General features: G+C 38.0%; 1 long non-coding RNA gene across 1 annotated transcript; it reads left to right on the plus strand.

Moving 5' to 3' along the window:
• Positions 1 to 18,783: 18,783 nt before the first annotated feature.
• Positions 18,784 to 53,403, plus strand: LOC118021373. The gene is made up of 3 exons (XR_004682151.1): positions 18,784 to 18,830; positions 20,634 to 20,702; positions 52,708 to 53,403. It is a non-coding gene; the product is annotated as an uncharacterized LOC118021373 (long non-coding RNA).
• The last annotated feature ends 18,686 nt before the right edge of the window (positions 53,404 to 72,089 follow it).

The following is a 72,089-nucleotide window of genomic DNA, read 5'->3' on the forward strand; positions in this document are numbered from 1 at the left end:
TTGGATCATTGCTTTCCTGGTATTCTATATGTTTTGCTTTTCTAAGCCAACCTTTATAATTCCTGCAGTGCTAGAGGACTATTCACCTTTCTTATCATTGTAATCTAAGACTAACATGTTATTGTAAAACTTATGACATTATTTACTTAGCCAAGGCAAAAAAAAAAAAAAAGTGGAGGAGTTTGGGCAGTTTAAAATACTGATCCCAATTCACCTGTTTTCAAATTCTTGTCCAGTCGATAATGGGTCATTTCAGAAACTGTAGTATTTGAGTTCTTAAAAAAAATTTGTGCAAGTTCATAAAGCCAAAAAATAAAATACTATGATAGCAATTAAAAATAATTAAAATATATGAAAATAATTGGCCTAACACACAAACACACACACACACACACACACATTACCAAGATGAATTATGCTCTGGTGTATAAGGGCTAAAAAGAGAGGAAGCCAGGAAACTTGCTGCAGGTAGAAAATTTGCTGCAGGTAGAAGACTTGCAGGTGGTAGAAAACCAGTACTATAAGACTTGGGTAGGTGAGACCAATTTCTGCCCTTCTTATGTTACGAGTCCACTTGGTAGATGGCAAATTTGTATGTAGCATGGGCTGATTTCAATATTTATGCTGGCTGATGTGTGGTAGGTTATTTACCTACAAAAATCAATTCTGAAGGTTGTCAATTTTTAATTTTCAGATGAGAATGTGGATTGTGAATCAGAGCATTGTAGGTGATCACAGGAGGTCTCAGAAAGGAGACACAGGCTGCAGGAATATGATGCCAAGAACCACAGGAATGGCCCAGCACAAAGGAAGAAGTCACAAGGACCTGGAGACCCAGGAAGAAGAGACTGTTAGAGAAACAAGTCATACCTGTTGGTGATACATTAGACAAACTGCAGTCTAATCATTTTACAGACCTTCGGAGGAGTGTTGGGAACTGGGTGAAGAGGCAGCAACATTATTTCCAGACCCTTCCGTGGGTAGGACTCCTAAAGTTGATCAAACTTGGTTTTTAATAGTTCAAGGGCTATCCGAGAAAAGAGAAAGAGGCCAAATTCATTACTATTTCTAATGTCAATTAGAGGTAGGATAGGCACAGGCAGGGCTAACGATGGTATTAACATTTCCATTTCTCCACAGAGAAATAATAGGACATAAGGTAAATAACCTGGCCACTGTTTCCTGAATCTCATAGGCTGGACAGGGACTGTGTCCATCCTAGCCAATACTGGTATCTTAGATTGAAAGTCTAAGAAATACATGGTAGAAGAACAAAGCAGTTGTCCTACCTTTGACAATTCTTGGTGCGTTATTTTTTCAAAACCTTTAAAACTTAAAAAAAACTTAAAAAAAATCTCTAGTTTTGAACTATAAGAATTAAAAGGCTTTAAGTGGCAGTGGCATCTTCAAATCTTAGTTTTAAAATAATTCTTTAGTACTTTGATGTATTTTAATTATGACAGAGAGAGAGCGAGCAAAATATTATCAAAAAAGCACAAGCTCTGTGGTCAGAGGGATCTGAGTTCAATTTCATCTTCTACCAATTTTTTGCTCGGTGAGCCTCAGTTACTTCATCAATAAAATGGGAGATAATTATACTTACATTACAGGGCTGTTGCGAAAATAAACATAAAAGTAGATAAAGTATCTGGCTTATTGTAGGTACTCAACAAAAAGAAGCCATCATTAACTAAATCCTGTGTCTACAGGAGTGGTATTATTTAGTTTAATGTTCAATTTTTACTTGGGCAAGAATTATAATTACCAGCTACCAAGATTGTCTATCAGTTATATTTACATATTTCCCAAAGAGGAGAGAAATCTGTGGCTCTTAGAATGTATCGTGTATGAGGCAAGTTTCCTGCAGGAACATCAGAAGAGCCTTGAGAACCACGTTGGATCACAGCATTCCATGACTGTTCGGCCCATTCCTTCAGTGGGTTATGGTGCCTTCTCTGTGTGATCCAGCTAGGTTGGAATAAGCCAACCAAAACTTCCTTGAAGTCTGCTTATCTTTGCAGGGAGAATTTTCTATGGTAATCCTTTGCAAGTTTCCTTCTCTGACACACATTTCCATGTGAAAACAGAGGGCAGACCTTCCCAAGAGTTATATCTGCTTACAGCTAATTGGGTAAAGCATTTACACTGGGATTTTGCAATAACATTGGCTTGTTTTAATTGGGTTTTGAAGACTAATCCAAGGACAGCTGGACCTTTTCCTGTTACTACGAGAGACTGCAGAGTGCTCTTCCCACCTCTCAGGGATTCAAAACATGAAATAAAATACTTATTTGCTATTGTCCACAGAATATAAGAAGTAAAAAATACCAGATACTGCACTGATACATAATTACCATGCCCCCAACCATGAAGACCTACTCTGTGAAAGATAATTTAGGGGGATAAAATGAAAGATAGGATGTAATTTTTGCCATGAAGGAATTTTCCATTTAGTGAAAGAGAAAGCGATGCAGACAATAAGTTATAATGCTAAGCAGAATTTAGTGCATGTTCTAAAGGATAGAAACAATGGTGTGTTGAGTAGAGACTAATCATAATCCAAGAAATGGGGGAACTTGTCATAGATGAGGCCACATTTAATTTGAACCAGGAATAAAAGGAAGAATTTGAACACGGAGCCGTACAGGCTCAACATAGAAGCAATGTCTGAGGTGTGAAGGGCGAGGATGTGGAGCACCACTGGGCAGGGTGGGAGCACTCCCACTGGGGCAAAAGCTCAAGGACAGGTGAAGCTCCATCAGTGAAACTTGAATAAAATGTTAGGTTGAGACTGGGGCAGAAGGTGAGACGCAGGTGTGCAGGGCTGAGGATGATGGAATTGTGTTTTGAACATGTTCAGTTTGAGATCTTAGCCTAACCTTAGGTTCTCTGTGTCTAAGAGACAGAATTTTGACCTGGAGCTTAGTGTCTCCAGTCCTGAGCACTAAGGTGGGAGCTGAAACCGTGCAAGTGACCAAATAGGAAGTTATGGATGAAGACCAGGGGAAAGTGGAGGGGAGATCCTTTGTGTATTGCTCCCTTCAGGGCATTGACAGAAGACGTTGGGCCCATGAAAGATACGGAAAAGGAAAATTTTGAGAAATAAGAGAACCAGAAAAATGCATTGTCCTAGAGTCCAAGGGGAGAGAAAGCTTTGAAGCGGAGCCGGCTGTTAAACAGGTGGTGGATTCTGTAAAAGGCTGAGAGTGACAAGGACAGCAACACCAGAGCGTCTGCAGTGACGGAGCTGCTGAAGGTCAGGGGCGCTCTCTCACAAAGGCGCCAGCAGAACCGACTACTGGGAAGAAGACAGCACGCTTGAGTGGTACACTGAAAAAAGAAGGTGGAGGCAGCAGATATGGGGGTGGTGGAGGGGAAGGCTGCTGATGGGTTTTCAGGGATGTTAGTTCTAAGTGTCTCTTAATGAGAGACTCATAGTGCTAAGGGTGCTGACTTTCAAACAGTGTTTGGTCCAAGCCCTGGGAATTCTGTTTCTAGTTCCTGGGAAACGATACAAGCCAAAAGAGCATATGGTCTTTGGAGAATAATTAAGAAGGCTATCATGGTCATTCCCACCTCCCTGGCACAGGGGAGACTAGTACTATCAAGGATGAGATTGCCAGGACAGGAGCAGAAATTGGCATTTAAAGCCAACAAGTGGTAAAGCAGAAACAAGTAAAGACCAAGGGATTCACTGTGTTTCCTCAAACCCTTGTAAGTCTAAGCCTGCTAGGGAAAATATGGATTTGGGGAATCCAGGAACTCAAACACATGAAAAGTTGGAGATTTTAAGATGAAGAAAAAAGATTTTGAGATTGGTCCCCAGACCCTTGATTTTCTTCCCTCAAGATCTATATGGCTTTTGGCCAAGACGGCCTTCATGTTCTCCTCACGTTAACTAAACTTTAAGTATGATTCTTTGTGACTATAAGCCCCTGACCTCCCTTTTCTGAGTATTTGCTTTAGAGAACTTGGCAACTGCAAATACTTTCTCTGTCCCTGAGATGTAAATCTTCCCCCAGGCCCTAGTTAGTTTTAAAACCCAGGGATGCCTTTCTCAAGGACCTAGGAGCCATCCCTTTGAAATGCAATTATCAAGAAAGATAGGGCCCTTAATCTCTCTGTATCTGTGGGAGGGACCTAACGTCCTAAGTGCCAATTAGCAAACGAGGATGTCTTAATCATGTTGACCAACCTCCCCACAGTGTCCTCCAGTCCTTTTCCACCAAGTCACCTCAGTGCTTAAAAATCTTCCTGCCTTTTGTTCCAATAAAGTTGAGTTCAACCTCTCTCTCCGGCTGCCATCGTCTTGATTCCTATTGCAATAACCGTGAATAAAGTCTTCCCTTGCTTGTTTAATTCTGTTTGCTGCCTTTTTAATACTTCCGAGAGGAGTATTTGGTTATCATTGGAGCTATGATTCTTATTCTTTTCTTCTTCTGTGCATGCTCACTGTCCTCCTAGGTTGGCTAAATCTGGAGAGGCAAGGATAATGTACTTTTCTCCTTGGTGGATGAACTAGTTCAATAACTCAGAAGCATGGTTTAATAGAATGGAAACTGAGAGATATACCCCAGCCAGGAGAACAGAAATACTTTGGCCCTTGCCCTGGAATGTAGTATACACAATACACAGTAACTTAAAATGTGTTTTTCTTAAAATACAGAAATGACTAGTAATAATTCCTGATATTAAGGGGCTTGTCATGCATATTTCTGCATTCGAGAAACTTCAGAGAAGTGGAATCTGGTCCTGAATAATGGAATCTGAGCTCCAGGATATCCACTTGGTTTGGATTCAGCTGCCTCCCATATGCATTAAAGGATAAGACCATGCTTTAAAAAGATTTATGAAATATTTATTGAAAAAAATACAGGACATGTGAAGAAGCTGCTTTTCCAAACAAAATAACTTGATCATTTTATTTTTATCCCTGAAATGCCTACAGGCACCAGTCAACATCATGGGCTAATGGTTGAAAATGAAGCTGTACTTGAGTCATATGAGGCCAGAAATAAAAATAAAATAAAATAAATAAGCAAAAATGTACTTTCTTGTGTGGGTGAAATGCTATCACTTAAAAACAGCCAAGAGGAGTTTCCTGCAAAACTTACTTTCAACAAATGTAGTTCCTGGGCTGAGTGCTAACTTTTAGATAATTTCAATTTTGACCAGATATTAAAACATCCTAGGAGGGGAAAAAGACGTACAATGGAAGTGCGGACACTGTCAAGGTATTGTTTTCTTTATATGTCATATGATTCTGACCTGGCATCTAATATCTTGGAAATAAGTAAGCACACATGCCCAGCAAAATGCTCATTCCAAATCTAAATAGGTTTGGATGTTGACTTGAAAAAACACCATCCCTATTTGCCATTTGAACTTCACCATGTAGGAGTACCATTTTATAAGACCCCTGATGATCTAGTGACAAATTTCTGTGGGCAACACTCTTCCTGGGCGTTACAGTACTATAATAAAACTAACCCCCTGCTTTTATTTTTATTTTTATTGAAGAGTACGGTGTCACCATAACACAGACTCAGATAATACAGAGGAGAGAACTGAGCAAGAAATAAGAATGAAACCCATACAGCATTTTCCTCCTGCCTTCTATCATTAAGGCATCAAGAGAATCTGTTGAATGTGTTCCCTATATATACTCCTGAAGTATTATAGGAGAACGACAGAACTTTCACAAAAATTTATAAAGCAAATTTCACACTGAATTCTTTTATCATCTGAAGGGGAAGGTGTAACTTCAACATTCAAAAGAAGTCTACAGAGGCTGTGTTTGGGCTAAGAAAATAAAAAGATAGGTATCCTTGACAATCTGCTCACACAACGTAACTGAGCCCACATTTCTTCCTATTAAATGTGCCCATGTGGCTTTGTGACCAGTCACCCAAAAAGCTACTCCGCGTTTCAGCCCCTGCAGTGGGGACACATGAGGTGAGTACCAGTGACCAGAGAAGTCAAAGAAATGAACTTGGAAGTCAGTGCTTATATAACTTTAAAAACTCAAACCCTGGGGCACCTGGGTGGCTCAGTTGGTTAAGCGACTGCCTTCGGCTCAGGTCATGATCCTGGAGTCCCGGGATCGAGTCCCGCATCCGGCTCCCTGCTCAGCGGGGAGCCTGCTTCTCCCTCTGACCCTCACCCCTCTCATGTGCTCTCTCTCTCTCATTCTCTCTGTCTCAAATAAATAAATAAAATCTTAAAAAAAAAAAATAAAATAAAAACTAAAAACTCAAACCCTACCGCTTACTGGGACATAAAATTCAGAAAACCATCTGTGGAGGTATCAGTGAGGGCCTGGGTCTAAAAGGGGAATGGTGGGTGCTCTGCAAAATCCCCGAAGACTTCCTGAGCTTTTTCATGGTAATGAGGAAGTGTCAGTGGAAGTTGATGGGGTGTGGCGTACGGATGTGGGGTGGGGGCGGGGGAGGGCGATGCCAGCACACGGAATTTTTACATCTGAAATGTCCTTCGGAAATCACTTGTGTACTCCCAGCTCAAGTCTCAAACTCTTCCTCTGCTATTAAAAACGGTCTGCAAACAGGTCAGTCTGCTGTAAAAAATTGATTTGACAACAGCAGTTTTAAGTTGTTGATGGCTTGAAGTTTGCAGCAGTTCCCTGTGCTGTGATGTGGTGTGAACAGGAGGATGTTTATCTGTTACTTATGTAACAGCCCGATGAAAAAAAAAAATGGAGCATGTGCTTCCCTCCTATTTGTCTTCTGCATTAACCTCATCTTGGGGTCAGGCTGGAAATGCTATAGGTACTGATCGCTGAACGTTCTCACCATTATTGCTTAATGTGCCATCAACCACAAGTGTAAGTGGGCTCATAATCACTGCCACGATCCTCCCAGGAATCATTTATCTGGGACTAACTCAGAAAAAATCATTTAAAATTGTGACATTTAAAAAATAAAGATTCAAAGTTCTGAAAGGAACAGAAGTCACCCACACCGGTCCCCGTTGGCACATAAATCAGAGTTTGTTAGAGCTGCAGATCGGGGTAGCATAACACAGCCATCCCACGTTTTACCGTGGCTACTCGGCTCCCGTGCGCCACCCTACCTCCCCCACGTACAGAACCACGTTTATTTTTGAACTCTGTTGTCAGAATCTTGAGCATAGTCTTGGCCAACACATAAAAAGCAGGGTTAAAAGGAGAAAATCTGTGCAGCACAAAGCATCTTTTCAGCGGGAACACCAAGCTCAGTCCAAATTTGAAATCAACATTTGTTACTGGCTCTGGGAGGACCCCCATGTTTCCTCTGGTCCCCAAGGCCCGAAGGCTATCTGTGTCACCTCACGTTGCTTCTGGAAGAGAGGTCCACACTGTCTGTGCCCTTGCTGGCTGCAGATGGTCCCCTCTGGAGGGCATTTGGAAAGTGCCCTGGGGAACTGGCTGCTTTCTGGGCACCCCCCCTTCACCCAAGTCTAGTCAGAGCTCTTTATTCTAAGGGAATATAGAGTTTAGAAACACAGGCTATCTGCACTGAGTTTTGGAATTTTTGAAAATGACAGAATTGCTAGGAAGACGGATGTTTAGGCATGATTTGTACACATGCTCTGACAGATATTCCTTTTTCCAAAAAAAGTGGATTGAGCGCCAAAAATTAGTTACCGTATCAGTATTAGGAGCTTTGTTATGAATTCCAAATAACCCACAATGCAGATTATACACAAGATATTTGCAAGCCCCACCTCGTGTGTCATCGAGCTGTAAGAGGTTTCGTGAATTCAAGAATTAATGACTTAAGAGGCTTGATAAACTACTATTCTTTTCTCAGAGAAATAGTGGAGAAAGAATAATAGTGGCTGTTTATATTTCTATCTTACTCGAAAAGAGAATAAAATTATTTCTCAAACATTTGTAAAGGAATTTAGCTTTCTAAATGCATTTTAATGGTTGTAGATAAATACTTCTGCTATAAGGAGGCTTCAGCATTGCGAGAGAAAGTGAAATAAAGGGCTCATGTGAAAAGAACTTTGCAGCATGCTGCAACTTGATTGTTCACACTTCAAAGCAATCCTAAGAAAAACTGTAAATAAGGACGAGGCATAAAACTCTGGCGGCACCTGGGAATACTCAGCCCACTGCCCAACAGAACAGAGTCTGAATTCTGGCACACAGCCAACCTCTGAGGCTAAATCTGGAAAGGCTTAATGTACACTGAAGAACCAATACACTCAGAAACTATGTGAGTGCACTTAGCTTCGTGCCACTTAGAGAACTCATTTGACTTCCCTGAATATAAAATAGATCTGGTCATCATGTGTTACACCAGACTCTCGTACCACTGACACGCCCATAATAAAATCCAGAGTTTATAGGAAGGGCGCACCTTTCTCGAGAGACACTTCTCCCTCTCTCTCTCTCTCCTTGTAAAGGCACATTTGGACTTACTAGAATCTCCGCGGCAGTTCTCAAACATTTTAACAAAATGAAGATACACTCAGGAAGGTAATTGGGGGAGGATTACCAAGTCTGAGTCATGTAATAACAAAGGCTTCCAGTGAGTCATGCAACCAAGTTCCCACAGCTATCCACAACACATCACTTCCTTTCCCTTTGCAAGTGGACAAACTGCCATAACGCCTAATGGCAAGCAGCTCAAGTGTTTCTGCATTGCTCATCTTAAAATATTTCCAGTTGTTTAAGTTTCTGTCATCTACTCTCCAGATTAAGACTCTTTGGAACAGAAACCATTGCAATAAAGACAGGCAACAGATCACTTGTATATTTTCAAACAGGAAATGCACAGACCTTTTTTTTTTTCCCCATGATAGCCTGGTAATAAAAAATTTTAATATAAAAACCTTTCATCTTCAAAGGGATCTGAAAAAAAAAAGGAATTATTGAATGCAACAGCAAATGTTAGATTTCTATTAAGTTAGCTCAATTTTCCAGTTTCTCTTTTCCTTTCTTCAGCATACATTTCCCTATTGTTGGCTTCACCAGAAAAATAACAGCTTCAAATTTATCCTTAAGCTAAAACCCATCGAATAATTGACAAAATCTTAGCTAACTTGAAAAGTGACTTACATAAAACCCCGTTTGCTATTTGGGGGCATATTCTGCTCTCGGTAAATGAATGTACCCTTTTCCCCCCATTTATCAGCAGCAGAAAGAGAATATTCTTCAAACGTGAAACTTTCTTATAAAGCTAAATATCTTTTGTGCTACAATGAGTCATACCTGAGCGAGTCTTTTATTCCTTTGTGATTTTATCAAAGTTCAGATATTTTGAGAAGATTGTGGAATTTTCCAAATAGGGTTCATGTACTACATTCTTCAGCTATGCATTTTTTTTTTTTTTCAAAAAGCTATTAGGACTAATCCAGAGCCTGACATACTCTCTTCTTGTGCTTCATATCCAATCAGTCAGCTTCTTAGGATGGCAATGACTTCAACATTGCAAATGAACACGCTCGAATGTGCTTAAGGCCAAAAAGATACAGGCAGTGAGACAAAAAGGAACTGTCTGAATATGGCTTCTATGGGAATTTGTTGCTAGATTCTTATTAGAATCTCTGCTAAGTTAATTTGGGGTGCACAGATTACAGGGCTGAAGTTCATTTTGTGTCATCACTATGGTTCTGTCTATTGTTAATATACTGAAAAATTACTACAGAGATTGCTGGGTAGCTGCTGCCACAGGCTCTTTAAAGGGTCTCTCTGGTCTCTCCCCCTGCTCGGGTCCCATCCCGGGGCCTCCAGGCCCTCCTTCCCCCCCAGACACTGTGAATGCCTGTGTACTGTGGGCCTCTGGGGCTCTGTGCCTGAGCTAAGCTTAACCTGTATTTCTGGTCGATTGTTGCTCATCCCACAAATACATTTTAAAACTCACCCAAGCTTAGGGGCGCCTGGGTGGCTCAGTCGGTTAAGTGTCTGCCTTTGGCTCAGGTCATGATCCCGGGGTCCTGGGATCGAGCCCCATGTCAGGTTCTCCTGCTCAGCAGGGAGCCTGCTTCTCCCTCTGCCACTCCCCCTGCTTGTACTCTCTCTCTGTCAAATAAATAATAAAATCTTTAAAAAAATTCACCCCAGTTATGTGGTTGGGAAACAATGGGGTCAGACTGTCGAGGTTGAATCTGTGTCCCTAACACCTTCTTCATAAAATGGAGATAACAATAAAACTTACCTCACAGGGGTTTTGTGCACATTAAACAAAATAATATACGTGAAGTGCTTATAATAGTGCCTTTCAGTACATGTTCAGTATTGTCTTCTTTGCCACCTGAAGAAGGAATGGAACCCAAATTTCTTGATTATGAGCTCAGAATTTTTCCACTAGATAATACCTCTCCAGCTCAAATATTGCTAGTAATATAATAAGGTGCTACTCAAGAGCAACCATTTGAGTGAGAAATGAAACCCATTTCCAATTTTCATTGATTTCAAAAGATGATTCACTTTGGAGTATTGCATGCTGATTTCCATTATTTACAACAATACAATGTAAATAGACTAGAGTTACAACTCGCAGCCTCTGGAGCCAGGTAGAATTTGACTTTGACTGAAGGGGAAAGTCATGGAATACCGCACTGCCATCTAGCACTGACCTTCCAGAAGGATGATTTGAACACTTATACTTTGGAAAAGTGCTGCATTAGCTGACCCTACAGCAGCCCCACCGTCTAGGTGGAAGCAGGGGGTAGCAATTGGTGACGGGACCACACTCGGTGGAGGTGGTCAAGGGAACTGCACGGTCTTTGCTTTAGCCTCTCATCGCTTCATCACTGATGACTGCAGGACTGCAGCAGCGTGGATCCTGGACCTCTTAAGTCAATCCAATTGGTTCATTTAAAAATTAGCTCCTGTTTTCAGCATAATTGCCAAACTCTGTCACTTTTGATGTGTGTGTGGTGGGAGGAGAGGGGACTGTTAAGAAGTGGGGATAAGAGGAGAAGGATAAAAGTGAGATGCCAGCTAATCCAATTAAATGGCCTGTCTTCTTGCTGTGAATTAAGTATCACCTTCCTTTTGCCCCCACTTTCTGTGAGAGGGCATGACAAGCATTAGCCGCAGGAGTAATTGATTATTCTATTGACACCTTCTACGTTGCCAGATGTCCCGGGCTGCGATGCACTCCTTCATTACTGGACTCCGCATCATAAAAATAATTTAAATTGGATGGCAAAAAAATAAACTGGATGTGCAAGCCTGGCTCAATATCAGTCACGGAAGCAGCCACACATGTGCGTTTTAGAAAAGAAGAAAGGACAGCATGGGCAAATTGGTGTTGGTCATATTTTGGAACACGGTTGGAACAGAAAGTTACTTTTTATTTTCCCCTTAGGGATAGCCAAATACAAACTCTATTTCTAGGTTATCTGGCTACATTGTTTATTTATGTATATCTATGAATAGGTTCTCCTCTCAAAAATGACTCCTTGATGAAAGTGTAATTGTTTTGACAGAGAAAATGGGATTCAATGGTGACATGACCCCAATTGCCTATATAGTAAAAGTGAATTTTTAATTAAAGAGAGAGAAAAGTGAACAATGTGTGTGGACAATCAATGATTAGATTTCTCAGCTAAGCGTTTTCTTTTCTATGATTCATGAAGACACATGCACGGCCATGGGTGTGATGAGTCGGAAATGAGCAAATGTGTAGTGGAATCTATTTCTGCTCCTTAGGGGCCAGATAACATCTTCAGAGCCAGAGTTGGGTCTGGATTAAGACCTTTAGTAGCCAAAGCAGTGAAAGCCATTATGAAAACTTCTGTTCCCACCTTCCCACGTCTAATTAAAAAAAAAAAAAAAATTTCAACTCTTAAAAACGCATGTAAGGAAATTGGACAAAGTTCTGATTTCTCCCACATTGACTTGTACCGCTTTTTCTTGAAATATCAAAAATAAAGCATTCCTGTTTGTCTAAATTGTTGTGCCCCAGCTTTTCTGTATCCCTAAAAATATGCTTTGTCTGTCTATTGGGTGGTTAAGGGGTTTCATCTGAGAAAATAGAAAATTATTTTGTATTTTTTTTTTTTTTACTGCCCCTCTAACACGCAACTTCTGATTCACAACAGTCGCCTGAAGCAGGTTCATTTAGAAGTGGTCACTCTAACTTGTTTCTGCACTTTATGTCTCGCCCCCTTTCCGAACCATCCACTACCCAGTAGCCAGTGACTGTCTGTTCAAACGCTCTCCTTAAAATCCCTAAATGGATTCCCATTGTATGATAATGAATGAAAGGACAGCAAATACTGAAAGAGCATTTTGCTATTTGTCAGGTTCTATTATTAGTGTTTTTCATATATTAAGTGATTTGATCCAGAGAACAATTCTACACTGTAGGTACTGTTATTATACCCCATTCACAGATGTGAAAATTGAGCATAGAGGAATTCCATATCAACAGATGCCAAAGTGGCAGAGCCAGGATTTAAACACGGGTTGTAATTTCAAATCATAGGTATCATAAAAACTCAATTTCTTGTTTTTAAATAGAAGAGGATAAGAATAATGACTTCTCAACAGCAGTTTTAGAAGCTAGAAAGGTATGGAACAACACCTTCAAATTTTCATATGAAAATTATTCTCAATTGATACTTCTATACCTGGAAAAACTATCAACTAAATGTGATAGGTGGGGAAAAAAGACACTTCAGACATGCAAATCTCAAAACAAAATGCACTACTCATCGTCCTTTCCTCAGGAACCTACTAGAGGATGTGTTGCACAAAAGGAATAAGGAATCCAAATTAAAGATACGTACAGGACAAACAACGTAGGAGAGAAGTGAAGGGAGTTCCCAAGATGACAGTAAAAGTAGTCTCAGGGTGACAGATGACTATTGGTTCTAGAGAGCAGTCTATATATGACTAGAAGGTTGGAGCCTCAGAAAAAAATTGGAACTGATAAATTACATGAAAAATTTGACCACTAGAACATTATATTGAGAAATATTTTATAGAGCTGTTTGAATTCTGAAAGACATTCGAGAATTACCAAATTTTTAAAATCTCTAAAAAAACACTTAACTCCAGGAAAACAACAACAAAAAAAAGTAGCACAGAAATGGAAATGTAATCAAAATACTCGATTCATTAGTGAAGAATTTGTTCATGCTTATAAAAATGAAATCACTGAATATAGATTTAACAAATAATCATGATTTAACAAAACTTGGAAAGTGAAAATCTTCATTGATTATAATAGAAAGTCAAATGGACAGTGTCTAATTGATTAATCAGAAGGTAGTATTATAATACATGCACACACACACAGACACACACACACTTTAGAAATAGGTAAGCACTAGAAGAAACGACAGTATTGAAAATGACTGATTCTGGCATAATAGGCAGGAGAGAGACTGCTGTTTTTAGGTTGAGTGTCACAGGCCCAGTGGACTTTTCAAACAATGTGCATGCATTACTCTGACGAAAATCATAAATGTACTTTTTAAACTTCCAAAATTAATGTTAGATATTAAACCTTTTTTTGATAAAAACCCAGTATTATGTTCAAAACTGACAAAATAATAGCTACCTGAATGGGTGCTTACTCTGTGCCAAGCACTATGACAAAGGCTTTTACACATTATCTCATTTAAAAGTGTGGCCCAATCCTGTGGAAGGTGACATTTTTGTTCCCATTTTATGAACAAGAAAACTAAGAACCAGAGAGGTGGAGGGACTTGCCCAGGGTAACTACCTAGGAGTATGACTCTTGGATCCTGTAGTAAGAGTATATTTAACTTTGCAGGAAACTTCCAATCTCCTAAAGTGTCTGTCCCATTTTGTATTTCTACTAACAATAAATGAGAGTTCTTATTACCCTAAATCCTCATCAGCAACTGGTTGTGTCCATTTTTTAATTTTAGCCATTCTAATAGGTGTGTAATGGAATCTCATTAATTTGGAATTCAATAATGACAAATAATGTTGAGAATTTTTCATAGGATTATATACATATATAAATTATTTTTAACACAGAGATAGATGCAATTTAAGATATTTAATATTCAGGAGTTGAAAAATATTCAAATTCACAATCACTGATTTACTTTTGGTATTGGTATAAAATAACATTCATTGTCTGAGTTCTTATGTAATTTGGTTTTAAAGAAGTTTCTTATACCCATATTTCATTGTTAATGTGTACAATTAAAGCATTTAGATTGAAATGTAGGAAAAATGGGATTTTAAGGATTGCCAGAAGACATCCAAATTTTAGTTAATTTAGTATACTATAAGAAATACATTTGTAGGTTTGTGAAAGTAGAATGTTTTGAAATATTTTCCTTCCATTTTCTAAACTCACAGATTTTGTACATACATGGTTCCCTGACAGTTTTCTGCCTTTATGTGACCCAATAGTAGGGCCGAAGCATTCTAAGAAGTTTCTCTGAATTGGTGAGGCTGCAAATTACTAGAAATGAATGGACAAATATGCCATTTTTTAACATTGTCCATAAATAAAAGTCCATGAAATTAAAATATCTCTTAAAATAAGGAGCTCTAGAAGATTTGTGATTTACAAATATTGTCCTTATTAACACAGGTCAGAAATATTCCAAATGATACAATATTATGCTTAAAATAAAGACAGAAATGTGTTGTTCTACCTTTCAGTTCCAAATTTGGTTTCTTCATAGCACAGAAGAAATTAAATTTTTCTTATTTCTAGTTCAGTGTCCCAAAGAGCCATCTGAAATACACTTGTAAGACTAAGCTAATGTATAATGGCTCATTCACAACACAATTTTGTTCAGAAAGAGTGAATAAAAACAGGCCGTTCAATTCAGTATCCTTATTGATCCCGTCTTTGTGGTTTATCTTGGATTTTTAAATTAAAATGCGATTTCTTAAAATATTGCATTAAAACATTTACCTTGATTATGATAAATAATCACTTTCTGTATTTTTGCACCCAAGGCAAGTGCCTCACTTGCCTCACCCTGGCCCTGGTCCAAGCGCTTCTTGAACATTGAGTCTATCTACCAGGTAGCACATCAGGCTCCTTACAGATTAAAAGTGCCTCTGACTACAAAGCAGTAAATAAGGAAGGTAAAAGCATTTTTAAAACTTTATTTGGGGGGCTCCTGGGTAGCTCAGTTGTTAAGTGTCTGCCTTCGGCTCAGGTCATGATCTCCAGGTCCTGGGATCGAGCCCCGCATCGGGCTCCCTGCTCAGCTTCTCCCTCTCCCTCTGCCTCTCCCCACTGCTCCTACTCTCTCTCTCTTTCTCTCTGTATCTCTTTGTCTCAAATAAATAAATTAAAAGAAATTCTATAAAACTTTATTTGGTATTTAGGTGCAACTTAAGTATATTTTGAAGAATTGGAAGGATTTTAATTCCTTAAAGCACATATTAGAGCCATATAAATGATTAAACCAGCAAGGGAGAGTGCAACAGTATAGTCTTCAGATTTTAGTGATATTTATGTATACAATAAAAAATAGAAAATATAGAAAAGGCAATTAGGGCACCTGGGTGGCTCAGTCAGTTAAGCGACTGCCTTTGGCTCAGGTCATGATCCTGGAGTCACTGGATCGAGTCCCGCATTGGGCTCCCTGCTCCGCGGGGGGTCTGCTTCTCCCTCTGACCCTCCCCCCTCTCATGTGCTCTCTCTCTCATTCCCTCTCTCTCTCTCTCTCAAATAAATAAATAAAATCTTTAAAAAAAAAGGCAATTAATATCTAGTTTAAAAACTCTCAACAAAGTGGTTATAAAGGGAAAGTACCTCAACATAATAAAGGCCATATTTGATAAACCCACAGCTAACATGATACATAACAGTTAAAAACTGAAAGCTTTTCTGCTAAGATCAGGAACAAAACAAGGATATCCATTCTCATCACTCTTATTCAACATAGTATTGGAAGACCTAGCCAGAGCAATTAGGCAAGAAAAAGAAATAAAAGGTATCCAAATTGGAAAGAAAGAAGTAAAATTATCACTATTTGCAGACAACATGATATTATATATAGGAAAACCAAGGGGCACCTGGGTGGCTCAGTCGTTAAGTGTCTGCCTTTGGCTCAGGTCATGTCCCAGGGTCCTGGGATTGAGCCCCACATCGGACTCCCTGTTCCATGGGAAGCCTGCTTCTCCCTCTCCCACTCCCCCTGCTTGTGTTCCCTCTCTCGCTGTGCTTCTCTCTGTCAAATAAATAAATAAAATCTTTTAAAAAATTAAAAGAAAAACCTGAAGACTCCATCAAAAAACTGTTTGAACTAATAAGTAAATGCAATAGATTTTTGCATAAAATATTCCCAAATATTTTATTCTCTTCAATGCAATTGTAAGTGGGATTGTTTACTTAATCTCTCTTTCTGATAGTTCATTGTTAGTGTATAGAAATGCAACAGATTTTTGCATATTGATTTTTGTATCCTGCAACTTTTCTGAAATAAAATGTTTGGGAATATGTTTAACCAAGAAGGTGAAAGAAAGACTTATACACTGAAAGCAAGACATTGAAGAAAAAATTAGAGAAGACACAAATCAATGGAAAGATATTCCATGCTCATGGATTAGAAGAATGAATATTATTAAAATGCCCTATTACCCAGAGCAATCTACAGATTCAGTGCAATCCCTATCAAAATTCCAGTAGCATTTTTCACAGAAATAGAACAAACAATCCTAAAATTTGTATGGGACCACAAAAAACCCCAGTCAAAGCAATCTTGAGAAAGAACAAAAAAGCTGGAGGTATTAAACTTCTTGATTTCAGAGTATATTACAAAGCTACAGTAATCAAAACAGGATGGTACTGGCATAAAAACAGATACATCAATCAATGGAACTGAATAGAGAGCCTAATATTAAACCCTCACATATATGGTCAACTAATTTCCAAAAAAAGAAAAAAAAAGAGCCAAGAAGGACAGTCTCCTCAAAAATTGTGCTGGGAAACCTCAACAGCCACGTGCAAAATAATAAAATTGGCCTGACATCTTATAGTATCCACAAAAATTAACTCAAAATGGAGGAAGAATTTGAATGTAAGACCTGGAACCATAAAACTACTAGAAGAAAACATAGGTGGTATCCTGGACATCAGTCTTGGTGATGATTTTTTGGATGTGACACCAAAATCAAAAACATCAAAAGCAATAATAAACAAGTGGGACTAAATCAAACTAAAAAGCTTCTGTACAGCAAAGGAGACCAACAAACTAAAAAGGCAACCTACCAAGTGGGAGAGAATATTTGCAAATCATGTATCTGAGAAGAGATTAGTATCTAAAATATATGAATAAAATATATGAAGAACTCATACAACCTAATAGCAAAATAAATAAATAAATAATCTGAGTAAAAAATGGTCAGAGGAACTGAATAGCTATTTTTCCAAAGAAGACATACAGATGGCCAATAGGTCAATGACAAGATGCTCAACATCACTAATCATCAGGGAAATGCAAATCAAAACCACAATAGGATATCACCTTACATCTGGTAAGATGGCTACTATCAAAAGGCAAGAAATAAATGCTGGCTAGGATGTGGAGTAAGGGGAACCTTTGTGCACTGCAGGTGGGAATGTACATTGAAACAAGCCACTATGGAAAACAGCATGGAGGTGGCTCAAGAAATTAAAAATAGATACGGCCCAGAAATTCCATTTTTGGGTATTTATCCAAAGAAAATAAAAACACTAACTTGAAAAGATATCCATGCCCCATGTTCACTACAGTATTATTTACAGTAGTCAAGATATGGAAACAACCTAAGGGTCTATCAATGGATGAATGGGTAAAAAAAAAATATCACACACACACACACACACACACACACACACTTCAGCCATAAACAAGAAAGAAATTTTGCTATTTGCAACATGGATGGAACTTGAGGGCATTATGCTTAGTGAAATAAGACAGAGAAACACAAATACCTATTGTCAAAAGATGGGCAAAATGGGTGAAGGTGATTAAAAGTTACAAACTTCCAATTATAAAATAAGTAAATCCAGAGATATAATGTACATCACAGTGACTGTAGTTAATAATACAGTATTGTATATTTGAGAGCTGCTAAGACAGTAGATCTTAAAAGTTCTTAGCGCAAGAAAAAACGTTTATAATTATGTATGGTGACAGATGTTAACTAGATTTATTTTGGAGATCATCTTGCAATATATACAAATATCAAATCATTATGTTGTACATCTGAAACTAATATAGTGATATGTCAGTTATATCTCAGTAAACAAAGAGTAATTTTATTGGGACTGCTGGAAAGTCAGGGGTGAATTGCATTTGTGATCATATAAATAGATCACATTTCAATGCAATATCCAAGTCAGGGAATCTTTTCTGCTTTTCAATACTTTTCTGCATTCTTAGAAGAATTGGATATTTAATAATCACCTTTTTATCTAGTAATAGTATTGGTGACTAAAAATCAGAAAAAGTAAACTTTTTACCTGACTCTGAGATCCCTTCTGAACAATCCCAAAGAAAGAGTATAGTATTTATTTCTCTTGTTTAAGCCACTAGAATCCTATGTCATATCTAGATCAACCTCTGTCCTTGTAGGTAATATTATTCAGTGTTGGAAAAATATTTCAACATTAAATTATCAGTCATATAAATATATAATTATTATCTTTTATTAAGCCAAGTGTAAAATGGACTAAGGAAAACATTTTAATGACCCTATTATGGCTTCAATTATATATTTCTTCACTCCAGATTTTCAGAGTTTGGTGGACCTTTAGGATTGTCTAGTCCAGTTCTCTCGTTTACCAAGGAAGAAGCTAAGAGAAGCAAGTGACTTAGCTCAGATCACAGAGCTAATTAACTGTGGAACCTAAATTAAAACCCAGGTCCTCTGGGCACAGGTCAGTAAAATCTAGGGCTGAGGTGAATGGGAGGCAGTCAGTATTAAGAATACCTCCAACCTGAAATCAGTGTTTTTTCTTTTTACTTTTTCAATTAAAAATTTCAGGTATAATTTACTTACAATAAGTTGGACAATCTAATTCAGTGAGTTTAGACAAATGTATATCCTTGGATTCAGAACTGTTCCTTCACTAAAACAAAACAAAACAAAACAGAACAGAAAAACATCTTGTGCCCCTCTGAAGTCAATTCTGGTCTACTACTCCTAAGTTCAGGCAATTAGTGATCAATTTTTTTTTTTTGTCATTATAGATTAAATCAGTTCAGTATAGAATTTCCCATAAATAGGTTTATCCAGTATAGATCTTTTGTGTCTGGATTCATTAATTCAGCATATTTTTGGTCGGGGAGAATTCCATTGAAAGAATATCCCATCATGCTTATCCATTTATTTCAGAACTTGAAATGTTCCTACTTTTGGACTATAAGTAAAGCTTCTATGAATGTAGGCATACAAGTTTTGGGGTGGAAATAGGTTTTCATTCCTCTGGTGTAAATAAATGGAGTGGAACTGCTGAGTCATATGAACTTCTGTTTGACTTTATTAAGAAACTACCAACCAGTTCCCTAAGGTACCATTTTACATTCTTGCCAGTGATGCAGGAGAGTTCCCATTGCTCCATATCCTCCAGCTCCTGGCTTTGGCCAGATATTTTAATTTTAGTCTTTCCAATGGGTGTGGATTTTTGCTTTTCTTTTTAAACTTTAAAATTGGATTGTCAATATGCACAAATCATCTCCTGGTATTTTTATTGAGATCACATGGAATCTGTAGACGATTCGGGGGATAATTGCACATATTTTAAAAAATTTATTCTTAGGGACAAATCTTGGTTTTCATGCTCTTATTTTCATTTTTCTTTCTAATGATTCATGCTGCATTTGTAGAAATAGAATTGATTTACATATATGTTCTTGTATTATATCCTTACTAAACTCCTTTACTATTTCCAGTAGCTTCTATGTACTTTTTTTACATACATGATCATATCTTCTGGGAATAAAAATTGTTTAGTTCTTTCTTTACAACTTATTTTTCTTTCATATTCCTTTTTTTTTTCCCAAAGATTTTTTTTTAAAGATTTTATTTATTTATTTGAGACAGAGAGAATGAGAGACAGAGAGCGTGAGAGGGAGGAGGGTCAGAGGGAGAAGCAGACTCCCTGCTGAGGAGGGAGCCTGATGCGGGACTCGATCCCGGGACTCCAGGATCATGACCTGAGCCGAAGGCAGTCGCTTAACCAACTGAGCCACCCAGGCGCCCCTCCCAAAGATTTTTTTAAAAGATCTTATTTATTTGTCAGAGAGAGAGAGAGCACACAAACAGGGCGAGTGGCAGGCAGAGGGAGAAGCAGGCCTCCCAAGGAGCCCCGTGCGGGACTTGATCCCAGAACCCCAGGACCATGACCTGAGCTGAAGGCAGACACTTAACTGACTGAGCCACCCAGGCATCCCTCAGTTTCCTTTCTTATTTCACTAAGACCTGCAGTACATTACTGAATGGAAGCACTGGATGGAAGTAATCATCCTTCCCTTGTTCAAATACTTAAGAGAAAAGGTATTTAGTTCACCACTATTAATTCTAATGTTAGCTATAGTTTTTTTTAAAGCTCTTCTTCAAAATTTGACAATGTTTCTTTTTATTCCTGGTTTGTTGAGAATTTTGTAATAAATGGGTGTTGTATTTTATTATTTTTTTCCTGAATCTCATGAGATGATTATATGGATTCCTTTTTTTTTAGTATATGCATTTTTATTTATATGGATTGCAGAGATGATTTGCTTGAAACTTTTGCTGAGTATTTGAGAAGGTATGTACCTATGTTGATTATTACTCTGTGATTGTCTTTTCCTATAAGTTCTTTGTATCATTTTGGTATCAGAATAATAGTGGCCTCAGAAAAATAATTAGGACACATTTCCTCTATTTCTATATCCTGAAACAGTTATGGAAGATTTATATTAGTTATTCCTACATTTTTTTTTTTATAAAATTCACCCATGAACCTACGTGGGTCTAGAACTTACATTTTGGAAGGTTTTAATTACAACTTTATCATCTTCAATGGATATAAGGCAATTCAGATTTTCCGAAGCAGTGTAATTTCATTTCAGTTTTGATAATTTTTGTTTTTCAAGGGATTTGTTCATTTCTTATAAATTGTTGGCAGTATTCCCTATTTGCCCTTTAAATATCTGGAACTCAAGTTATTTCTTGATATTCGTAATTGGTGTGTGGTCATTTCCTTTCATATTAACCATTCTAGCGAGATGTTTATCAATACTATTGATTTTTTTTGTTATTGAAGTATAATTACATACAATATCTTATTAATTTCAGGTGTCCATCATAGTGATTTGATATTGGTATACATTTTGAAATGATCTTCACAATAAGTCTGGTCATGACTTTAAGAAACAAGCTTTAGATTGCATTCTTTTCTGTTTTTCAATTTTTTTCTTTCATTACCTCTGCTCTTATCTTTATTGTTTTCTTTCTTTTACTCATTTGAGTTTTAATTTACTTTTCATTCCTAGTTGTGATTTTATAAAAAGACTTAAAAGTGATAAAATATATTTTTAATTTACTCATGTTTAAAATGTTTGTGCTCTTCCAATAACGTACATTTGAATTTCCATTTGGTAGAATTTTCCTTCAGCCTCAAGAAATTCCTCCTAATATGTTTAATAGCACAACTTTGTTAGGGGTATATTCATTTTGTTTGTATGAAAGTGTCTTCATTTTATTGGCATTTTTTATGGATATTTTCATTGTAGATAGAACTTTAGATTCACTTTTTTTGTTGTTTTTTAGCACTTTAGAGATGTTATTTACATCATACCTGGTTTTGCATTGCTTCTGATGAGAAGCCAGCTCTTAGTTTTTCTTTATCTGCAAATATTATGTCATTTTCTTTGTTTTTTAAAGACTTTTATCTATATCATTAACTTTCAGCAACTTGGTTTTATGTTCTTCCATCTTGGGAATCAGTGGAGTTTTAGGGTCTCTGTGGTTCTAATTTTCATCAAATTTGGAAATTGTTTGACCATTCTTTTTGTTTTCCAGAAGTTTTTTTTTTTAAACAGACTATCTTTTTGAGCAGTTTCATGTGCACAGCAGAAGAGATTTCCCATATACACCCTGCACCCACTCATAAGTAGCTTTTCCAATTACCAGTATTTCCCAATAGAGCAGTACATTTGTTACAATTGATGAACCTATATTAATAAATCATTGCTTCCCAACACCCATAGTTTATAGTAAGGTTTATTCTTGGTGTCATACATTTCTTGTGTTTAGACAAATGTATAATGTGTATCCACCATAAGAGTATCATATAAAGTAGGTTCACAGCTTTAAAAATCTATTGCACTCAACCTATTCATCCTTCCTCCCTAACCCGTGGCAATCACTCGTATTTTTATGTCTTCATAGTTTTTGCCATTTCCAGAATCTCATATACATAGAATCATATAGAAGATCACCTTTTCAGATTGCTTTATCAGAATTAATAGTATGCATTTAAGGATCCTCCATGCTTTTTTCATGGTTTAATAGCTTATTTCTTTTTAGCACTGAATAATATTCCATGATCTCAGTGTACTACAGTTCAACCATCACCTACTGAAGGACATCCTGATTGCTTCCAAGTTTTGGCAATTAAGAATAAAGCTGCTATTAACACCTGTGTGCAGGTTTTTGTGTTAACATAATTTTTAAGCCCTTTAGGTAAATACCAAAGAGCACAACAGAAGGATCGCAAGAATGTGTTTTATAAAAAATTGCCAGATGTCTTCCAAAGTAGCCATACTATTTGCATTCCCACCAGAAATGAATCAGAGTTCTTGTTGTTCCACACCTTTGTCAGTACTTATGTTGTTACTGTTTCAGATTTTGGCCATTCTAATTGGTGTGTAGCAGTATTTCACTTTATTTAGTTTTAAGATTTATTTATTTATTTATTTAGAGAGCAAGTGGGGAGGGGGGTGGTGGGAGGAGCAGAGGGAGAGGGAGAGGGAATCTTAAGCAGGCTCCATCCTAGCATGGAGCCTGGTGCAGGCTCGATCTCCCAACCCTGAGATCATGACCTGAGCTGAAATCAAGAGTCAGATGCTTAACCTACTGAGCCACCCAGGTACCTCAATATTTCATTATAATTTGCATTTTTCTGAGGACATCTGATGTGAAGCTTGTGTTTGTAGGGTCTTTATCTCATTTTTAAATCAAGTTGTTTATTTTCTTATTCTTGAGTTTTAAGAGTTCTTTGTATATTTTGGGTAACAGTCCTTAATCAGATGTGTCTTTTGCATATATTTTCTCCCGGTCTGTGGCTTGTCTTCTCACTCTCTTGACATTGCCATTCACGGAAGGGAAGTTTCTTTCATTTTAATGAAGTCCAGCTTATCAATGATTTTTTTTCATGGGACATGACTTTGGTGTTGTATCTAAAAGTCACTGCCAAACCCAAGGTTTTCTCTCATGTTATCTACTAGGAGTTTTATAGTTTTCCATTTTATATTTAGGTCTGTGGTTAATTTTGAGTAATTTTTGTGGAGGTTCTAAGCTCTTTTTGGATTTTTTTTTTTTTTTTTTTTTTTGCATGTGGATGTTCAGTTGTTCCAGCATCATTTGTTAAAAAGGCAATCTTTGCACAGCATATTTCTCCTTGTTCTACTATCAAGTAGTTTTGGATTAGATACTATATATTGTGGATGCTATGCTGTTGAATACCTGAATTTTGTTGAATATTGTGCTGGCAAGCATTTAAGTTGCCTGAATATCGGCTTGGTCATTTTTTTTTTTTTGTAAAGATTTTATTTATTTATTTATTTATTTATTTGACAGAGAGAGACACAGTGAGAGAGGGAACACAAGCAGGGGGAGTGGGAGAGGGAGAAGCAGGCTTCCCGCCGAGCAGGGAGCCCGATCCCAGGACCCTGGGATCATGACCTGAGCCAAAGGCAGCTGCTTAACCGACTGAGCCACCCAGGTACACCTCAGCTTGGTCATTTTTGTGTTTAAGCTTTATAAAATGGGTAGAGACCTTTACTCTAGGGTTTGTTTACTACTAAAACATCTTTTTATGGTACTTTATTAAATTAAATTAAATTCTATGAGTGTTCAAGAACATCTTCGTATTGCCTGATAAGAACCTGAGTAACTCCAGTCTATATTCTGAAAATTGTGTGGTTTTAGCACACTCAGCTGTTCTCTCCCCCTGCCTGGTGTTGGGTACTCTCTGCACTTGTGAATACTTTAATATTTGGATGAAGACTCAAAAAGACCCCTCCACAGATTTGTGGAATCTCCTTTCTGTTCTTCAATAATTGCATTCCACAAATCCTAATCACTTCAGACTCTCCAAATTCAAATCCCTGTCCCTTCCAATTAGGAAGATTCCAATCTCTGTCCCTTCGACATAGGAAGATCGCTCCATTTGGAATTTCCTTTTCTACATCCTGATCTAGAAAATGACTCCATGGAGAAAGAGTATTCATAGAGAACACCTCATTTATCTCCTTCTTTCATAGTTAACAGCCCTGTGCAGCCCAATCTCTGATAATAGTGTTTAATATTTATTTTTTCATTACTTACGGCAGGAGAGCCCCTGGTTCCAGATACATCAAAGCTAGAAAAGATATTTTAAGAAAAAAAAATTTTTTGCAGTTTTATTTCCAAAGTTTGTTTTTAAGAATTTCCAATGCTTATAACTGCAGTGAAAGTAAGGCTGCATTTAACAATTAGAATAGCAAAACCAACAGTGATACTGTAATAGTGTTGTACAGTGACAGATGGGAGCTACACTGTGGGGAGCACGGTGTACTATATAGAGATACTGAAATCACTACACTCGACACCTGAAACTAATGTAATACTGTGTGTCAATTACTCTTCAATTAAAAAAAATCAGAGAAAAGCAAAAATGGATGCACAGAAAGCTGGCTTAGGTTTCCTGTTCAAATGAATAGTTGCAAAAGAGTAAGATTTATCTAGTGTCCTTTCATTATCTGATGTGAAAAATGAAGTCTGTAATTCTCAGAGTTTTTAAAAACTTGTTCAAATAAGTCAATGATTTAAAGCAAAACACACACACACACACACACACACATTTTTTCTTTTTAAATTGTCAGATCGTTCTTCTTTTCTAAGACCCAGCTATTTGTTAGGTAAAACTTAATGCCAACACCTTTTAAAACATGATATTTTAAGCTGAAAAGTTAAGCTGTGGGAGTTTGGGAAAACTTACTTTAGAAATATAATTGCTTTCAAAAACATTTTCTAGGACTTGAATGTCACAAAAGGAATTAAAAATGAGGGGAAAAAGTAGACTATGATCCTGAAAACATTTCGGGAAGAATTTTTTCTTCCAGTTTCATGATATGATATATATTTTCTTCTGTTTCTTAGGTCTTGGTCTGCTTTTCCTTTTGTTTATGAGCTACCATTAGTAAGAACCAGGGTGTAGTTTTTTTGTTTTGTTTTGTTTTGTGTTTTTTGGCTATTGGTATTAAAAACAAAAAGAAAAAACTTACAGTGTTTAGTGATTGTTTCATTGATTCTATGCCTGTCCTTCAGCATACGCTGGAATGGCAGGTAAGTCTGGCTTGTTAAACGCTGATGTGGTGTCTGGGGATTTTTGATCCAAATTTTCACTAGAACATAGTCTCTCATCTTAGTCTGACATTCTACTCCACTCGCCACTGTCAATGTCAGAGGAAGTGTCATTATTTGAACAATAGTATCTTCCAGAAGAAAAGACACAGTGTTTACTTTTTAAGAATATCAGTTGTTGTACATTTAGAAGCATTTTCTGGTGTTAGCAGAAATGTATCTGACTGGTCTAAAAGCAAAACTCCTCGTCCGTGCTGAGAATCACTTGACTCAAGACTGGAAGGGACTTTAAGAAACCAGCTAGTACAGTCTCCTGCCTTCAGCTAGAAGAGAAGAGACTTTTCTGCTAGATTTTTAAAGATCTCCATGGAGCACATTCTGCAATTACTTTATTTCTTGGGGATTCAATAAACTTCTGCTTTGCTTTCTTGCAATCAGATTTACATCAAAAGAATATTTGTTGGCAAATATATCTCAACTGCTTTTATATCTAACCAGCAAAATTATATGCATAAATCACATTCTTACATAGTTGGGAGTATTCTACCGTGGGGGTCAGCAAACCTTTTTGTAAAGGGCCCAACAATCTCTGTTGTGATGCTGACCAGGAGATCTCTGTTGTAACTGCATAGCTCTACACTGTACATGAAAACAGACATAGATTATATGGAAATGAATGGCTAGGACTCTATTCCAATACAAGTTCATCGACAAAGGCCTGCTGTGGGTCAGGGCCTGAGAGCAGTAGTTTGCTGACCCCTATTCCATTGTTTGGACAAACTTACTCCTGGGAAAGGCAGTCCCATGTATGCAGTCTTTTGACTCCTACATGGCGAGGTAAGAATGTGCCTTGGGTCCAGAATGTTCCCTTTTCAAAGTAATAAGGAGCCCTCACAGCCTGTGATGGGCATATTTCTTCGAGAATATCTTCCCCTGGTATAGACTTGATACGTACTTCTCTCTTCTGATGACACATGCCTGCCATAGGATACACAGTCAACCTCACTGCTATATCTGTTCCCAGAGGAAAAGTAGGACAGGAGGCCTATGTGTAGACCATCTCCAGGCTTGGGGATTTCAGAGTGAGGTCCACTAGCCATGGAGGACTGATGCTCACTACCAACAATCACTAAACTTGCGTTGCGTTGTCTCTTTATATGAGTAAATGTTGTTCCATTCAATTTTGTGTGAGTTGCCTTTCTTGGCAACACCAACACCTAAAAACCATGGAATGAGTTGACCTTCTGGGACTACAGGCAGATACCTTGAAGGTATTTACTATCTTCCAAACAGTGGGAACTCCCCCTGCCCCCGGAGGTGGAAACAGATCTCATTCAACACAACGTTTTCATTTTTTACTATTATTTGAAAGATAACAATATTTTCTATAAAAATTCATCTTTTAACTGTTTTATGATGCTTTATGATGAAATCTCTTTTTTTTTAAAGATTTTATTTATTTATTTGAGAGAGAGAGAATGAGAGAGAGCAAGTACATGAGAGGGGGGAGGGTCAGAGGGAGAAGCAGACTCCCTGCCCAGCAGGGAGCCCGATGCGGGACTTGATCCAGGGACTCCAGGATCATGACCTGAGCCGAAGGCAGTCGCTTAACCAACTGAGCCACCCAGGCGCCCCATATGACGAAATCTCTTACGAAACGGTCTTAAAGCAAGGCTAAGAATTGTCACGAATATTCTAGGCCAATACGAGTGTTATCTAGATGTCTTATTTCTCCTTGAGAATCCTTGGTTATTAGGTCAATATCCAAAAAATAAATTGCATGTTGGTTTTGACATAATTCTGGGATATTATACTGTGTCCCAGTATTTTATTGTTATTGAGGCTTTCTGTTAACACAAATGTATGTAAAATTAAATGAAAATATACATAAGTATTTAAAATTGTTAAGTAACATGATAAATGACATTTACAACTAATGACATTTATTCAAATATTTTTTTTTTTAGAAAGCAGACTTTCTTTTATTCTGCCCTAGTGCAAATTTAGCTATCAAGTCCTTAAATTTCTGCTATTATGAGATTTTTTAAGCCAAGAAAATTTTTGGATAAGAATATTAGTGAAAACTTTCACATATATAAGTAATGGTTTGGCAGAAAAATGTATACAATTGTTTAGATTTAGATATTTTTCCATCTGTTTTCTCTGAGAAGTGGTGAAGTTCAACTTTAAAATAAGAACTATATAATTTAGATTTTGTGATTTGGGGAATTTTCATTAATATTTGGATTTTTTGGGTAAGATTTCATGTGGTTATTTTAAAGTAGATTTTCCATCTAAATCAACTTCTCAACTGATGAGCTATTTTGAAAAAATAAAACAGTGAGGATATTTGTTACACTGAGAAATAAAGGAAATATTTTGTAAATATGTTTAGGAATGCAGCTAGTGTAATTAAAAAGAAAATAACTTGTGCAATTTTTTACTTCACTTCAAATTCTCTGCCTGAAATCTCATTAAGTTCGTCTTTATATCATGACCGGTACAAGTGAGCATAATTCTGACAATATCTATATTTTTATATGTACAATGAAAAATAGCCACTTGGATCTTTTTTTCTCCTTTTGCATGAAACAATGGTATTCAGTTCTTTTTGGAGCATGATAAATATTCTTTGCTGAGTGAGGACTAAATTCACTAAGTTTGGTTCCCTATAACAACTGTGGGGAAACATAAATGCATCACATAGTTACAACTTTTGTGGGCATGGTGAAACATAAGACCCGCATCCTAAGAAATTAAGAATATGTTGGCATCACAGACTCTAGCAGGACTGTTACTATCCTTAGAAACTGGTTAAGAATGACGTAAGAACAGATAGAAACCAGCTTCTTACATTAGCTTTAGTGCCTTCTACCAGATTTTTAAAAATTATATTCTTCATTTATAGTCCATTCATGGCTTATCAACTGCAAGCATAAATTAAGATCATTCTGAATGAAGGTCATGTCCATGTCCACAAATGTTTGAATAGTATGACTGAAAAACAGTCAAACCAATCCAAAAACCAGACGCCAATCAAAAATACTCAGTCAAAATAAAAGTTGTCAACTATTTTTTTAAATGTAAAACTGTTACTTGACTAATGATGTTCGTTTTTGACTGATACTCTTGTGTTTTTTTTTTTTTAATTCTTTTAAAATCAGCTTTTAGAGGGGTACTCTACATACAATGATATTTATTCACCAATTTTAAGTGTACGATTCAATCTGTGACTAGTGATTAACCACTACTAAATTCTTAACAAAAAAACCATTTCCATCATCCATCAGTTCCCCTTCCATTCCTTTGCAGTCAGTCCTCTATCCAATGTTCACCTCTGGCCACCACTGATCTGTTTTCTTCACTCACTCTACATCTTCTAGTATTTAATATAAATGGAATCATGCAGTAGGTAGTCTATTGTTTCTGGCTCTTTCATGTAGTTCGATTCTTTTGAGATTTATCCATGTTGTTGAAACAAAGGTTATAAAACCCACAATACATTGATAGCATTTTTGCTTTAAATAATCATCTTTTAACAAAATTATAAATGAAAAAATGGTTTATTTGGTCATGTATTTACCATTTCTGGTGCTCTTCATCTTTGCACAGATTGAAATTTCCCTCTGGTACCATATTCTTCCTCTCTGAAGAGTTGCCAGAACTTTCTTATAATACACATTTGTATGTGATTAATTCTCTCTTGGCCTGAAAAAGTTTTTATTTTGTCTTAATTTCTGAGTGATACTTTTACTGGCCTAAGAATTCTTGGTTGACAGTTTTTATTTTTTCCACTGAATCTTTAAAAATGTCTGTTCATTGTCCCCTGTATTGCATAGTTCCAGGCAAAAAGTCAGCTGTAATTTTTAATTTTTTTTTTTCCTCTCAATATATGCATCTTTATTCTCTGGTTGCTTTTAAGATTTTTCACTTATTGGTTTTAGCAATTTGACTTTAGTGCATTTTGTCATGGTTTTATTCATGCTTATTCTGCTTGGTATTTGTTGTGGTTTTTGATCTGTTTAGTTTTCATCACATTTAGAAAATGTTTATCCATTATTTTTTCAGGTATCTTTCTGCCTTCACTTCTTTCTCCTTTTGGAACTCTAATCACAAACATGACAGATGTTGATGTTGCTTGGTAGAACACTGGTGCTCTGTTCATATTTTTCAGTAATTCTTCTTTCATTTTGAATCATTTGTATTTTAATGTCTGCAAATTTATTCGTTTTCTCTTCAGCAGTGTCTCATATACTGCTAGTGCCATCCAGGGTGTTTTTCATTTCAAATATTGCGCTTAAAAAATCTCAAGATGTTCTTTTTGTCTGTTTGTATTTCATTTCTCTCATCATGCATGTTTTTCTTTACCTAGCTGAACAAATGGACCGTGTTTATAGTAGCTCCTTCAACCTTCTTTTTTTGCACTTTCCACTCTCCCTCTTACATCTGTACTAGTTTTTACTGATTTTTTTCACCTGGTTATGATATTGTCTGCTTCTTTGCAAACCTAGTAATTTGTGGAGTTTTGTTTTTGTTGGATATCGTGAATTTTATCTTGTTACATGCCCTTAAATAGAATTGGACTTTGTTCTGGCATAGAATTAAATTCCTTGGAATCAGGTGGATGCTATTAAGGTTTGCCTTAAAGTTTTATTAGGATAGGTCTAGTGCTGTCTGTAGTCTTGGGCTAATTCAGCTCTGTGCTAAGGAGATACCCTTCTGAGGATTTTAGCTGATATCTTACAGTGTCTCTCCAGGCGGGTTGGTAGGAATGTGAACTGCTCTGAACACCACGGCAGCCCCTGAAATTATTCGGCAAGTTCCTTTCCACAGATTCTCTCCTCAGCCTCAGGTGGTTTCTCTGACACATTTGTAGTGAAGCACAAAGCAAAAAACTATAGAGTGTCCCTGTGTAAAATCCAGAGTTCTCTGTCTGTGTATCCCCCTCCTCTACAATAGTCTCTTCTGGAAATTTTAGCTTTTTTGCCTTCCCAGATCTTCAAACTCTGATTTCTCAATACCATGACACATCTGGAAACTCTGTGGGGTTCCTCTTGCTGAGAGGCTGCCTGGAAACTGCCTCTGTGAACTGAGGGCTCACCTTATTTTTTTTCCTTCATTCAGGGATCACATTCATGAACTGCTGATAGCCCAAAGTTTGAAAAACAGTCTTTTATTCATTTTGCCTGTCCTCTAGTTGCATAATGCAGGAAGATAAATTTGATCAGTGGAAATCCTGATTTGTATGTATGTATGTATTTATTCATTTTTACGAATTAATATATTAGTAATCCCAGCACTGACCTGCTGGTACTATCATCCTTCAGATATATATCTGAAACCTCTTTCCTCACCAACTTCACAACTACTTTCTCAATTTAAGCCACTGTCTTATTTGCATCGTTTCCATAGCTCCCTAATTGTTCTCATCACTTCCCTTCTTCATGCTCCACAGTCATGTCTTCCACATTGCTATCAGCGGTATCTTACTAAAATGTAAATCAGATTATATCATGTTCTGCACTTTCAACTCTCCAATTTATTTCCCTTATACTTTGAGTAAAATGAAAGGTTCTTGTCTTGGCTTACTGGACCACATATACTTCTATCTTTTGGCGAGGTCCTCAACCAAATTCCCTATCATGATGTTTTTTTGCTTATTCTGTATGCTATAACCATACAGATCTCCCTGCTGTTCACTGAACAAAGCAAGGTCACTTCCATCTCAGTGCCTTTGCACCTGCTATTCCCTCAGCTTTGACTGTTCTTTCTTTGGATAACCCCCACACTTCATCAAATGTCCCTACACTTCATCAAATGTCTGCTCAAGTGTCACTTCCTCAGAGAGGTTATTTCTGAGAACTCTCTCTGAAGTAGGATTACCTCCATTATCTGCATCCACTTACACTGCTTTATTTTCTTCTTCGTAGCACTGCTCACTGTTTGACATTATGCATCTGTACTTTCAGTTTTCACATTTTTCCACTAGAATATAGGTTTAATATGAAGATTTTATTTTCTCATCCATAAAATTGTTTTGATGATGGACCAACAGTTACATAATGAGTTATTCTGAATGTTTAAAAATTAAATAGTGTTATAGAAAAATCAAATACAACACAGAAAATTTCCTTCAGGCTCCATAGAGAATGGATTCCCCAGAAAGGAAGGTGAGTGGAAGCTTCTACTGGTTTCCAGATTCCCAATGAGCTTATGTCTGCTTTGGGAGAATTACTTGTTTGGAGTACACGTTATAAACCACTAGTACCTCCAGCTTATTTTTTTATGGATCCATGAGAATTTAAATGAGGTAACATGGTGAAATAACGTTTTGCATTTTTGAAACTGTAGCACCTTAATTTTTATTTTATAACAAATACCCCTTTTTAAAGACATAGTTATATCTTGTAGAAGCTTATCTAGTTCAAGTGCGCTTGCTTGCTTTTTCTCTCTGTGTCTCTCTCTTGTCTCTGTCTCTCTTCATAATAGCCTTTTTTGAAATCTTGAGATATAAGGAGATAATGGGCTTTAAAAAAATTAATGTTTATATTCATAATCTAGATCACTATTCAGAGTTTTTCCTGTGGAGCATAGTGGGCTATGCCCCACCTCTCTAGCCCCAAGTTAATGAAGGGAAATGTTCTCTGAATGTTCACTCTACTTTCATTTAAGAGCTTTAAATATTCCTCCCAAACATATAAACACATTTTCGTAGTATATTTTTGAAATCTATTCTCTGAAATATTCATTAGACAGACTTCCTGAAATATTCCCAAGTAATTCTGAGGTCTTCTAAAACTCATCACTAAAATGTTTGGCCTCTTAGCAATAATAGAAATAGCAGCAAGCACTGGCTTAAATATAGAATTCAACAGTATGTTGAATCTTAGACAGAAATATAGACAGGAATACCAAGCAAAAATGTTTCTCATTTTCACTGTTGCCTCAATAATCATTAAATCTGATTATAAATAACCACAGTGTTGGCTGCATCCTCCCAGTTCTGGAGATCTGGAAATACAGTCCCCACTTCCATCCTTAAAGCTATGCTAGTTCATACCCCTCCCACAGTTTCTGTGAGTGACCCAGATCTTATTTCCAGTGCCTCTCTCTGGCCACAGGTTTCTGCACCCAAGGGTGCTGGCTAGATTTTACCTCAGAGCAAACAAAGAAATTGCACCTCAGCCTCTTCTCCATTTTCTATGAGAAATTCAATGACAGACAGTATTTTGTGGTTCTAGTAGCTTTACTGAAGTGCTAACAATCACAGGAATTGCTGTATTAAAAACATTGCCTTCCAGACCCCACACTCCTGTACGTGAGCCCTCAGACACGGCAATTGGTGAGTGAGGAGTCCAGCCCTTCTGCTTCCTATTCTCAGAGAAAGCACCCTCTCTAGGCTGTGCAGACTGCCCAGGCACACCCTAAAATTCAAAAAATAGTTTCTCCTTATTGTTACGCATAACTGGAGACTTCCATTACTTGCGTAGTTGATAATTTTCCTGGGAGAATAAATAAGAGATACAAAATAATGCTAAGTTATTCCAAGTTATACTTGCTCACTACTGAAAATATACTCCACAAACATCCTTTCCTCATTACCATCGTCCTACAACTTTTTACTGTTACTTGCAGATGACCAGCAAGTTTCTCTTGGCTGTGTCTATTTTTAATTTGACGAATGTAGCCGATCAGTTTATTTATTGGCCAGTTCAGTCCAAAGCAGTCGTACATTCCCCTCTCTGTGTGGTCATTTTCTGTGGGAGGCCAGGTAGTTTATTCACAGGAAATAAAAAGTACTCAGAGAGTACCATCTGTGTGCTCAGTTCTCTCTTGTTTACTGTTAGTCATTTAGAAAATTAATAATTGAAGGTAGGGAGCTATAGCATGCGCAGAAATAGTTTTACTCTTGCTGGAGTGCTCTTTACTTCTCTCATGCACCCGGAAAGATGGTGCCCGCTCTTTACTATTCAGTTAGCGGGTAAATATTTCTCACTCTTTACTATTCAGTTAATGGGTAAGTATTTCTATAAATGGTTTTATGACACCTAGAAGTACAATTGGCTTCATTATGTTCTTTTGGTTTAACATACCTCTCCTCATCAAAGAGGTAGTTAGCTCCTTGAGAACCAGGATTATATCTTTGATTATACAGAATCAATCTCGTACGATACTCTCAGTCAATATCCAGGGAGTGGCTGAATGAATAACAACAGTATTCAATATGTAATACAAACTAATCGAGGGCTACATATAAAAATGAAAGTGAATACTGGACACAATTGAAGAAAGTTTCATTACAAAAGACTCTAAATTGAGCATTAAAGAGTATATTCAGGTGGAGAAAAATTCCAGGGCATTCTGGGAAAAGAAGTATAAATGAATACAAAGATGGAAATTGGACTATCATGTGGGATATTAAGGAGACTGAATTTTGGAAATTTTGGAAAGTTTCAACAGATTCAGACATGTTAGATGAAATAAATTATCCAGATCCCTAAGTCGATGGCAAAAATGTTTGGACTTAATACAGTAGGCAATAAAGAACTGGTAATAATATGATTTAATTCTTGCATCCCTGTCCTTTTCTCAACCAGGAATAGGACTGTCTTGAAAAACTTAACTTTATTATTTAGACTATAACTAGTAGCTAGGAATGGCTATACTAACCAGATGATAAAGAATTGAGAACATTGCAAATGGTGTTACCATATGATCATTCAAGTCTGCTCACTAGTGCTTTTCCTGAAGTCGGAACCTGAATGCCAGGCCTCTGAACCTGCCTGCCTGACCTGACTCCATCCCCTGCCTCTTCTGCTCTTGTCTACATGGACTCAGAGCCCAGAAGAATGGGGGCTTGGAGTCCAATGGGAAAGCTATAAAATACTCCAAATGAGATAGAGAAAGCTTAAATTATAGTCCTGTTAGTGGGAAGAAATAACAGATAGCTAAGAGAGACAGTTGAATGGAAGAACAGACAAGACTTAATGATATCATTAGGACAGTTGTGATAAGAAAAATGATGGTGTAATTGATAGAGGTGGTAGAATGAGGACAGTGTGAAGTGGGTAGGAGAAACGACAACTTAGGGTTTGCAGATGTTCAGTTTATGGCTACTCCAAGAGGAGCTCAGTATAACACAATAAATTCAACTAGAGATTTCTCAGGAGAGAAAACAAGTGAAGAGAGATGCAGAGTCCAGGAGGGAGGACATAAACTTCTATAGAGATGATAATTGAGGTTATGAGAAAAGATGAGCATTCTGTGAGAGAATGTAGTTGCAGGAAAACACAGAACCCATTTTGGTATTTTTTTATTTTATTTTATTATGTTAGTCACCATACAGTACATCATTAGTTTTTGATGTAGTGTTCCATGATTCATTGTTTGGTGTTTTTTAAATTTTTAAAGTTTTTATTTACTTTTTTTTTTTAAGATTTTATTTATTTATTTGACAGAGAGAGAGGGAACACAAGCAGGGGGAGTGGGAGAGGGAGAAGCAGGCTTCCGGCCGAGCAGGGAGCCCGATGAGGGGCTCGATCCCAGGACCCTGGGATCATGACCTGAGCCAAAGGCAGACGCTTAATGACTGAGCCACCCAGGCGCCCCTGTTTGGTATTTTTTTTTTTTAAAGATTTTATTTACTTATTTGAGAGAGACAGAGAACAAGGAGGGTGAGGGGTAGAGGGAGAAGTAGACTCCTCACTGAGCAGGGAGCCCAATGCAGGGCTTGAACCTGGGATTCCGGGATCATGACCTGAGCTGAACACAGACACTTAACCAACTGAGCCACCCAGGTGCCCCCCCATTTGGTATTTTATAATCAAATACATCATTGATTCTAAATAGAAGTCAGTCAACTCCACACTGATTCTCTTAACTGAAAACTATTCTGTGAAAGATGATTAGAGGCAAAAACACTGAAGCAGAGACTAGGCCTAGGCACCATGAGAGAGAAAGAGGAAAGTTAGTCCCTGGTGGGAGAGACATTAATACAGAAACAGTAAGTACCAATCACTTTTGTGCCCCCATGACGCTGAAAATAAGCTATGTTCTATACACAGACGTCTGCCCTCAACCTGAATGTATTTGGGGATAACTGAAAGAGAATAAGAGGAAGAACACATTTCTGGAAATACATTTCCACAAAAACATTACTTCTTATTGCCAAGGGACTAAGGTTTTGCATACCAGTGGGAAAAGAACAGACAGTCAGGAGACAATCTGTATGATTTTCTAAGACCAAGAAATCTGCAGGCTTGAACCACAGAGAATTTGCTGTCCCAGTACCCTGTAAGGTCTCTTTGCTAAAGCTGGTGGCAACAGGCTTCAGCAGGCCTTTCATGAGAGTGTAGTAAAAATGGTAGGGATGCAGACATTGCTGGAGACAAAGAGCAGGGACCACCACCCTGTGCCTGCGCTTCCAGGATCTCTCTCACGGGGTCTATGCAAGCCACCTGGTTCATGGAGTAGAAAATATGCCAATCCACATAACCCTAATTATTTGTAAGTGAATGATCCTTGTGGGCTATTTATTCACAGGGAGATGGAAAAGATATTTGATAGAATGTCTTCTAATAAAGAATTCAAAGCTCTAGATCAAAGCTCTAGAAATAGCTCATTGTTGGAAACTTCACCTAGTAGAATAAATGTAATATTTATTTCATTTCATAACCATGAAATTTTCCAAGATGAACACCAAGTTCTGCTTCTGGAAATTGCACTGTAGAGACATACGAATTCCAATCAAAATCACATTTTTTTTTTTTAATAAGGAGAGATAAACTGGACTCTGTTCCCAGTCACAATTGGTAGGAAGCAATGGATCAGATTTCCCAAAGAATAAACCTTTTATAACATGATTGGAGGGATGGAGAGGAACAATTACTGTTCAGTATGACCACACTCTTTGGGGGTTTGATTGTAAAAAGGCGTGATGAAGGAAAGGAAATTGTTCTGAAAGCATTTAATTTGTGTATGGTTTTAATCATCAATCTAACTCTTTTTAACCACCGAGGAACTGAATCAGAGTAGTAAGAAAAAAAGTGATAATGGAACCTAAATATACAGAAAGGCCCATTTTTTCACTACTAAGGCAAATTGGGTAAAATGTTGCTGAAAGGTTGAAGATTAATGCAATGGGAAGATGTTGATTTTTAATCCATCTCAAACACACTGATGACTTCCCTTTTTATCAAAGATTCTCCTAATAAAGACACCAACCACTGTTAATAAAATATCATTGTGAAACAGACAATACTCACTAAGAGTTCATAAAACATGTAAATACAAAAAAATCGAATATGAGCTTCCAGTTTCTGTTCCTTATGTAAAGGGATTGGAAGTTTTACTCTATCCTCACAAGTTAAAAAGTCAAACAAACTGAAAAATCAACAACTCTTCTCTTAGATCTATAAGAGAAATGAGATCTAATTCTGCCTGCAGAATTAGAGTGAGACACAAGTCGATACAGAGAATCACAACTTACCAGAGCAGAGACTCAGAAGCTGAAACCTCCTTGGACACCGGGGGAAACCAGGGCCGGGTTAAGAAGGCCAGAATTGCAACAGATGAATTGCTGGAGGCTCTCCATGGATTAACTCTTGGAGTTAAAAACTCCAGAGGAACCCCGTCATAGGAGGGTCCCCACACATTTGAGAGTTTCACATTCATGAACTTGACCAGGTTTCACAGTAAATACTGGAGGAAAAAATTCCCCCAGGCTTTCAGCAGGACAGAGGGAAAGGAACCATCTTGAAACACTCCAGAGCCCTCTGTTCTTAACTGTGTTCTTAAGGTCTGCCCTCAGGAGAGACTTTAACCAGAGCCTAACCAGCTGGGGCTTTATCAGAGCCTAAGTGACCCTGGGGAAGGAGTAGATCCAACCCCAGCCAGCTGGAACCTTTCAAGAGGGAGCGGGAAACAACCAACTTCAGCTATTCTAGCCTTCCTGCCCTACTTCAGGGGGAGAAAAAAACCCTGAGAAACACTTGTTTAGTTTACAAAAGCAGAGGCTTACTCAAAGACCTAGAGTAGCCAACACAGCATCGAAGAAGAAGAAATGTGAAGGGCCAATGCTACTAGACTTCAAGAGACTTCCTATAAAACTACCATAATCGGGCGCCTGGGTGGCTCAGTTGGTTGGGCGACTGCCTTCGGCTCAGGTCATGATCCTGGAGTCCCGGGATCGAGTCCCGCATCGGGCTCCCTGCTCGGCGGGGGGTCTGCTTCTCCCTCTGACCCTCTCCCCTCTCATGTGCTTGCTCTCTCTCATTCTCTCTCTTTCAAAATAAATAAATAAAATTAAAAAAAAAAAAATCTGGCTAGGGCACCTGGATGGCTCAGTCGGTTAAGCATCTGCCTTCGGCTCAGGTCATGATCCCGGAGTCCCGGGATCGAGTCCCGCCTCGGGCTCCCTGCTCGGCGGGGAGTCTGCTTCTCCTTCTGACCCTCCCCCCTCTCATGTGTTCTCTCTCTCTCTCTCAAAAAATAAATAAATAAAATCTTGAAAAAAAAAAAAAACTACCATAATCAAGACATATATTACTTCTTAGAATGAGTTGGAGATTGGTTCCTGGAAAAGTTATTAGATGACTGAAATGATCTCTTCTTTGCAAGTCTGGCATGCCTTTTTAAATTGTTGGTGGGAGTACAAAATGGAACAACCCTACTGGGCGGGACTTTGAAGTATCTAACAAATCTATATTATATACATATTTACACTTTGCTTCAGCAATCCCCTGCTAGAAATTTACACTTAAAATATAGTTCTAGGGGCTCCTGCGTGGCTCAATTGGTTAAGTCTCTGCCTTCGGTTCAGGTCATGGGGTCCTGGGGTCCTGGGATTGAGCCGTGATTTGGGCTCCCTGGTCAGTGGGGAGTCTGCTTTTCCATCTATCTTTGCCCCTCCCCCTGCTCATGCATTCTCTCTCTCTCTCTCAAATAAAATCTCAAATATATATATATATATATTTCTATAAATCACAATGGCATACGTACAAGATTATTTGCACAGCAAAATATTGGAAAAAATATAAATCCCCATCTACAGGAGACTAATTGGATAAATTATGCTATATCCACACATCTGCGTTGCTAAGTGAACACAGTCCATTGTTTCTAATTACTGCATGATTCTTCACCATACTTACCTATTCCCGCTTTAAAGGATAGATGCCTAGATTGCGTCCAATTCCTCATCACAACTAATAATGCTGTAAGCAGTCTGCTGTTGAAATATTTACAGCTGGTGCATCACAGTCGTTGTCCAATCACAAAAGTCACCAGTCTTAGCACTGGAGCAGCTTCCTAGAAACCTGGTTTGGTTTACCAAGCAATATGGGTATATCTCAATATTTTAAAAACAAGTGGGGGCACTTGGGTGGCTCAGTCAGTTAAGAGATGGACTCTTAATTTTGGCTCAGGTCATGATCTCAGGGTCGTGAGATTGAGCTGTGTGTGGGGCTCTACGCAGGGCATGGAGTCTGCTGAAGATTCTCTCTCGCTCCCTCTCCCTCTGCCTCCACCACCCCCTGTGCTCTCTCGCTCTAAAAAAACAAAACAAAACACAAAAACAAAAACAAGTGTGCCATCCTGGTACGTGCGGGCTGGTTCATAGTTTTAACTCTGAGGAACATCCTTGTGCACATTCCCGTTGGGAAGACTTTTTTGACATCTAAAATCTGGAGTGGGATTGCTGCTTATGGCGTGCTCTCTGGAATGTCTGGACCAGTCGACACCCCCACCTGCGGTGGCTTGTGTTCTATCCCCACATTCCTTCCCATACTTGGGAGTTTAGAAGGAGTCAAGTCTATCCCCGGATTCTCATTTACATGTCTCTGATTTCTAATAATCTTGGGCATCTTTTAGGTTTCATTTTCTGCAAATTGCTCCTCTCCTTTGCTCCTTTTCCTCTTAAAATTTTTGTCTTCTTTGTTGATTGTCAGGGATTCCTAATAATCTGGATATTGCTACTCCATTGTTTTTAATATGGCAAATGTCTTCTCCCTGTCGTCACCTTTCCTTTTTACTATGTTGTTCGCCGAAATAAATCTTTAATTTTTCTGTATTTAAATAACATATTCTTTCTTGAACCCCCTTATTTATAGCTTTGTAGTTTCTGTCTTTCCACATACACTCAGGACACAGAAGAGCTGTTTAGATTTTCTCCCAGGTTTTGAGGCATGTGGTGTAAGAATGTTTGATTCTTCTTTTACAAAATATCTACTTTGGAACAAAGTGGTAACCCACAAAATGTCTCAAAAATTCTTGGCTTAGTTAATGGTTATAATGCTTCCAACATTTTGTTATGAAAATTTTCACATATACGGAAAAAGTGAAGAAATCATTACAATGAATATCCATAAGCCCGTGGCCTATGTTCAATAAATGTAAACATTTTCACCATACTTGCTTTGGTTCTATCTACATTTTCACTACTGAGTGTATTTGAAGATTTCTTAGAATCTCCCTTTCTCTTTAGAGTATACCTCACTGAGGGTATAGAGTCAGGGCATTGTTTAGATGATACTTTGAAGAATCTTTTTTCTTTTTCCTCTTTGTGGTCATGTTGCCAGTTTGATATACAATTAGGTTTATTGGTCTCAATTTGTTTTCAGTTTTTAGGTTTGTGTATGGTTTAGGAGTCAAAGCAATGTAAAACAATTTATGAGTGAAGTTTGCTGTCATCCCTGTCCTCTCCATCTTGTCACCTCCCTTCCCTATAAGTGACCATTTTTTTTATTACATTCTGGTATATAATATATGTTTTCAATTTTTCAATTTTTAACCCCAAAGTGTCATAATCTATTCATTGTTCTGTACTTTGATTTTTTTCCCTCTATAATAATAATACCAGATATCACTCCATATCAGTATATAGAAATCTTTTCCATTCTTTTTAATTTAATGCTCTCATAATACTACACTGTGCCCTCAGAGCATAGCTTTTTTTTTTTTTAAACAACTATTTAAGGACATTTGTATTATATCAAATTTTGTTTTATATTTGGAGAGGTAGATGGTCAGGGCAGATTTCTTTGGGATGGCATTTCCTGGTCTACTGACACATACAATTATTCAAGATATTGCCAGGGACACAGGACTTGTAACCATGTGCGCTCTGACCAGCAATGTATGACAGTTCCTGAATCTCCACAGCCTCACTGTCAAACTTTTGGAGTTTTGCCAATCTGATAGGTGAGAAATTATATCTCATTGTAGTTTTAATTGGTGTTTCTCTTATTACAAATGAGGATGATTATCTTTTCGTATATTTAACAGTTGATAACTTTTGGGAACCACCTTTCATATTCTGAGCCTCTATGGTAGAGGAGGGCCTCATTAGGTTAAGTGAATCTGCACATCCCATTCCCTTTGCTACAATGATTGGTTCAGAGATTGTCACTTGGCACGTCTGGAGTCAATAAAGTCAGGACTAGAACAGTATTGTGCTTTTACTTGCAGATGGCAGGATTGATTCCTATTTCATTTACATTCTTTGTCACGTGGGAACAAAATTATTACTTCGCCTTGTATTTTCAAAAACATTTATGCAATAAGTAAGTTATCGTATTTAAGTATATACGTAATTATTGCCTTCCCTAATGAGTTTAAACGAAATGGGAATCAAGCAAGTATATGAAATGTAAAGACTGACCAGAGCAAGGAGATAAATTATTTTGTGTGTGTGGTTTTGTTTAGATTTTTATTCTAGATGATGGTCTCTGTGAGAGTGATTTAGAATATTATACTTTCTATCATAGGTGTTTTCTTTTGAAAAAAATGACTTCTGCTGAATCTCTCCCATGAAATCTAAAATCAAACATGCAGACATGGTTTAATTCACCCTTCAGTGATTATCATTTTAAAGAATATTGAATATTTATTTAGAAGAAATAAAAATGTATTGTTTTTGAAAACAGAAAATTTTACAAAGTCCTTAATATATTTGCCATGGATATTCACTCTTGTTATCATTTTCCTTTATATAGGTTTATCCATCATGTATAAATGAAATGATGCATGCAAAATCCAGGTATTTTGATTAAAAGTGAATTAGGCATTCCGGAAAAACCTTGCATTCAGCAAAATTATACTTATAGAAAAAGAAGGAGAGGAGTCAGCCACTCAAAATTCAGGCATCTCTGTTTCCAGATTGCTGACAAACACAATAAAAAGTGATAAGACACTAATATACCTTAAAGGATAGATCAATGTCCAATACACTGAAGAAATAATAGTGATGGGGACTTTTTTGCTGGCAGTTTCACTTAGCTTATTTTGTATTTAGCTATGTTTTCTGTGGTGTAAAATAGTCACGTGCCCCCCAAAATCACATATGAACTAACGGAATTTGTTCTTTATGCTAATATCATTCTCCTATTTACTGATCCACCCTTGAACTAATCTGTTACAGAAGCACCTTTTACACAGGAATAGAATTACTTAAACCATCTGTCTGAAACAAAATAATCACTCAACTGTTTAAGCTTCTATTTTTCTCATCATCCCTATCATCATTAGGAATATGTACCATTTTGATAGTTTACTGTTCACTAAAGGCTAAATTGTATATATCTAAGAGATTTTCAGAACACGGTGCCATATGGCCAAATAAAATTAGTAAAATTAAATATTATTACAATGCATATTATTGTCATTATTATCATTAACTTACATTTAGGACTCTGGGAAGAGCTTGGTTTACTGAAGAAAATTTAGACATGAAAATGAATACAGATCATTTCATTCAGTTTCACTAAACTTTTTGAAAGTTTACCGAATGTTCTGTGTCATCATATTTCTAAACACGGAGTATCTATCTTTATGCCAACATTTCCAACACAAATCTTGCTAGAGAAGAATTTCAGTATATTTAGTAAGTTTAGCCTTTTTAGACATGCTTCACTATGTGTCTAGTTCGGTTAACTCAAGCTGAATTATATGCTGTCTTGCCCCTAAAAAAATGTACATGTAATAAATGTCTTCACTCCCCCCCTCTGTTTTTTAAAGATTGTAAACATTTCTTTTTTCTGACCATAAAGAATTGTACTTTTGCTCTGAGAGCTTATGGCCTGGAAGGGAAGATAAGATTTCTATACTATGTGAGGAATGTTGTGATAGAAATACTACGCGGTGCCGTGAGAGTAGAGGTGGGGAGGGTATAAGCCTGCCTGAGCGGGACGCAGCAGAAGCACTTGCTAGGAAAGTGGGTGAGAGAAGGAAAAGGGAGAGGAGCACAGGAGTAAGGGAGGCTATCCCAGGCAGGAGAGGAGTGAGAACATGGCATGATGCAGCTGGATGTTAGTTCCCCACGGGTGCAACATGAAATGAAAAGGAGAGAGGACCAGTAAGAGATGAAGCAGAAGACATAAAATCAGATCACAAAAGACCTTGTGTGCTAAGCAGTTTTGAATTTATCCTAGCAGACTGTAGGCGGAGGGATGATGTGCTGATAAGATCCCTCTGGCAGGTATGTGGAAAATGGATTATGGGTGAGAGACAGACTCTGAGAATTTGTAGCACTTTCTTTTTATTGCTATTATGTAGTTGTAAGTGACTGATAATCTGTGTAAACTAATAGAATTTATATTGCTTTTATTAGGCATATTGGTTATGGAAGTAGCCATCTCTTTCTAGACTGATCTCCCTGAGGGAGACTGTCTTACTCATCTTAAGAGTAATAACGACGGCCATTCAATAATTGCATTCTATTTTCTAGATAATGTGTTAAAGGACTTTAAGAATGTCATCTCAATGAATCCTTGCAATAAGGTTAAGAAGTCAGTAGGTATGGGGGCGCCTGGGTGGCTCAGTCATTAGGCGTCTGCCCTTGGCTCAGGTCATGATCCCAGGGTCCTGGGATCGAGCCCCACATTGGGCTCCCTGCTCTGTGGGGAGCCTGCTTCTCCCTCTCCCACTCCCCCTGCTTGTGTTCCCTCTCTCACTGTGTCTCTCCCTGTCAAATAAATAAATAAAATCTTTAAAAAAAAAGAAAAGAAATCAGTAGGTATGGTTTTGCCCATTTTTTTTCTTTCCAATGAGGAAACTGAGTTTCAGAAAAATTAAGAAAATAAATAAAAGTGTTTTGTATCAGTCAGGGTCCTGGCAGGAAACAGACTGCACACAAAGCAGGTAACTGAGGAGAGTTGAATAAAGAGACTAGGTACAAAGGAGAGAGCAGGGTTAAAGGCATCAAGGGAGGGACACTGAGTGCACCGAGGTTAGCGATGGTGGGAAGCAGTTGGTCCTCCAGTCCTGAAGTGGCAAAGGGCCGGCGAATTTACAGGAACCTGCAGTGAGGCTCTCTAGTTGTAAGAGACAACCACCTGACAGGAGGTGAGGCTTTCAGGAGAGAAATGAAGGCAACCATGAAGAATAAATGAACTCATTCTTCTTTCTCCCATTAGCCTCCAGCCAATGTTACCCAGAGGGCAAGTGAGTCCACTAACCTCCAAGGCAGGAGAGTCTCTTAAGGGAGTTCCCAGAGCCCAATCGTTATACTCCGCCAAACAGAGCAGAGCAAAGAAGATGGAGAATGGATCCATCAGAGCAATGGGAAATGTGCAGCACAAGCTAAGATCAAAGACAGGGCTCTTGCCCAAAGCCCATGTGCTTCCCAGGATTCCCACGTCCTTGACAAGTGTTCACAACAAGTGCTTGCCCCTGAACAATGACTAGGTGTTTGCATTCATGGCTTGCCCCCTCATCTCCTCCAGTTCCTTATTCAAATGTCCCCTTGTCAGTGCGATCTTTTCCTGACCACTGTAATTCCAGCAACCTCAACCATACTCAAGAACTCCCTAGCCCCTTTCCATGCCCATATTTTTCCATAAATCTTCTTATTCTCTTATTAGTATATTTCACTAATGGATGCTTGTAGTATGTATCACCCATTCTTTCCACAAATAAAATGTAACCCCTGTGAAAGCAGAGAGTTTTCTCTGTTTTGTTCACTCCAGTAGCTAGAATAGTGCCTGGTACCTAGTAAACACTGAATGAATGAGTAAGTGAATGAATGAATGAGTCACATGAATTGAACACAATCAAATACTTCAGAAAACATGTATATTTTTCGTGGACAGGATTTTAAATCTGGCGCATCATCGATTCCCTGAAAACTGGATTTGTACTCTTCTTCTATATTGCATTTTTTTTTCACCAAACCCAATGCGTCAGCTCATTCGTATGGACATAACTAATGCCTCAGAGGAAGACAGAGCACAGTACACTCTTCTCCATCATTGTTATTATTTTTGATTAAAATATTGCTCATCACTGCTAATATTGCAAACCATTGGAAAGCTCCATGCCTGGACTTTCACAAAAAAGTCATAGAACTATGGCTGAATATTTCAAACTGTGCCTCTAAGTTGTTACTTATACAACATCATGTTCTCTCACTGCTTTTCTCTTATCCTGCAATTTCTCATATTTTACTAAATTGTTGTTGTTGTTGTTAGCATTTTTTCAAGTTGTAAGAAACCAAGCAGGGTTGCCCTGGGCATGGGGAGCCATGCTCGGCTTACCTCTTAGAAGCACTGGACACCACGTGGGCACAGAAGGCCCCATGGAGGTCTATCACATCTTTCAGATTGCAACAGGGGTTCCCTGACCCAGGCATCTTGCTTTCCTTTCAAAATCTAACTTCAATTGCTTCCTCTGGGTGATACCTCCATTTATTTTTTTAAGAAAAACTTTATTTCTTCTGATGTATAACATACACACAGTTAAGTAAACAAATTGAGGCAGTTTACAAGGAAACACACCCAGATGACCACCATCCTTATAGGGATAAGGAACAGTATTAGGACTCCAGAAGCATTTATTTTGCTCCATCCCAGTAAACATCCTTTCAAAGGTGAACAACCTTCTAGTCTATGAATACAGATTAATTTTTTTTATAGTCAGACTTGTTGAGATATAAGCTACATACCAAAAATTCATCTTTTTCAGGTATAACCATAAAACAGCTTTGTCTGTTTTTGAACTTTATATAATTCAAATGATATCATATGTAGCCTTTAGTGCCTGGCCTCTTTCAGTCAATGTCATGTTTGTGAAATTCATCCATGTCATTTTGTGTAGCCATAGAGAGTCACTGGTTTTTTATTGCTGTATAATATTCCATTTCACAAATATATGGTGATTTATTTATCCATCCTATTGGTAATGGATTTAGCTGGCTTCCAGTTATGGGCTATTATGAGTAATACTCCTATAACCATTTTTGTACATGTCTTTTGATAAACATATGCATACATTTCAACAAATAAATATCAAGGACTGGAATTTCTGAACATAAACTAGGCATATGTTCAGCTTTAGTAGATACTACCACAGAATGTTCTAAAGAGGTGTTACCAAGGTATAATCGCATTGGTTGCCCCACTTTACTACCAACACTTACATTGCCATTATAAGAGCACCGGGTGATGTGTGGAAGTGTTGATCACTATATTGTACACTTGAAACTGATATAACACTGTATGTTAGCTAACTGGAATTAAAATAAAAACCTAACTAAAAGAAATAAACATGTAGAAGCATTAACAAAATATTAGCCATTCAGGTGGCACTTCGTTTTGGTTTTAATTTGCATTTCACTGATGAGTACTGAAATTAAGCTTGTTTGCCATTTGGGTACCTTTCTTAAAAAGTGCTTGCTCTTGGGCACCTGGGTGGCTCAGTCGTTGGACGTCTGCCTTCGGCTCAGGTCATGATCCCGGGGTCCTGGGATCGAGTCCCGCATCGGGCTCCCTGCTCAGCGGGGAGCCTGCTTCTCCGTTTCCCGCTCCCCCTGCTTGTGTTCCCTCTCTTGCTGTGTCTCTCTCTGTCAAATAAATAAATAAAATCTTAAAAAAATAAAGTGCTTGCTCTTGCCTTTTGTATATTTAAAAAATTGAGTTGACTATCTTCTTCTTATTGATTTGTAGCAGTTATTAATCCTTAATATAAAGCTTTTGTGCACACAAGTTCACATATACACATACACACATGATGTATGTGTATGTATGCACATGTGTGCTTGCCTATATATATATACCTATGTGTATGTATGCACATGAACATACACACATATGTATTCTCACTATACAAGGATTCTTACAAACTAACTCCATTTGTAGCAGCAACTCTGCCATAGGCAGAAGCAGAATTCCTTCTCCATTTTTCTGTCTTAGCTATTCTGCATAATTTCTTCTCTGTTGCCTAAATATTATTATACTATATTTAATGTATGTATATCTTCCATTTAATGACCTTGTGACAGATTGTATTTTCCAAAGATAGTTGTTAAAATATCTCCCATTCCACATAATCTTCTTTTCTTAAAAGACTTTATTCATTATTTAAGAGAGAGAGAGAGAGAGAGAGAGAGCACACACAAGCTGGAGGAGGGGAGGGGCAGAGGGAGAAGCAGACACTGAGCAGGGAGCCTGATGCGGGACTTGATCCCACGACCCTGAGATCATGACATGAGCCAAAGGCAGCCGCTTAACCAACTGAACCACCCAGGTGCCCCTCCACATAATCTTCTTATAATGTGACTTCACCACTCCACCCACTGAGAAACAGAATCTTTGTTTCCTCCCTTTGAACCTGGCCAGATTCAAGATAATGGTAGAGTGATGCTACGTCATGTCCGAGGCTGAGTTAGGAAAGACAACCTAGCATAGCATTCACCTGTTTCTCTTTGAATATTTGCTCTTGAACTCCAGCCACTGTTCTGCAAGGAAGCCGAAACAATCAAGCCCATGCTGACATGCCACATGCAGTCCACATGATGGTGTTCTGGCTGACAACCCAACTGAGGTCCCAGCTGACAGCCAGCATGACCACCAGCCATGAGAATGAAGATGCTTCTAGATGCAACTATGTCACTCTCAGCCTTCCTATCTTTCTATCCGGAATGCTAGGCATTGTGGAACAGAGAAAATCCACTCCTTCTATGACTATTCAAATTCCAGACCCCATTATCCATAAGCATAATAAAATGGTTGTTTTATGACACTAAGTTTTGGGGTGATTAGTTATACAGCGATAGCAACAGATAAAAAAAAAAAACCTTCTCTAATGCTTTGCATTTAAAAGTAGTCAAGGAGAATTTGTATAGTATGGCTAATTTTTAGATATAAGTTCATTTTCTTTCTGTACTTCCACTTATTCTTCTCTCTCATTCCTCCAAGTGACAAGTTTCTTAGAGCAGATGTTTAGCAACAGTGTCAGTTCTCCATCCAATCGGTTATGGTCAGTGGAGTATTATCTAAAAAAAATAAAAGTCTGTTAGATAATTTGAAAATAAAATTCAATACTGTAGGTTAGAGGTAGGCTAACTCTTGGCCTTAGTAGAGCCCCACACGTAGGTCAATGGCAGACTATCAATTATAGTAAGTAGAACCTCAAATGTATACCGGTACAAACACAACAGAAATCTATTTCAGGCTCATGCAACTATTTTGGTGGGTAAATAAGTCAAAGCATGGTTCTCTTCCATGCAGTCATTCAGGGGCCCAGACTGTCAGAGGCCCTACAGTTTTCAACACATGCCTTTCAAACTGGAAGTTAAGACTATGGGCAGTGACACGAAGGGAGGATTTTATGGGCCTGGTATGGGTCTGAAAGTGGCACACATTACTTCTGGTCGCATTCTATTGGTTAGAACTCAATACTATGAACATACTTAACTGCAAGGGAAACTGTAGTATGGTTGTATACCCAGGAAAAAGCAAAGAACTTGGACTTTGGTGAGCAGCCAACAATCTCTGTCCCAAGCACAAATAATGCATTTAAATTAAATTTAGTATATTTACGAATAGTGACTCTTTAGGAAACTAAAATAGAATCAAGTGCCATACAGCAATTCTTCTGTTGTTTTCCTTCTTATCTTTGCTCTATGACAACATTGGTTAAAGTCTGGACTGATTCCACTCCTAACTATATACCCTTTCCAGGATATGAAACTGAGAACATTTTTTTAATCAGAGTCTCTCCTAGCAAAGAAAGATAATTCAAAATGTGATTGCAATAAAGAAAGGCATAGGTACTCTGGACTTGAGTGGTCATTCTCTGGTTGACTAGTTAGCTAAGGGATTATACTGACATGACATTTTATCTCTTTCTCCATTCCACTTTCTTTTTTGTGTGTGTGTGGATTGAAAAAAAAAAAAAACTCTACATATTTCTCTTCTGTCCTTGTGCTATATTCAAATCAAGCTCAGTGGTGAATACACTGAGACGATTTGAGTTGAATGATATGTGTGACCACAAATCAGCACAGGGCATATCTGGATTGGCTGAAGAAAAAACATGTAGGAATTTCTAAATACTGACTCATGGCAAAGTAAAACAATCTAGTGACTTATTTTTGAAGTTAGATGTTTTCAGTGTTTTTGCATTAAAATGCCTATATAAATATAATAATATAGAAATATACATATTATATATAAATGTACCCCTTTCAATATAATGGTAATGGGAAACCATATGCATTTAAACCATGTAACTATGTGCATTTAAAAACATATCCTAAATACACAAATAAAAATTTATAGATGTACGATATCCTCCCAAAGTTTTAAAATAATATCCTATGAAAACCAAAGTTTGAAAACTAATGGCATCTAAAATGAAAATTACCAAAAGGGCCCACCCCTGGGCATGTTCAAGCCTTCATTTCATTTTTAGTATCATGCACTTAACCTTCCATGGAGTTTAATTACTCAGTAATTTGGAATCCAAATTTTATTTTTTAATTTATTTTTATTTTTTATGTTTTTTAAATATTTTATTTATTCATTTGAGAGAGAGAGACAGAGAGAGTGCACACAGGGGGAGGAGGGGCAGAGGGAAAAGGAGAGAGAATCTCAAGCGGACTCCACACTGAGCACGGAACCTGACATGGGGCTCAATCCAAGACCCTGAGATCAAGAGTCGATGCTTAACTGACTGAGCCACCTAGGCGCCCCTGGAATCCAAATTTTAAAACTTTTATCCAGAACATCACTGACAGGAAAAACATCATGTTCACATCTCTTTAGTAACATCATTTTTATTCTGTCACAAGAAATACTGATGTTTAACAAAAGTGATGCCAAATTACATTGCTTAGAAAAATTCAAAATTATTGTGGTTATTGTTTTATCTTTAAAAAGTGGAGATATACCCTGTATTATTACAAATTTAAGTAGAATTCTTAAAAATAAAAATCTATAGTTTTCAAATACTCTGTATACAGTATTTTGAATGGAATTATCTCTTTAATTGATGTCAAGGACGTCTATTAAAGATGGAAATATTAGAAGATTCTCTTTTGGTTTGAGGATGTTTAAAGTGCTTTTTTACCTTTGAGCAAAATAACTGCGTATTGAATAAAAATCACATTTTGAATGTCTGAATGATGCTGAATTCTTTGCAGCTGAGTTCAAATCTGAAGCAACCACACAAATTACCTTTGGTTTTAAAGTTAGCTAAATTCAGAGCTCCTGATGCATATTTTAATAATACAATGTTGTGACCTTAACGAGGACTGCATTTGTCTTTAAGTCCACACGATAGTGAAAGCTTAATATTAAAAAAAAAAAAAAAACTTTTGTCTAGCAAAAGTGATTTGAAGATGTTTTGCTCCATGCATGTGAACTCAGCAGGTGATTCTTGCCTATCTTTGATGTCAAACAGCACAAAACTTCAGTGAGTAGTAGCTTCAGAAATGCAATAGACATAGCTGAGTCTTCATATGGAGCTCATGCTTGAACTACATCAGAAGAACTGACATCTATTATGGTGAGCAAAGACAAGTGTTTGAAAAGAGATTCAAACAGAAGTGTCAGAATTTACAGTGCATAGTTTTATATAAGTTGATTTTAACCAAGCATATCTCTATGAACTCCGCAGGATAGAAAAGAAATTTCAAAAGGCAGAGAAATTGTTGTCATCTAAGGGCATGGAATGTTTTAATAGCTTAAGGAAGAACATTTCTGTAAGGTTATGTGGTGATCCATTTACTTTGACTGAGTAATAAGGCTTGTCATTGTGATAGTGCAGTTTTTAACCCTTAGAACAATGGAAATGTATGTGAGCCAGAGAGCTTGAAGGGCCACTTAAACACTCAGAAGAAACTTGTGGTCCATTTTAAAGTTTCAGGCTCTAGTCACAGAGACTTACTATAAATTTTCTGAATATCATCAAGCCACTAAAAAGAAAGCAAACAAGCAACAAACAAAAACCCCTTTTAGACCTAGTGAGTTACATATTGACCTTAAGAGAAATAAGGCAGAGATAACTCCGTGGTGTTTCTACCTCGGTCGGTACTCTTCGAAAGAAAACAAATAATTAGCGCTGTTTGTTATGTTTCTTCATGGGTGCTTACTTGCATTCCCAGCAACGCACAGGCTTTGTGCACATTACTATTATTTTTTTAAAGTCTGTGTTTGTGAGCTTAAGTGTGCCTTGTGAGTTGCAGAGAGGGAGTGGGATAAATGTTAGAGACCTCAAATGGAGAAAAGCTTGTTTGAAATTGTGTCCTAAGGGCTTAATCACAGCAGTCCCCTGAAACTCTCCCTAAGGGGTCTAGTGTCACAAACCAACTTAATTGTTTTCTAGCAATGCTTCTCCACCCCGCACCCAAACAGACTCAAACAAAAGCAAACCTCTTTCGCTAAAGCACAGAACCACAATTCCTATGCAGCAATTTCCAGCTTGTAATCAACATTTAGCAGTGTGAGATCTACCTCTTCTTAACCTACAATTAGCACAATTAATGCACCACATGTCAAACCACTTGTTTAGTTATTATATTCTAATGTTTGCTTTTAACAACAAATTTCCCTCCCTAGATTAGCTGCTAATGCCTCCTCCAAGGACAAACAATCTGGCTAGTCAAATTCAAATTTGTCACTCCCTTGAGCACCACATCTCCGTTCCCTTAGATTTAATTACTGAATTTATTACATTGCATTTAAACAAATACTTTCTCCTTCTAAAATGGTCTAGACCTTCAGAAGGGAAAGAGTAGCAGATGCCCTATGTTGTGCTGGGCCAGTCTGGCTATGGACGTACCATTTAGCCCATAGCCCTTTCTTTCATATTATTATAAGAAGTAGCTAATGCAAATTAAGCAACTAGAAAGTAAATTTAACAAATGTTCATTACACATATACTTTCTCCAGAGCATGGGCGTAGTGCTGTGGGGAACAAAAAATTATATAATAATAACAAAATAACCACCGTTCATTAAACTGGAACTGAATTAACTCCTTCTATTCAGTTGGTATTTATTTCCTTCACAGCACTTATTAAATATAGAGCAATTATGTTTGTTTCTTTACTTATTTAATGTCTCCCCTCTCTCATTTATGAACTCCAAGAAGGTTGGGGCCTTACAAGGTCCTTACTGCTCTATCTCCAACACCTAGCAGAATGCCTGTTCCATAATGGGTGGGTGGTCAAAACATTTTGTAGAATAAATTAGCAAATGTGCTAAGTGCTTTCTATGCATTACTTCATTTAATTTTCACAATTATTATTCTTGTGGTTTTATAGATGTGGAAATGGAGCCTTTGATGAGTTAAGTAGGATTGCTGGAGTATAAATCAAACACAGGTCGGCTGACTCCAGTGCACAAGATGGTAACCATTTCCCAGTGTTGCCAATTCTGAGAACGTGTACTAGGTTTCTGCTGCTGGAGGATAATATTTAATGAATGATGCCAGGAATTATAATCAGAGAGTAAGAGATGTACATAAATAAATCACAAAAGTAAGACCACAAATTGCTATAATAGAAGGACAAATATCAATCTGTGAATGAAGAGAAGGTTAATTTTAACTAAAAGACGAGAATCTAGGTAAGTTTCCTGGAAAGGCATAATTGATTTCATATATTTTATTTTGTAGTTTAAAATCATCCATTTGGCTCTTTTAAAATAATTCTTTATATTTCAATTCATTGGCAGACATAATTTTCTTCATGTTCTTAAACAGCATTATAATAGCTGATTTAAAATCTGACCTAATTTCAACATGTAAATGGTCTCAGGCTCAGTCTTCGTGGATTTCTTTTCTTTTGAGAAGGGGCCATATTTTCCTGCTCTTCCTATTTGAGCAATTCTGAATTACATCCTGGACACTGTGAAGGTTGTTCTGAAGACTCTGAATTTGATTATAATCCCCTGAAAAGTACTGACATATTTTTGCCTGTTTTTGCAGACGATTAACCTGGCTGGACTCAAACTGCAGACTCAGGCTCCAAGCAGCCACTCACGGTTCCTTCCCTCAGACTTGGCTGCGATACCTCATCCTGCCCAGTGAATGAGCTGTTCGTGGCTTAGCCAAAGATTGGAGCAGAGTCAACACAGAGAAGTGGGGGCTCCTATTCCCTGGCTCTCTTCTTTCCTGGATTCCTTCTTACTTTTGAGTGGCTATGGTTTCCCTGAATTCTCTATCCTGGTTCTTCAAACCATACAAACTGTGGGTTTCTATCAGAATTTTGGCACCTCCATGGTGCAGACTGCAGCCTCTTCTCTGGCTGGGACCTGTAAAAATAAAAACTCACCAGGTGCTATTCCCTTCCATCAAGTGTCAGTCTCAGAGTCTTCCTGCTTTTGGTTTTTGGTGTATATATTTGTCTAAAGTTAAGAGTTATTATCTACAGGAGGGTTGGTTTGAAAGCTCACTTGGCCTTCAGCGGACATGGAGCCTCTCAGAATAGTAAGATTTAAATGAATTTGATGACATTGACAAAAATGGGGCTGGGGATAGGGTGCCTCAGGGTACTTCCCTACCAAAGGAATTCTTTGTACAATGGTGGTGAGAACAGCCAAGACATGTTGAGTTTGCAGCACTGTGAACAGCCAGTGTGGGTGTTTGGTTCTTGAAGTGGCTGCGTGGGAGAATGTGAGGATACCTGACAGGTAGGTCAGTTCAATGGGAAAGGGAGGCTGAGAAATTACTTTTGGATGCCAGGTAATCTTTCGGTAATGGGGAACTCTTGAAGATTCTGGGGCATGGTAGAGAGATAATCCCAAGTGTCTGGGAGACCCAGTGCAGAGGATGGCTACCATGGAGCAGATGAACATGGCGGAGCTGGCTCTGTAGTCAAGGAAAGCTGCCGGGAGGTTATTGCAGGAACCTAGAGAAAAGGCCCAAATTGAGGCAGCTGCAGCATAAATCCATCTGAACTGAGCAAATATAATTAAAGTTTGGAATATTTTTCCATACATATGCTCTGTAATAGTGAAAAAGACATCTAAAATGAAATCTTGTCAACATGGGACTCTAATGGTGAGAATATTTTGATTGATATTAAATTGGTTATAAAACATTTATGAATCGTGATTTCAACTTGTAACTGAAAAACACTAAACTCCTTTGCAAATTTAAACATTAAATGTACTTAATTGTCAATTAATGGAGTGAGAGTGTGAAGAAACTGACATTTATAAATTGCTTACTACTTGCCAGGCACATTATCACCTTCGGTGCCTACTGGATCCCCTGAGAAATAGTTATTTCTTTTTCCATTTTACAGATGTGGAAATTGAGAAGTACAAAAGTTAAAAGTAACTTTTCCAGGGTCACACAGTGAGTAAATAGACGATATTATGTCCTTTAAACCCAGGTCTACCTGATTCTATTGTTTATTCTATTTTTAGCACAATTCTATTTTTTTTAAATATTTTATTTATTTATTTGACAGAGAGAGACACAGGAAGAGAGGGAACACAAGCAGGGGGAGTGGGAGAGGGAGAAGCAGGCTTCCCGCGGAGCAGGGAGCCCGATGCGGGGCTCAATCCCAGGACCCTGGGACCATGACCTGAGCCGAAGGCAGACGCTTAACAGCTGAGCCACCCAGGCGCCCCAGCACAATTCTATTTTTTAAAAATGAATTGTGAAAATAGCAGACAAGCTCTAACTCTTGTTTTGGGAAGCAACTTCCAGATCTCTTCTTCAGTGTCCTCTGACAAACTATTTCAACAATAGTTATAAATGCCTTGGAAGCACAACACAAAGAGATGGTTCTTAGTAAACACTTGTTCGAGCCTTCTTTTCCCCCGTGGAAGAAAATTGTTAGAATGAGTTCCTAATGGACTAAAATGTGATGGGACAAACATCTTGATTAATGGTAAAAAATACATAAAATTAAAGAAGTACTCGTTATCCAGATAACTCAATTGTTTTGATTTTTTTTTTCATGAGTTAACAGGGACAACTGGGGCTCCCGTGAAGAAAAGATAGCAAATTTTTTAGGATAAGTTTTTTGTTTTTGTTTTTGCTTTTTGATACTGACATTTCAAAAAAAAAAAAAAAACAGTAGAGTTAACACACAACGTTACATTCAGGTATACAACTTAGTGATTTGACAAGTTTATACATTATGCCATGTTCACCATAAGGGTAGCTACCGCCTGTCCCATTCCATCACCATTACAGTATCATCTGCTTTCTATTCCCGTGACTTACTCATTCCACAACTGGAGGCCTGCATCTCCCTCTCCCCTTCACCCATTCTGCCCAACTTCCCACCCCCTCCCCCCTCTGGCAACCATCAGTTTCTTCTCTGTAGTTAGAGTTCTGATTCTGCTTTTTGTTTGTTTATTCATTTTTTTAGATTCCACTTAATGAGTGGAGTCATATGATATTTGTCTTTCTCCATCTGATTTATTTCACTTAGCATAATGCCCTCTAGTTCCATCCCTGTTGTCTTCAATGGCACAATCTCATAGGACAAGTGTTTTTGTTTTTGTTTTTTTAGGGCAAGTGTTTGTAAGGTTATCTTTCCATATGGAGAAAGCACAAGGTGAGAAATCACGTAGTTCTTCATAAAGCCTTCAGATATAACATGTTTCTAAATGATCCTTGAAATTTAACCATATGCTCCCTTGTAATGATTTCAATATTTGGTTGCTCATCCTTTTTGCACCTGACACTCTCCCAGAACACCGGATGTATTTAAGGTGGGTGGGAGGCAGGGGACATAGACAGCACTATGATTCTTCTACAACAGAAGATACTGGGAGTGTGGGGGAAGAAATGTCACCTGTGTCTTATTAAAGGCCTGATTATATCTAGTGGAAGGTGGCTTTGATTATTATTAAAGACTTCTCAAATTTTGGGCTTGCTCCATATTATTTTTCTAGTGAAACTTTGAAAGAGACTAAAACGGGAAACTGGCCATTTTCTTATGGAGATTCATTACAATTTTCTGTATTATTTGGGAAAGGAATCACATGAACTAATTCAGATGTTAGTTAGTTATTACTAGTAGCACACATAATCCATGAAACAATGAGTCTCAGGAGAATCAGGTCATGGTGGAGCCAAGGAGGGAGGTTAGTGGATGTAGAATATCACACTGTAAAGAGCTAGTTGAGGAAATACTTGTGAGGGTCACTTAGATGTGGGCCCTGGACACCTGAGAAGGCAGAATCATTGATATTGGAAAGATTGGTCAAGAACTGAGCACAACTTCTAGCTCATGGCTGTGATTTCTATCTTTAACCCCAAATGGTCTTGCTGATCTGTAAGCAGTTCTGTGGGCTATTTTGTTTTACACATTAAGCTCTACAGATTAACTAGAGACTAGGCTCAAAATTTAAGAAAAATGCTGAAGATTTCACACTCATGAGTATAAATATAAATATGCCATCTTCACAGTTTTAGAAAGATTCCTCTAGGCTCCTGGGAGTAATATCATGTCAATGTTTCAGTTTCCATAAGACTTAAATAAGTAACTTTGTGAAGGTTGTTTTCTGAGTTTATGGAAAATTATAATATATATGGAATCAAGCATACCAGGTATTTTTTACTTGGCTTTTTCTTTTAAGAAAAGCAAGTGAAAATTTACTTACAGCCATTTTTTGGTTCTCTTTTAAAGAAATAAATATATAGAATTTGAGCATACTATATTCAGAAAGAAATATTTGGGGCCATTATGATAGTGAGCTCATCTTGAAACTAGATAGTTTTCTCCTTCCAGCTTAATCGGGGGCTTAATACTTGGATCAACAAATGCTCTTCTCTAGTTGTGCTCGTCAGACAACGTGTCTGTGTTCCAACGTGACGCTACAATATTTAGCTGCCTTCACCAACTTAATGAGCACCTAACTCACACCTGGACCGTAAGATAATCCTAAGATAGATGAACCAATTTAATGCTCACAAGAATGCTTTATTGTCTCCCTTTCTTTCATGGTTGAGGAAACCAATGTTCAGGGAAGTTCGATGAATTGTCCAAAGTCACACAGCAGGAAGGAGACCTATGTATCAAACACACGCACACACACACACACACATATACACATATATAATCTGTCTTCCTAATTTTTAGACTCCCTTCCTAAAGTATCAATAGCTGAGACCATTCAAACTGACTGGTCACCAGAATACTAAGGGGTTCCAGACGGGAGGAGGGAAGGTATATGATGACTCACACGATCTCCAGGATGAATCTGTTGAAGGGTACCTGTGTTCCGTTCACAGTAACATCACAGCAGGTAATGTGAGCCAGTCTCTGTGGGGCTTCTGCAGAAAAAATAAAAACCCTACTCCTTCGCTCAGTGATGCAAATAAAACTTACTTTCCTAGAAACAGATTTTATGGACAGTTTAATACAGTGTTTTTTTTTTTTTTTCTTTCAGAAATTGGAAGTTGGATATACTCAACTGTGCTTTTTTTTATTCTCCAAGAACACCATATACATTGTAACTTGTCTATCTAAGCAATTCAATAAAACTATGGTTAGAGAACTTGCTTTCTCCAAAGGAAAGAAGGAACTGCATGCGGACACTAGCAAGCACTATATTTATATAGACTCTATAAAACTGATGATTATATTTACTAAACAGTCCTATATAAAAGCTAGACATCTCAACCAAATGCCAGATGACTTTATTATAGGAAACATATATTCATAACAAGCCAATATACTCCTTCCAAAATTTTATGAAATGAGGACTAAAAACACTCTCAATTTGTAATTGTTTGAAAACTTCATTTAGTTTAGAACCCCTCCTTTCCCCCCAAACAGATACTCGCTATATACAGCAGATAACTAATATATAAAACATAGACAAACGGAGCCTCTGAAATGTGAAATGTGAAACACCTCTATAGGCCAATCTGAGACACTGATGGAAAACCTTGAGATAGGACATACAAAGAATTTTTAAACATTTATTTATTCATTATTTTAGAGAGATAGAGAGCACACACGTGCATGCACAAGGGAGGGGAGAGGCAGAGGGAGAGGGAGAGAGAATCTCAAGCAGACTCCCTGCTGAGCCCAGGGCTCCATCCCAGGACCCTGAGATCATGACCTAAGCTGAAATCAAGAGTCGGATGCTTGACCGACTGAGCCACCCAGGTGCCCCATATGAGGAACATTTTTTTTAAAGATTTTATTTATTTATTTGAGAGAGAGAGAGAAAAACAGCATGAGAGAGGAAATGATCAGAGGGAGAAGCAGGCTCCCTGCTGAGCCGGGAGCCCGATGTGGGACTCGATCCCAGGACTCTGGGATCATGACCTGAGCCGGAGGCAGTCGCTTAACCAACTGAGCCACCCAGGCACCCCATATAAGGAACTTTTAAACAAATACTAAATAAGTCTTTTATTAATAATAGCAAAAAGATGAATTTTTTTAAAAGACAAACAAAATAAAACAAAACAAAATACAACCAAGAAAGGTCAGGTTAAAAATAAAATTTCCGTGCTAATGGATTAAAACTTATTTTTAATTATTACTTTAAATTTTCTAACAGCGGTTTAACGTAATTTTTAAATTTATGCTTGTGCAATAAGGACAAGCTTAATCTAATTAGGCTGCCCTTAGCACTACACTTAAATCTGCCCACAACAGTAGATAATATTCTTATATGTAAAGAGAATCTGTGTAATGCATTTGGTACCCAACCAAGTGGAAAAGGCCTTGATTTAAAAACTTGGAAGCCAAATGTGTTCTCTATCAAAATTAGAAGCTACTGTTCTGATATATTATTGGGTCATTTCACCAGCAGTGGACCACAGACACAAGCTTTATTATAAAATAGTGGCATGTTTTAAATGTCCATTAATATATGTTTAATTATAATGGAATGTCTATAAAAGTCCATGTGACATCTATGCAAAGATCAAAACAATCAATTTTAATCAGCATTAACTTAATGGATACAGAATGAATTAGAAAGAAAGGGATGTTCCAAAGGAAATAAATAACACATATAGAAAGCTTGAAATTTTTTAAAATATTTTATTTATTTATTTGACAGAGAGAGACACAGAGAGAGAGAGGGATCCCAAGCGGGGGGGAGTGGGAGAGGGAGAAGCAGGCTTCCCGCCGAGCAGGGAGCCCGATGCCGGGCTCAATCCCAGGACCCTGGGATCATGACCGGAGCCGAAGGCAGACGCTTAATGACTGAGCCACCGAGGTGCCCCAGAAAGCTTGAATATAAGTAATAATAGTGGGTTTATCTTTAAAGGAAGCAAGAAAATTCTGATTTCATATAGATATGACTTAATTAATAACTTTTAAGTGTATAATTTTAACAGTTGCCAAAAATTCCAATTCACTGAAGTACACGAAAAGAGAATGTACATTCATTCATTGTATATTCATTAACCCAGCAAATATTTATTCAACATTTGTTAGGTAGCATACATTATAATAGTAAAATATGCTACCTAGCCACAAGTTGCTCATAGACTGAGTTCAGAGAGGAATATAATTGCATAAATATAATTCAGCGTAAATAGGAACTATTATAATAAGAGTTATGTACACAAAGAAGAGAAGAGTCAGAGAAAATCCTTAACGGCTGTCCTCAAGAATGTGTGGTAACAACAACAACTAAAATTCTTAAGAATGTGTGGTAATTTATAGGTATAAAAAAATAGAAGATTATTCCAGAAAGGAAGGAGAACATGTGCAGCGTCATGGGGTAGGGATGAACAGAGTGTCTTCAGGGAAATCTGCGTTGTCCACGTTGGATGAAGAGTAAGGTTTGGGTGGACACTGTGGGAAAGGAGGTTAGCTGGAGGCAAAAAGCGGAGGCTTTTAAAGCCAAGCTGAGTAATTTGGATTTCCAGACCCTGGGAAGGAACTGAAGAGTTCAAAGAAGGTGAGTAACATAATATCTTCTACTTTTTTAAAAGACCAATGTGTTTACACAAGGAGTTAATATCAGTGAATATCAGAGAAGTTCAGATACAAGGACAGAGAGACCCTTACAGAAAGTTACAATAGCCCCAGAGGATGAGCCCCTCAGCCAAGATGGCAGCAGGGGAGCACCATGAAGGGCAGAAGCTACAGAATAAACACTGACTTGAGGTTGGGGGGTGGGGATGGATGTAGAGGGGGTGGATTGTAGAATGACTCCCATGTTTTTGACTTGGTAACTTGTTAGATCATGGTATCTCTGACTCAAATAAAAAATACAAGGAAATAAAGGTCCAGGAGGAAATAATGAGTTCAGTGCTAGACCTGTTGAAATTGATGTGCCTCCAAGTTATACACGAAAAGGTCTCAGACATCAGTTGCATATATAGAAATATAGGGCTCAGAAGAAAAGGGCAGAATCAGAGTTTTTGCATTAATCACATCATGTCCATGCTTTGAAATGTTTGATCAGTATACATATGTATCTGTTCGGCGGTAGGGTTTCGGATGTGTAAATTACGCCACCATGGACAAAGTTGAAAGAAGCACCTGTGGCAAGTTTCAGAGCAGAGAGCTACAAATGTGGCAATCAGAAGTTTGAGGCAAAATATGCCTGTGCTCAGTGGGCATGGACAAATGATTCATTAGCTCAGCGTTCTCACAGAAGCCAATCTAACATGTCTGAAAAATAAGTCAGAGATTAGCCACTTACCTCCTCTACATTCATTCACATACCTGTTCCTTTATTCTCATTGTCTGGGTACTATCTCAGATGCTAGGAAAATAGCAACAAATAAGATGGAGAAAGCCCTGGGCTTCATGGAGCTTAGTTTGGTCCAAGCTCACCATGAACACACACACAAATAAATAACATAATTTAATTACAGAAGTAATACACATAATGAAGAAAAAGGAAGCAGGATGAAGAAACAGTGTGAAAAGTGGCATTTAAAAAGGGGTGGCCATGGGTGTTATATGCAAACAATGAATCATGGAATACTACATCAAAAACTAATGATGTGATGTATGGTGATTAACATAATAAAAAAATAAATAAAATAAATAAAAAAATAAAAAGGGGTGGCCAGAGAAGAATTCTTTGTTGAAGGGAAGGGAAAAGGGAGTCATGGAAAAACCCTCATGTATGCCCATGGCTGTTATGAGTGTCATTATATTTAAATAAAACGCTTTTTTTCCCCCCTAAGGAATCCCAACAGAGGACACAAAAGATGAGACATAGTGCTGATGTCTAACTCTGATCCTTGTCTTAGTTCATCTTATTTCTATATATGTGAAAAAGATGCAGGGTAGAATCTATGAAGTTTGGGAGGGAACTGTGGTATCGTATATAGGGAAACAGCCTAATGAATAGTTTTTAAAATAGTCTTCATTTCAGAATGAAGAAACATTTTGTTCACTTAAAATATATATATATATATATATGTCTAACATTCGTTTGAAGGCCAGTGAGTTCCTTGCTGTAGCTTAGACCAGATGAGTCTTATGGAAATAAGTTTTACGCTCATGAAAATTGGAGTTTACTCAGGAAATACCGCTAGTGTCTTAATGAAAGTGCATTGCATACCCCTTCTGAAATTTAACACATGGAATGAACCTTTCCACATCTGTAGCAAATGCAGACTTTGCTGCCTTAAGGGCTTGGCATTTTCAGATAAAAAAGAATCAATGTCATTATACAGTATCTCTCTAGAGCATCGTAATTATTCTGCATGCATACAATATTTATTTAAAACTCAAAATTGAACTTCAAGAGGTGGTCATTTGAAAGCTGGCAGTCAGTGAACGGATCCTGTATTCATGAAAAAGGGAATATTTCTTCTAAAAGTTGAGAAATAGATCAAAACGGTCTTTCCAGGAACTGGCACTTTAGTCATATAGATGCTTTTTATGTGTCAGATTTATTAATCAAGAAGGTCCATGGGAACGAGAGAAGGAAATCTGGAGGATGTGACTGTCGGTTTTTGATATGTCAGGTATAATTTTGTGGCTGTGATTTTTGGATTGCAGTACACACACAGCACTGTGCCGATGTTTGTGTATCTCTTTATCCTCATCATTTGTGATGACTAGAAAAGAAGATAAGGCGGAGATGTTTTGATACAGGATTGAAACTTGAAACTCCAGTCCTTCAATTTGAACAGTATTCCTGTTTCATCTTTCTTTTCATGTTACCTTTTTAACTTTTGCCACTGATGTAAAAGGGAAAAAAAAAAGAAAATTTGAAAAGATGCCAGGTGTTGGTTCTTATCTGGGTGAAGGATCACAGAAGTGGAGGATAAAATACAGTTTGTAGTTTGTCGCAGCAGCAGACTTATGAAGATCAAACACTTGTCAACAACAACTGTTTGTCTTCCTCTGGCCATCACAGAATTATTAAGACAGTGACAGCTCTTCATAGTTGGTACGTTTGGCCAGGATTGTAGTGTCTAATGTTCCAATTAGCTGAACAGGATGCATTCTGCCGTGATGAATACAGTCTTCCTTAATTGCTTTTGGCTGCTTCCGGAAATAAAAGAGCCTCGTTGTGTTACAAATGCGCTGGTCACTGTGAAATTCAGAATGGTATGTTCCCTTTTAAGTTGTCAAAAATAACACGGAACAGGTATCTGCAAAAGCTGAGGTAGAGCAGTTTATTTTTATGATGTTTGAACTGAGAAGGCAACAAAACTGTCTGCAAAGCAAAAGAACCAGGCCAAACTTTTCTTTGGTTATTATTTTATTGTGCCTGCCGAATCACCGGTTTGAGGTTTTTCTCTATTGGTTTTCACAAATACACCAGCTGCTTGCGTGCTACTTCGATATTTTGTACTGTATCATGCAATTCTTGGTGAAAATTCTTATTTGTGACCAAATCTGAATGACTCTTTGTTTTATGCAAACTTACTAAATTTTTTTTTTTTTTTTCTTTTTGACTCCCGCAGATATCAGTGCATACCAAATGTCTAACAGTCTTGGTCTGTATTCAACTCAGATTATTTTGGGGAAGTTTATCTTTCCGAAGTCTAGAGCCAACAGTGCCTTGCAGCATTTGCAGGGACTGGTGTTCTGCAGCAATTCTTTTTTGTTTTTGTTTTTGAGATTATTTATTTATTTATTAGAGAGAGACAGAGCACAAGTGGGTGGCGGGGGAGGGGCGGGGGGAGGAGGACAGCAGACTTCCCGCTGAGCAGGGAGCCCGATGTGGGACTCGATCCCAGGACCTGAGATCACGACCGGAGCCGGGAGCAGACGCTTAACTGCCTGAGCCACCGAGGCGCCCCTTTTGCAGCAATTCTTGAAGCCCTTTTCAGGTTCGCGTCTCTTAGCCATAATTGCCCTCAGTAGCTACAGGAGGTCCCAGAGAGCCTGAGGGGCTGGTAGAAATTTCATCACCATGTGGGCAAAAAGAAACGGGTGTCAAAAACAAGGAAGGCAATTTGAACAAGAAAATCTTGAATAGAGATGAGAAGCCATAAGATACAAAGACAGAAAATTTCAGATGAAAAATATACTCCTCTAATATTTTCAGGGATTTTACGTGTGGTTTTAATTCTTTAAATGAGATTTGTACCTCCCTGTATGCCAAACAAAATCACTTGAGAAAACCAAGTTGAACAATAAAATTATGTGCATATAAATAAAATGACATCATATTTATAAAGAGCACTTTACAAATAGTAACCTAATCTATGTACCTATTGTAACTGCACATAAGTCTGAATTTGCCCAGAGGGTTCATTCCTAGCTATGAGAAAAAAAAAAAATTGACCAAAGTAAAGGTCACTACTTCACTGCTTAACCTAACCAGTTTCACTGATTTGGAGAAAACTCAGCACAATCTTCTCAACCTCCTTCTTCCAATTAGTATTTATGAGTGTGTGTTCAACTTTCTGAAACTAACACATGAATGTAGTGCTAAAAAGGCTTATGTCACAATCTAACAGTCTTTACTACAGCCCTTAGTTACTCTGCTTTATAAAGACAACCATTTTCGATGCCATTAACGTATTTCTTCTTGGTGTGGTACTTCTATGGTATTCATATAGATGTGTCATATATATGTCCATTTATGTCATATATATCCTATATATTCCATATATATTCTGGGATTTATAGATATATATCCATATATATCACATGTATATCCATTTTTTAATTTAACAATTATAGAAATAATATATTGACTTTTTGTTTTGGAAGTATAGAATTTACCTCTCTTATGCTCCCCATCTGCTTGCTCTCCCCAATCTCTCAATATAGTTAAATTATAATTTTCTGGTTAAGGTAATAGTCAGTGTTTATATAAATATAAACTACTTATTGTTATGTAAATAGTTTTCACTCTGGGATTACAATTCTTTTTTAATAGAGCTTTTCCCCCCCTGAAATTAATATTCTCTCATTATTTCCTTGTTTGTTTTTCTCTATTTTTCATTTATATTTCCTATGAGGTAGTTTTCAAAATAAATCCATTAAAATAAATACCCCCAAAATATGTCAAAGGGCTATTAACATTTTCTTTTCTTTTAGAGAGAGAGAGAGTGAGAGGGCGCACAAACAGGGGGAGCTTAAGGCAGAGGGAGAAGCAGGCTCCCTGCTGAACAAGGAGCCCGATGTGGGACTCGATCCCAGGACCCTGGGATCACGACCAGAGCTGAAGGCACATGCTTAACTAACTGAGACACCCAGCCGTCCCTAACATTTTTTTTTTAATTTTTTTTAAAGATTTTATTTATTTATTTGAGAGAGAGAATGAGAGAGAGAGAGCATGAGAGAGGGGAGGGTCAGAGGGAGAAGCAGACCCCCCGCTGAGCAGGGACCCCGACGTGGGACTCGATCCCAGGACTCCAGGATCATGACCTGAGCGGAAGGCAGTCGCTTAACCAACTGAGCCACCCAGGCGCCCCACCTAACATTTTTTTTTAATGTTGAAACACAGTTTTAAGCAGTCTCCTCCATCCCCATACCAGTCCTCTGTCTCTTGCTCTATTCTATGCATAGCTAACATACTGGTCCTTACCTCTGCAGGTCTCCTGGACTTGAACCCTGGATTCCTGGATCTTCGTTAGTGTTTTTTTTTTCTCTTCTTTTGTATTTCTAAAGTAAATCTTCTGGTATCTTCCTAAGAAAGAGTGCACAGGAAACACATTTACTTAATTTAGATATCGAATATCTGGTGATGCCTTTATTCTACCCTCAAATACGATTGGTGACTTTAAAATCACTTTATAATGAAATTTTATAGGCACTGAACCACAAAGTCTTCTGGAACTCAGGGTTGCTCTTAAGAATTCGAATACAATTTCTTCTTCCTAAGCATTTCTCCATGACTTGCTTCTACTCTTTCAGGAGTTCTTAGACTCTTTTTCCACCCCTGTGTTTCAGAAAGCTCGTAACAGTCTGCTTTGGTGAGAATCCTTCTCCCTTGTGCTTGGCCTTCAGTAGGCCCTTTCCATGTGGAGACGTATGACCTTCAGTTCTGTGAAATGCTTCTGAACTGATTTTGATAATTTTGTCGCCTCTGTTTTCTTTGTTCTTTATTTCTGGATTTTGTAGCTTTTCAATTCTCTACTTCCCCTTCTGTAGTGTTTGTCTTTTTCCCCCCCTCCGGGACACTACCTTCCTTGACACTGTCTTTTATATCTTCTGAGACTTTTTTTTTCTGTAATCACATTTTAAATTCTAAGTGTTATTCTTTGTTTTCTGATTATTCCTTCTTATTATTACAAGCTGTTTCTTTTAGGTACAATATCTTCTCTCATCGATCAGGAGAATAATAATCATTTATATAATATTTTTAAATAAAGTTTTTTTTGTGCTTTATGTTGCCTCCATTTTTCTCTAGTTTATTCTATTTGTGTCACTGTATTTTCATATTTCCTTCAAATATTTGGTGTTTCTTGACTGTTCATTCAAACTTAGGAGTGAGACACATTTATAAATTGAAAAAGGAAAACTTGATGACATCTCTTGGTGTGTGGGAAAGATTTCCACATGGATATTTATGTGACGGGAACTTTAAATGTCAGAGTCTATGGGTTTTCCCACTAGAGTTCTTTATTTTCTCCAGACAAGAGTCCTCTATACCTCCTAGGGGTGGGTGGGAGGACTGTGTGGGTGCAGGATTGGTGTGGGCACCGCACTATAGGCGGCCTGGGGGAGGGAGCTGGGGTGTTTGTCAGGTATCATGTGCACCACCCCAACCCCCTCCCACGTTATCTCTACCCTTCAAAGTGCCTGATGTCCCGGACTTTATAACAGTTCTGGTGCTTTTTTCCCCCCTCAGAGACTCAAGTTCTGGTCTTTGAGGAGAAGGTCAACAGGGGAGAACTAGCCCGGAGGTATGTGATAGGTGTCACCTTGTTCTCTAAACACTGAAGCAAGCCTAGTTTTCATATTTCCTTGCCTGATGTTAGGCTTCAAATCTTTAGTAAGCACTTTATTAGGTAAAAGGTTTCACTTGTCTCAAAAGTTATACTTTTTTCATAAGATAATTTGAATTGCATTTTGAGGTAAAATTTTATTGAAAGCTTTATAGCTGACCAGGTGCATTAAACTAAATACTTTTCCTTCACCTACTAATTTTGTACTTTTGTTAAAGAAAGGAGGACTTTCGTTTTTTGAGTGATTTTCTCTCCCTATAAAATCCCATGCTGCTTATTCCTCTTGTTTCTATTATCCCATATAAGCTGTAGGGGTCTTTCTTTTTTTTTTTTTCCCACTCCAGGGACCTCACAATAGACTTGCCAAATTGTAATTATCACAGCAAATCTCTTTGTTCTGACAAATAAAACCTATATGTTTTATTTTACCCCATTTTCTGGAGCTACCTAGTTCAGCCTAAGTTTTCAAAAGTAATCACCAGTCTTTTTGAATCTTGGAAGTGTATTTTTTTAGATCCTGTAATGTGCATAGTGTAAAACCATTTAGAGTTATATTAATTTTTTCTTAGAAATACTATTTCAAGTAATCATGCAGAGAAAAAAAAGTGAAAATGACTATTTGTATCAACTGAGGACCTCAGTGAAGATTGTTAAAGGCTGAGAAATAGGAGCTACAAAGGAAAATTTGAGGAAAGGAATTTGGATTATTTAGCCAAGAGAAAGGTCTAACAGAATCTACAGTTCAAGAACACCATAGTAAAATAATCACCTGCTGTTCTCTACCTCTAGAGAAGGCATAAGAAAAGGAATTAGACTTAGAGTAAAATGTGGAAACTGTGAAACTTTGTAAGATGCACTAACTTTGGCTTTCACCAACACTCTCATAAAAAGGAATAAACGTACAAGGTAAGGCCAACTAGATGCTCAGATTTAAAAGACATGAGTCTGAACAATCCCTACAACTAACTAACTCATTGTTTAGGACCCTAAGACTCCCCCCATCAAAGGTATAGAGACTTCCATTTAGTCAGAAGTATCAAATTTAGAATAAAGTATAAAAGGGACCAATGAATTCAATTGGCTTGGTAAAAGTATTTAATTAATGTTCCTCTCCATTTTGTAATAACACAAGAAAAAAAAACTAAGGAAACAAAGATGTGTGTGTGTGTGTGTGCGTGTGCATGCGTGTGTTGGGCCCACTCTGTAAGGGACCCCTCAGAAGGCAGAACACAGATTATGCAGGTGCAGAGTCTCCAGCACTATGTGTGTCTTGTCTTCTTGGAAATTCCTATTTAATTTAGTGACTTCCGTAGGAAAATCCCTGGGCATGCTCACGACCCTGGTATTCAGTCTAGCTCCTATGCATGTGCATGCCAGAGGGCTCCTGTATCCGCTCTGCCACATACACGAGCTGTTTGGTTCCACCGGTATACAGCATCCAAAATAAATGTGTCCAGAGCAAAGGCTGACTTGATTTCTTAGTGTCCCTCCCACGTATTTATCCCTGAAATACAATTCTAAGGCTGTAGGGGTTTTTTACTTAGCTTTTCCCCCTTTACCTTCCATTTTTTTTCTTTTTTCCAATCCAATTTTTTGTTTTGGATTTTGGGTACCTTATAGAACCTAGGAAAAACTGGATATAGCCTGGATTTTTAAAACAGTAAGGACTTACTAATATATATCAGTATATATATATATATATTGTATACATGCACACATAGATGATAGAGCTGTGTTTTGAGCTGTCCATTTATATATTAGAAGCTGCCTTACGGGAATATGCATTTGTATTGTCACACTTAGTGATCAGTTCTAACCACTACGTAGAGAGAGACTGTCTTGAGGTTGGTTCAGGGCAAATAAGTCATTTTTAGCTTATCGATCTTTAAGGAGAAATGTCGGACCTAGTGCTGAAGGCCTGACATGACACGGAAACCGGACTTCCGGCTGGCTGCAGTTACTGGGCATGGCCTGGGAACTGAGTCCTGAAGGGAAGAGTACGCGCATTCCTTATAAAGAGCCTGAGGGTGGCTCTTTATACACACACACACACACACACACACATATGTATGTAGGTTCTTCCAACTCCCAAATCCTATAATTTCACAATTTAATTCTCTATCAATGTCCAAATATTTGGTGAGGATTTGATACACCGTTAACATAATTCTATGTTTAAACCTGATACAGAAGACATTTCTCAATCACTAAATACTTTTCTCAATAAACATGCTACATCTCCTTAGAAATATATATTACGTATCTGTTGAATAGTCAAAGGGATGGACTTGCAAAAGCTGCAGTGGAAGGCCAAAAGCTCTCAACCATCTCCTCGTCCCCTTTCCTCTTGCAGAATACACCCTGGACAGCTTCAGTTCGAGGTTTCTCAGGAGAGGCCACGTGGCAGATTTCTGCACCAGAAAACGTAAGTGGAAACTTCTGCCCAGTCCTTCCCTTCTTCATGCTCAGAGGGCAGAGCTGGGGAAAGAAGTACTTGCACCACCAAGCCAAATGACAAAGGAAGGCCTACGTGACCAGGACAGTGGAGAGTGGGAGACAGTAGGAGTCTCACGACGGCCTTTGCTGAGCTGCTGCACCAGCCCCAGGATGCCCTCCCCCTGGGCTTCTTGCATAACTTGTGTGAAACTTTTATATACCTTTCTAGTGAAGCCAAGAAAGCAGGGATTCAGAGTATTCTATTATTTTAGCTGAACACACATCTTGGCTGCAAGAGGTTAAGTGAGTCATGCTTAAATAATTTCAAGAAGACCTTGGATAACAAAGTTATATGGGTTTTTGTTTGTTTGCTCTAAGGCCGATATCTTCCAGCACCTATAAATCCTCCTAGGGTGGATAAAGTAGGGAAGATTTCTCAATGTGTTTGGCCATATACCTCCTACTCCTCCCTCTTTTTTTTTTTTTTTTAACAGCTTGATTGAGATATAACTCAATGCTACATAAATTCACCCATTAAAGTGTACGGATCAGTGTTTTTTTATGTTCAGAGAGTTGCACAACCATCACCATGATCTACTTTTAGAACATTCTACTATCCCTAAAAGAAACCCAAGAACTCCTCGGTTTTCTTAACATCCTAAAGAAGGTGTTTTCATAATGTACTTTAATTACATGGCAAATAATTCTATTTTTACAGAAGTATCTACTTTTAAAAATGAGCATCGTCTTTTCAAGTTGGCAACATGAACTTGGCAAGAAATACAATTAAGCTGATATCTAAATTTATACCTTTGGTATCCTCACATCTATCACAAAGTAGGACCAAAACAAATTCCACTGCCACAAATTAGAGTCGTTATATGACTGATGAGACTGATTTCTAAGCATTTGCCTATTGGGATGTAATTAGATTAGTATTAAATGGAGTCAAAGCACATTCAAAAAGAGATTCCGATAAGAGGATGGATGACCTGTTCTGTTTTGTTTTTCCTCTTATGAATAGTTCCCCAAGCAGATTTGTGAAGAGAAAGTTCCTTTTGGCTCTCCTCTTTCACACTCGGTTAGTAAGGATATAGCTGCTGTAACAAACACATCCAGATCCCAGCGGCTGAGAAAGAACAGCCCTAAGAGGAGTGGGCAGGTAGGAGGGTTCACACCTTCTGCTGTAAGGAGTCATCCAGAGCCGCTGGTTTCTTCCACCATTGCACACCGCTGTTGCCTGGGTGTGTCATCAAAACCGGCTGTTATGAACAGAACTGTGTTCCTCCCCAAATTTGTATGTCGAAGCTCTAATCCCGAATGTGACTGTATTTGGAGATAGGGCCCAGAAAGAGGTCATAAAGATTCAAGGAGGTCGTAAGAATGGAGCCTTAATCCCACAGGACTGGGGGCCTCACACAAGGAGGAAGAGACAGCAGAGGTCTCTTTCCATGTGTGCACAGAGGAAGGGCCATTCGAGGACTCAGTGAGAAGGCACCATTCTGGTGAGAGGCCTCACCAGAAACCGGGCCTGATGGCCCCTAGATCTTAGACTTCTAGCTTCTGGAGCTGGTAAAAAAAATCTTTTTCTTTGATGTAAGCCACCCACTCTGTGGTATTTTGTTATGGCGGCCCTAGCAGACTAATACCCTAGATAACTAGCAGCACGTCCTCATTCTTGTACACAGGAAGGAGAAAAGAGACATGGTGGAAAATAAGCAGCTTCCTTTTAAGGATATGATATAGAAATCGCAAATATTATCTCTGCTAACTTCTCCTTGTCCAGTATTTAGACACATGAGCAGGCCTAGCCATAAGGAAGGTTAGAAAATATCTAATGGGTTACCCTGCTTCCTGCTAAAACTCAATGTGTGTGTGTGTGTGCACGCACGTGCGTGTGCGTGTTACTTCTAACTAAAAGGCAGAAGCGGGGACGTACCCTGGGGACCTAGTAGTCTCTGCAACAATCTTCTTCCCAGTTGTAGCATCTCTTTCAGAGGTACCTCTTGGGGACTCAAAAGCTTCCCAACAAATGACTTTGTAGAACCAGCTTGTCGACGGTACCCTATATTCCTATCTTTGATATTTGATCCAGCTCTTCAAAGTTTTTTGCAATCCTGTTTCATTCCTCAGCTCTATGTTCTTAGAGAGTGATAATCTTACTAATTTATACTAAAATATTAATAGGTGATAAATTAGTGGCTACTGCGTAACAATGCTCCCAAATAACTTCTTTTCTTTTTAATATAAACCTTTAGGAACTGCTAAATCTTAACCTAAACGGGTAAAATTCTACATATAAAGTTTCAGATCCTCATGCAGATAGATAAGGAAGAAATTTGGGGCCAGTGTTCTTTTCAGTCTCACTGAGATACTGCAGAAGTCGTTGCCTGTGCTTAGGATTTACTCCTTAGTTAAAGATAAAACAATGACTAGCATTATCTTAAAGTCTTATTTTTTAACCAATTGTCCCCTTCCCCCTCCCATTTATTCTGTTGAAAGGAGGATTCTTCTTGCACACTTGTATCTATCCTACATTCAGAAAGACTCCATAACATCAAGACATGGCAAAGAACTGCATGCTCTAAGGAGAGATCTAAGAGAACCCAGCTAGCTTATGACCTAGCCAGGGTATCTTCCTTTAGTAAGAAAGATGTGTTGGCTACGGACTATGCCAAGGCGCCAGCCGTACCTAGAGCCATGAGAAAGACAGATCTGGACCCTGTCTTCATGGTGCCTAGAGATTTGCAGAAACTATAATCATGAGCTAGTTTGTGTCTCTGCATTTACAAGAAATTAACTCCTGTCTCCAGCAAGTTGTGCTGTTGAGAGTAAAAGGGGGAGAACCCAGAACATTACAGTGAATACATGTGTTTTCTCTATCTCTATGCTCATGTTCCTCCTCTTTAAAGGCTGCTTTCTGTGTCCTGTCAGTGACCGTACCCAGGTCCAGGGGAACACTAACAAGTCTGCCCTGATCTCAGATACCCTCAGCCTGCTGTCATGCTTTGTGATTCCTTTGTAGTCACTGTACTCTTAGTGGACAAGTGAAAACATCTAGCATGTAGCAGATGCGAATGAGGACAGGATCTTCAGAACCGATAATCTTTAATTAAAAGCATAACACTCTCTAGGTTTACGTCTCAGGACCACATAACACGTAAAGTATTTTGATAATGAATTTCAGCTGGTACTCCCTCTCTCTATAATGGCTCTTCTTGGATAGAAGCCAAATGGAATAAAGTTGTACCAAATTTGATCCTGTACCAGGAGGTATTATCATTAAGCTTTAATATATACAATTCAGCTTATGCATTTCTATCAGGAGAGCCAAAATTAATTTAATTTTATGAGGGTCAAGGGACAATTGCTGTGTGTGCGTGTGAGGGGGCTCAGGATGATGGGGTTCAGCTTCCCTGCCGTCGAGCACATCAGCAGTGATGATGTTCGGTTTCCTAATCCACCGAGAAGAGGAATAGGAGGTCATCCGACAGGAAGGCGTGAGTGAGGGCACGGGACAGTGGGGCTCTACCAAAGCTCCTTGCGGCTGGGCTGCTCCTTCCCACAACAGCCTAGTCTGGGCGCCAGCCCATTTTTTTTCTGTAAATGGCCAAACA

This window comes from Mirounga leonina, unplaced genomic scaffold, assembly GCF_011800145.1.
Source record: "Mirounga leonina isolate KUSES-001 unplaced genomic scaffold, KU_Mleo_1.0 Mir_174, whole genome shotgun sequence".
Lineage (NCBI taxonomy): Eukaryota > Metazoa > Chordata > Mammalia > Carnivora > Phocidae > Mirounga > Mirounga leonina.